Source organism: Hordeum vulgare, chromosome 2H (genome assembly GCF_904849725.1).
Source record: "Hordeum vulgare subsp. vulgare chromosome 2H, MorexV3_pseudomolecules_assembly, whole genome shotgun sequence".
Lineage (NCBI taxonomy): Eukaryota > Viridiplantae > Streptophyta > Magnoliopsida > Poales > Poaceae > Hordeum > Hordeum vulgare.
Genome location: NC_058519.1, coordinates 73,469,855 through 73,541,943, shown reverse-complemented (window position 1 = coordinate 73,541,943; position 72,089 = coordinate 73,469,855). Strand labels below are relative to the sequence as shown.

The following is a 72,089-nucleotide window of genomic DNA, read 5'->3' as shown; positions in this document are numbered from 1 at the left end:
GTAATTGTTTTCGCACTCTTACTTTCTCAAACTTTTTATAACTATCACGCAATACATGAGCGCAGGCCATGGATATAGCACTATAGGTGGAATAGTGTGTGGTGGTGGTTGTGAGACAAAAAAGGAGGAGGTGGTCACACTGACTCGGCGTATCAATAGGCTATGTAGATGCCCATTAATAGATATCAATGTGAATGAGTAGGGATTGCCATACAAGAGATGCACTAGAGCTATAAGTATGTGAAAGCTCAAAAGGAAAACTAGTGGGTGTGCATCCAACTTGCTTGCTCACGAAGACCTAGGGCAATTTTGAGGAAGCCCATCATTGGAATATACAAGCCAAGTTATAAAATGAAGATTTCCACTAGCATATGGTAGTGACAAAGCAAGAAGCTCTCAATCATGAAGAACATGGTGCTAACATGAAGCACAAGTGTGGAAAAAGATAGTAGCATTGTCCCTTCTCTCTTTTTGTCTCTTTTTTTCATTTGGGCTCTTAGGCCTCTCTTTTTTCTCTTTTTTTGGGCTCTTTGGCCTCTTTTTTTTATTTCCTCACATGGGACAATGCTCTAACAATGATGATCATCACACTTTTATTTACTCATAGCTCAAAGATCACAATGATGATGACTCCATAGGAAATGCCTCTGGCAGTGTACCGGGATGTGCAACGATCTAGCATGGCGTATGACGTTGAAACATCTCGCTAGCTATCTTACGATCATGCAATGGCAATATGAGAGTGACGACACAAGTCATGAGACGGAACGGTGCTAGTTGCATGGCAATATATCTCGGAATGGCTATGAAAATGCCATAGTAGGTAGATATCGTGGTTGTTCTGAGGAAGGAATTTGGTGGGTTTGTGCACCGGCGAGAAGTGCGCGGCACTAGAGAGGCTAGCAATGGTGGAAGGTGAAAGTGCATCTATACCATGGACTCACATTAGTCATGAAGAACTCACATACTTGTTGCGAAAGTTTTTATTAGTAATCAAAACAAAGTGCTAAACGCATATGATGACCCACAAGTATAGGGGATCAATCGTAGTCCTTTTGATAAGTAATAGTGTCGAACCCAACGAGGAGCAGAAGGCTCTGATAACCGGTTTTCAGCAAGGTGATAACCCCAAGCACTGAAAGTAGCGGTAACAAGTGATGGTGTAGTGAGGTGAAACGTAGCAAGCGAAAAGTGACAAGTAACAAGTAGTAGCAATGGTGCAGCAAGTGGCCCAATCCCTTTTGTAGCAAGGGACAAGCCTGAACAAAGTCTTATAGGAGGAAAAACGCTCCCGAGGACACACGGGAATTTCCGTCATGCTAGTTTCGTCATGTTCATGTGATTCGCGTTTGTTACTTTGATAGTTTGATATGTGGGTGGACCGGCGCTTGGGTACTGCCCTTACTTGGACAAGCATCCCACTTATGATTAACCCCTCTCGCAAGCATCCACAACTACGAAAGAAGAATTAAGACAACGTCTAACCATAGCATTAAACTAGTGGATCCAAATCAGCCCCTTACGAAGCAACACATAGACTGGGGTTTAAGCTTCTGTCACTCCAGCAACCCATCATCTACTTACTACTCCCCAATGCCTTTCTCTAGGCCCAAATATGGTGAAGTGTTATGTAGTCGACGTTCACATAACACCACTAGAGGAAAAGACAACATACAACATATCAAAATACCGAACGAATACCAAATTCACATGACTATTATTAACATAATTTATCTCATGTCCTCAGGAACAAAAGTAACTACTCACAAAGCATAATCATAATCATGATCATAGGTGTAATGAATAGCATCAAGGATCTGAACATAAACTCTCCCACCAAGTAATCCAACTAGCATCAACTACAAAGAGTAATCAACACTACTAGCAACCTTACAAGTACCAATCGGAGTCGCGAGACGGAGATTGGTTACGAGAGATGAACTAGGGATTGGAGAGGAGATGGTGCTGATGAAGATGTTGATGAAGATGCCTCCCCTCCGACGAGAGGAGTGTTGGTGATGACGATGGTGACGATTTCCCCCTCCGGGGGGGAAGTTTCCCTAGCAGGATCGTCCTGCCAGAGCTCTAGATTGGATCTGCTCAAGTTCCGCCTCGTGGCGGCGTCGAAACCACGAAAAAGCTCCCTCTTGATTTTTTCTGGAACGAAACCCTTCATATAGCAAAAGAGGGGGGCCAGTGGGCCATCAGGGAGCCCACAAGCCCTGTAGCCACCACCAGGGGGTGGAGGCTACCAGGCTTGTGGGGCCCTGGTAGCTCCCCTCTGGTACTTCTTTCGCCCAGTATTTTTTATATATTCCCAAAAAATTCCACGTAAATTTTCAGGGCATTTGGAGTTGTGCAGAATAGAGGACTCAAATTTGCTCCTTTTCTAGTCCAGAATTCCAGCTGCCTGAATTCTCCCTCTTCAAATAAACCTTGCAAAATAAGAGAGAAAATGCATAAATATGGTACCACAAAGTAATATAACAGCCCATAAAGCAATAAATATCAACATGGAAGCATGATGCAAAATGGACGTATCAACTCCCCCAAGCTTAGACCTCGCTTGTCCTCAAGTGAAAACCAAGTTCCATAAACATGTCCACATGTTTAGGGACGAAGGTGTCGATAAAACATAATACGGACATGAGGGCATCATGATCACACATAGAATAGCAATACATCATAAAGATGCTTATGGGAAAGTAACAATTCCTTCACAAAGCAAAGTATGAAGCAAAAACCTTACCGAGAAGTAACTAACAACAGTCCAAAGTCATTGGAGCAATTGCAATTTATCATAACATCAGAAAGAGTCAAATAAGAGCTTGTAAGGCAAACCCACATACTCAATCATCTCTTTTGTTTTCCACAATTGTTACAACCCACGTGGTACCCATGGTATCAAAGTTTCAGCTGGACACAGAGGAAGATAGGGGCTTATAGTTTTGCCTCCTAACTATTTACCTCAAGGGTAAAGTCAACAATAATAAAGCATAAGTACTCAACTCCAAGTTGATATATGAATATAGATCTTTCCCAAGCATGTGACGGTAGCCAAGACAAAGGCAAAAATAGGGAATTGGTGAAGATCACCATGACTCTTACAAGGGAAAAAAGTAAAGGTACAAGATAGGCCCTTCGCAGAGGGAAGCAGAGGTTGTCATGCGCTTTTGAGGTTTGAATGCGTGTCCTGTTAGTGCAGAGGAACATCACTTTATATTGCCTCCTGTGATAAAGAACTTTATTATGAAGTCTGTCGCTTTTATGTCTTCCTCATCACAGGTTCGTACAAAGCTTATTTTCCACACACTAACAGATCATACATACTAGAGAGCAATTTTTATTGCTTGCACCGATGACAACTTACTTGAAGGATCTTATTCAATCCAAAGGTAGGTATGGTGGACTCTCATGGCAAAACTGGGTTGAAGTTTTATGGATGCACAAGTAGTATCTCTACTTGGTGCGGGAGTTTTGGCTAATATGAGGTGGAAGCAATCGTCACATGCTAAGGGATCTCTAATCATATAACATTGTTTGGAACCAAGCAAACACAATTCATTATGTTGTCTTCCTTGTCCAACATCTACTCCTAAGCATGTAATAGTTTGGTGAGTGCTCACAATTGTAAAAAGTGTCTTAAGATGATATATTTATATGTGAACCTCTCTTTCCTTATTACTTCTTATTAATTGCAGCAATGACTGAGGTCTATGTTGATTTATTCTCAACAAGTTTCAATCATCATACCTGTTATATGTGAAGCTATCACTTTCCATAAGATCATCTCATGATCTTTCATGCTATCGTTCTTTTCATACTTTTGATCACGGCACAAAACAAAGCCCTTGACTACGATACTCTTTATTATATAGCTCGTAAGCTCGAATACATCGGGGGAGAGACAAGGCAAAAGACTCAAACTAAACACTAAAGACTTATTCCTCTAAGAGAAGAAATAAAACTGAAAAGGAAAGAACTAAAACAAAGGTAAAAGCAAAAGATATAAAGGTGATACGATACCAGGGCAACTCCCCCAAGCTTGGCAAAAGCCAAGGGGATTGCCCATACCAATGCTTAGTTTTCTTCCTTTGGTGGTGATGGTGGTGGTGTTGTTGCCTTTGATTCCAAGAGAGCTATCAATCTTTGATTTATACCTTTGAGATCTGCGACATGGTTTTCCAGCAAAACAACTTCACGAGAAAGGGAAATATTGCGAGCACGAGTTGTTTCGCAAAACCTCAAGAGTTCAATCAAGGATGGAGACAACACGTGGAGGAAGGGCTGGAGAAAATCTACTCCTTCAACGTCTTCAATGTTGAACATAGGTTGAACTTCCTCCCTAGCTTGGGTTTTCTCCTTAGCTTTGTCCCTGCCTTCCGTGACTTCTACTCTTTTCAGATCAGCATCTACTTCTTCATGAACTTGGGGAAGATCAATCTCCCCAACATATTCCTGAGACATCTTTGCTCTAAATCTGCGGCAGACAACAGGATCGAAACGAAAACAGAGGAAAATTGTGCGATACGGAGATCAAAACCTTCGGGCGTATATATAATGATTTTTTTTCTGGACCAGAAGGAGTGCTCCGCAAGAAAACGGAGTCCGGGAGGCACACGAGGTGCCCACAAGCCCTCTAGCCGCCGCCAGGGGGGTAGGTGGCGGCTACCAAGCTTGTGGCCGCCTCGTGCACTCTCCGGACTGCTTTTTATTTTTCTAATTTTCCAAAAATTCCAAAACGGAGGAAATTTCCTATTGGAAAAGTTTCGGAGTCCAATTACTTACCGAAACAGATACCTCTTCGTTTTCAGGGTCTGAAACAGGCTGATAAACATCCCTTATGTCCTCCTCTGGAGTTATGATATTGATGATGTTGGTCTGAACATTTATGGGAGTACCGGAGATGTAATGCTTGATCCTTTGCCCATTTACCACTCTAGGAAAATTTCCTTCTGTGTTATTGATTTTGATGGCACCGGAACGATATACTTCCTCGATAACGTAAGGACCTTCCCATTTAGAGAGAAGCTTGTCTGCGGAGAATCTTAAGCGAGAATTGTATAGCAGGACATAATCACCTACATTGAACTCTCGTTTCTGTATTCGTTTATCGTACCATCTCTTAACCTTCTCCTTGAACAACTTGACATTCTCGTATGCATGGGCCCTCCATTCATCTAATGAGCTGATATCAAACAACCGCTTCTCACCGGCAAGTTTGAAATCGAAGTTGAGCTCTTTGATTGCCCAATAAGCTTTGTGTTCCAGCTCAAAAGGTAAGTGACAGGCCTTACCGTAAACCATTTTATACGGCGACATGCCCATGGGATTCTTATAAGCAGTCCTATAAGCCCATAGTGCATCGTCAAGTTTGCTAGACCAATTCTTTCGAGATCTATTGACAGTCTTTTGTAGGATCAATTTGATCTCCCTATTACTCAACTCCACTTGACCACTAGACTGAGGATGATAAGGAGATGCAACTCTATGGTTGACATCATACTTAGCGAGCATCTTGCGGAAAACACCATGAATGAAGTGTGAACCGCCATCAGTCATCAAATATCTAGGGACTCCAAATCTTGGGAAAATGACTTCTTTAAGCATCTTAATAGAGGTGTGGTGATCAGCATTTTTAGTGGGGATAGCTTCCACCCGCTTAGTGACGTAATCCACAACAACTAAGATGTGAGTGTACCCATTGGAACTCGGGAAGGGTCCCATATAATCAAAGCCCCAAACATCAAATGGTTCAATGACAAGTGAATAGTTCATAGGCATTTCTTGACGCTTACTGATGTTCCCTATTCTTTTGCATTCGTCACAAGACAAGACAAACTTACGGGCATCTTTGAAGAGAGTGGGCCAATAGAAACCTGATTGCAATATCTTATGAGCAGTTCTATCTCCAGCATGGTGTCCTCCGTAGGCTTCGGAATGACACTTCTGCAGGATCTGTCCCTGTTCATGTTCAGGCACACAACGTCTAATAACACCATCTACTCCTTCCTTATAAAGGTGAGGATCATCCCAAAAGTAGTGTCTCAAATCAAAGAAGAATTTCTTCTTTTGCTGATAGGTGAAACTGGGTGGTATGTATTTGGCTACGATATAATTTGCGTAATCAGCATACCACGGTGCACTATGTGAAGTGCGGATGACATTTAATTGCTCATCAGGAAAGCTGTCATCAATAGGCCATGGGTCATCAAGGACATTCTCTAGCCTGGACAAGTTATCTGCTACAGGGTTATCAGCACCCTTTCGGTCAACAACATGCAAATCAAATTCCTGTAGTAGGAGAACCCATCTGATTAGTCTAGGATTAGCGTCCTTCTTCTCCATAAGGTACTTAATAGCAGCATGATCAGAGTGAATAGTGACTTTGGAGTCAACTATATAAGATCTGAACTTTTCGCATGCAAACATGACTGCTAAAAACTCCTTTTCCGTAGTGGCATAGTTTCTTTGGGCACTGTCTAGAGTTTTACTAGCGTAGTGAATAACATTGAACTTCTTGTCAACTCTTTGTCCTAGAACAGCACCAACAACATAATCACTAGCATCACACATGATTTCAAAGGGAAAGTTCCAATCAGGTGGTTGAACAATAGGTGCGGTTATCAAGGCCTTCTTAAGTATTTCGAAAGCTTCCTCACAATCCTCATCAAAAACAAAAGGAACATCCTTCCACAAGAGGTTGGTAAGAGGCCTAGAAATCTTAGAGAAGTCTTTAATGAACCTTCTATAGAAACCAGCATGACCTAGGAAACTTCGTATACCTCTGATATTTGTGGGGCAAGGCATTTTCTCAATTGCATCAACCTTAGCCTTATCAACTTCAATGCCTCTTTCAGAGATTTTGTGTCCTAAGACGATGCCTTCATTAACCATAAAGTGGCACTTCTCCCAATTCAAGACGAGGTTGGTATCTTTGCATCTGTGTAAGACTCGATCAAGGTTGCCGAGGCAATCATCAAAGGAAGACCCGTAAAAAGAGAAGTCATCCATGAAAACCTCGACAATCTTTTCACAAAAGTCAGAGAATATAGCCATCATACATCTTTGAAAGGTGGCAGGTGCATTGCATAAGCCAAAAGGCATACGTCTATAAGCAAAGGTACCGAAGGGGCAGGTGAAAGTGGTTTTCTCCTGATCTGATTGTGCAACAGGTATTTGCGAGAAACCGGAATAATCGTCTAGAAAGCAGAAGTGTGTGTGTTTGGATAGCCTTTCTAGCATTTGGTCGATAAACGGCAAAGGATAATGGTCTTTCCTGGTTGCCTTGTTCAGTTTCCGGAAGTCTATCACCATCCTATAGCCAGTAATAATCCTTTATGGGATTAATTCATTCTTATCATTAGGAACGGCGGTGATACCTCCCTTCTTAGGTACGCAATGTACTGGACTTACCCAATCACTATGAGCAACATGATAAATGATTCCTGCTTCCAAAAGCTTTAATATTTCTTTTCTAACGACCTCTTTCATCTTAGGATTTAATCTCCTTTGATGATCAGCAACTGGTTTAGAATCAGGATCGGTTTTAATCTTGTGCTGACATAGAGTGGGACTAATACCCTTAAGATCATCAAGAGTATATCCAATAGCAGCACGGTGCTTCCTCAGAGTTTTTAGTAACTTCTTCTCTTCGTGCTCTGAGAGGAGAGCACTAATAATAACAGGATATATCTCCTTCTCATCAAGATAGGCATACTTAAGAGTATTAGGCAACTGTTTAAGCTCGAACACAGGATCACCCTTTGGTGGGGGAGGATCCCCAAGCAGTTCAACATGAAGATTATTCTTGAGAATAGGATATTGTTCTAAGACAATTTTATCTATCTCATCTCTTTCCTCCATATGCATATCATTTTCATGCTCAAGCAGATATTGCTCTAAAGGATCCGTAGGAGGTACGACAATAGAGGCAAGTGATTTCATCCCTACCAGACGACTCTTTTTCATGGGATTGTCTTCCAAACTTGGAGAAGTTAAATTCATGAGACACACCCTCGAAACTAACTGTAATAGTCTGCTTAATGCAATCAATGTGAGCATTGACAGTGTTGAGAAAGGGTCTACCGAATATGATGGGACAAAATCTATCTTGTGCATTACCAAGGACGAGGAAATCAGTAGGATACTTCGTCTTACCACACAAGACTTCTACGTCTCTCACAATTCCCAGAGGGCAGATAGTGTCCCTATTAGCTAGCGTAATAGTGACATCAATGGGTTCTAGCTCAGCAAGTGCAATCTCATCTTTGATTTCATCATATAGGGAACGGGGTATTGCACTAACACTAGCTCCCATATCACATAAACCATGGTAACAGTGATCTCCTATCTTGACAGAAACAACGGGCAAGCCAACTACAGGTCCGTATTTGTCTTTCGCGTGAGGTTTAGCAATTCTAGCGGAGTCCTCATAGAATTTGATAACATGCCCATCTATGTCTTCGGCTAAGAGATCTTTGATAATAGCAACACTAGGTTCAACTCTAATCTCCTCAGGGGGTGCAAGTGGTCTAATGTAACCCCTACGTATCATAGTTGGAGCTTTAGAATAATCCTTTTTCCTAGCAGGGTAAGGTGGTTTCTCAGCGTAGGCACAAGGAACAACAGGATCACTAAAAGCAATGACTTTCTCCTCAACTAGATTGGTTTTGACTATGTTGCTTTCTACAGGAGGATGATACTTAAACCACTTCTCTTTGGGAAGATCAACATGAGAAGCAAAAGATTCACATAGAGAAGCTACTATCTCAGAGTCAAGTCCATACTTAGCGCTAAAATCCCTAGAAGTGTTTGTCTCAACAAAAGATTTAACGCAATCAAACTGGAAATTCATACCTGACTCCTTACCTTCCTCCAGCTCCCAATCTTCAGAGTTACGTTTGATTCTTTCCAATAAATTCCACTTGTGGTCAATATCCTTCTTCATAAAAGAACCGGTACAAGAAGTGTCAAGCATGGTACGATCTTCATGAGAAATCCGAGCATAAAAGTTTTGAGTAATAATTTCTCTCGAGAGCTCATGATTGGGGCATGAATATAGCATTGATTTAAGCCTCCCCCAAGCTTGAGCTATGCTTTCCCTGTCACGAGGCCAAAAGTTATAAATATAATTCCGATCACGATGTACTAAATGCATAGGATAAAACTTTTAATGAAATTCCAATTTCAATCGATTGTAGTCCCATGATCCAGTATCATCACATAGCCTATACCATGTCAACGCCTTATCCTTCAAAGATAAAGGAACGACTTTCTTCTTTACCTCATCCTCGGGCAAACCCGCAAGCTTAAATAAACCACAAGCTTCATCTACATAGATCAGATGCAAGTCTGGATGTGAAGATCCATCTCCTGTAAAAGGAATAGCCAGTAGTTTCTCAAGCATACCCGAAGGAATTTCATAAAAGATATTTTCAGTAGGTACCTCAGGTTGAGGAACAACTCCTCGTGCTTCCGTTCGTGGTGAAGATACCCCGAACAAACTCCTCAAAGGAACAGTTTCCATAGTGACAAGTGACAATAAATTTCAGCACAGTGTATAAATGTTTCCTTACCAATTTCCACTTACCAAAGGCGCTTCACTCCCCGGCAACGGCGCCAGAAAAGAGTCTTGATGACCCACAAGTATAGGGGATCAATCGTAGTCCTTTAGATAAGTAAGAGTGTCGAACCCAACGAGGAGCAGAAGGCTCTGATAAACGGTTTTCAGCAAGGTAATAACTGCAAGCACTGAAAGTAGCGGTAACAAGTGATGGTGTAGTGAGGTGAAATGTAGCAAGAGAAAAGTGACAAGTAACAAGTAGTAGCAATGGTGCATTAAGTGGCCCAATCCCTTTTGTAGCAAGGGACAAGCCTGAACAAAGTCTTATAGGAGGAAAAACGCTCCCGAGGACACACGGGAATTTCCGTCATGCTAGTTTCGTCATGTTCATGTGATTCGCGTTCGTTACTTTGTTAGTTTGATATGTGGATGGACCAGCGCTTGGGTACTGCCCTTACTTGGAAAAGCATCCCACTTATGATTAACCCCTCTCGCAAGAATCCGCAACCACGAAAGAAGAATTAAGACAACGTCTAACCATAGCATTAAACTAGTGGATCCAAATCAGCCCCTTACGAAGCAACGCATAGACTGGGGTTTAAGCTTCTGTCACTCCAGCAACCCATCATCTACTTACTACTCCCCAATGCCTTTCTCTAGGCCCAAATATGGTGAACTGTTATGTAGTCGACGTTCACATAACACCACTAGAGGAAAAGACAACATACAACATATCAAAATACCGAACGAATACCAAATTAACATGACTATTATTAACATGACTTATCCCATGTCCTTAGGAACAAAAGTAACTACTCACAAAGCATAATCATAATCATGATCAGAGGTGTAATGAATAGCATCAAGGATCTGAACATAAACTCTCCCACCAAGTAATCGAACTAGCATCAACTACAAAGAGTAATCAACACTACTAGCAACCTTACAAGTACCAATCGGAGTCGCGAGACGGAGATTTGTTACAAGAGATGAACTAGGGATTGGAGAGGAGATGGTGCTGATGAAGATGTTGATGAAGATGCCTCCCCTCCGACGAGAGGAGTGTTGGTGATGACGATGGCGACAATTTCCCCCTCCGGGAGGGAAGTTTCCCCAGCAGGATCGTCCTGCCGGAGCTCTAGATTGGATCTGCTCAAGTTCCGCCTTGTGGAGGCGGCGAAACCACGAAAAATCTCCCTCTTGATTTTTTCTGGAATGAAACCCTTCATATAGCAAAAGAGGGGGTCCAGTGGGCCGTCAGGGAGCCCACAAGCCTTGTAGCCGCCACCAGGGGGTGGCGGCTACCAAGCTTGTGGGGCTCTGGTAGCTCCCCTCTGGTACTTCTTTCGCCCAGTATTTTTTATATATTCCCAAAAAATTCCACGTAAATTTTCATGGCATTTGGAGTTGTGCAGAATAGAGGACTCAGATTTTCTCCTTTTCCAGTCCAGAATTCCAGCTGCCTGAATTCTCCCTCTTCAAATAAACCTTGCAAAATAAGAGAGAAAAGGCATAAATATGGTACCACAAAGTAATATAACAGCCCATAAAGCAATAAATATCAACATGAAAGCATGATGCAAAATGGACATGTCAGCATACTCCAAGGGGAAGGGTTGGTAGGTGTAAACCATCGCGCGATCCCGACCTCAACACAAAGGATGACAATCAATAGATCAATTATGCTCTGACTTCCTAACATAGCGGTTCACCATACGTGCATGCTACGGGAATGACTAACTCCAACACAAGTATCTCTACATTCACAACACCCTACTAACATAACTCTTAATATTACCGAATCCATGTCTCAAAACTAACTCAGAGGAATCGAAACTTCTCTTTCTACTCAATGCACATGAAGATGGAGGTTTTTTTTGCATCCTCTTTTGGTATCTATCACTTTTGGGACTACTTTAATAGCATAAGCCAACTACCAAATCACGCACCACCGTGCTCTAAAGATATAAGTGAAGCACAAGAGCAAAAGTATCTAGCTCAAAAGATATAAGTGAAGCACTATGAGCATTCTAGCAAAATCACAATTAGTGCATGTCTCTCTCTCTCTCTCAAAAAGGTGTGCAGCAAGGATGATTGTGACACAACAAAAATAAAAGACTCCTATGATACAAGGCGCTCCAATCAAAACACATATCATGTGGTGAATAAAAATATAGCTCCAAGTAATGTTACCGATGGATTGAAGACGAAAGAGGGGATGCCTTCCCGGGGCATCCCCAAGCTTAGGCTTTTTGGTGTCCTTGAATTTGGCTTGGGATTCCTTGGGCATCCCCAAGCTTGAGCTCTTTCCACTCCTTATCTCTTTGTCCATGAGAACATCACCCAAAACTTGAAAACTTCACAACACAAAACTTAAACAGAAACTTGTGATAACATTAGTACAAGAAAACAAACTACCACTTATTTTGTTACTGCAACAAACTTGAATTCCATCTATATTGATGATGGTCTACAGTATTCTCACTTTTCCATGGCTAGTACCCCCCGATACTAACCATAGTTTCATCAAAACAAGCAACCGACTCAAAAGAAACAGAATCTGTCAAAAACAGACCAGTGTGTAGCAATCTGTATACTTCGTATACTTATGGTACCTCAAAATATCTGAACAATTACGACGACCTGGGAAAAAAGTATATCAATCAGCAGCAAAAAGAATCAACTCAAAAGCTCTTTCTTAATAAAAATGAAAAATCATCTCGTGAGCGAAAAGTTTCTGTCTTTTTCCAGCAGGATCAAACAACCATTACCAAGACTAGTCATAAAGGCTTTGCTTGGCTCAGACACAAAAAGAAACACAAAAAACACAATCACAACAGAATTATGAAAGTGTGGACGCAACAAAACAGAAAGAAAAAGATAAATTCATTGGGTTGCCTCCCAACAAGCGCTATTGTTTTAACGCCCTTAGCTAGGCATAGAAGCGATAGAATCACGTATCGTCGTCTTTGGTGCTCAAACCATAAGTGGCCCTCATCATGGATTCATAAGGCAATCTTATTTTCTTTCTAGGAAAGTGTTCCGTGCCCTCCCTTAAAGGAAATTGAAATCTAATATTCCCTTCCTTCATATCGATGATAGCACCAATAGTCCTTAGGAAAGGTCTACCAAGAATAATAGGGCATGTAGGATTGCAAACAATGTCAAGCACAATGAAATCCACGGGTACATAGTTCCTATTTGCAATAATAAGAACATCATTGATCCTTCCCATGGGTTTCTTGATAGTAGAATTAGCAAGATGCAAATTAAGAGAAAACTCTTCAATCTCATTAAAACCCAGAACATCACATAAAGACTTTGGAATCGCAGAAACACTAGCACCCAAATCACACAAGGCATTGCACTCATAGTTTTTGATTTTGATTTTGATGGTAGGTTCCCACTCATCATGAAGCTTTCTAGGGATAGAGACTTCCAATTCAAGTTTCTCTTCAAGAGATTTTATCATAGCTTCGACGATATGATCGGTAAAGGCTTTGTTTTGGCTATAAGCGTGTGGAGAGTTCAACATGGATTGCATCAAAGAAATGCATTCAATCAAGGAGCAACTATCATAATTGAATTCCTTGAAATCCATGGTAGTAATTTCATTACTACTCAAAGTTTTAACGTCTTTTACTCCACTTTTAATGCTTTTAGCATCAAGATAGATGGACTCCGAATCATTGGGACACTTTTCAACCAAAGTGGATTCATATCCAGCCCCATAATCATTAGGTTTGACACAAGAAAACAAAGATTCAATGGGAGTCACACCAAGCAGTTTAAGATCTTCGTGATTCTCATCACGAGAACACGCCTTTTTAAGCCATTCATGTCTAGCACGAATTTGGGCGGTTCTTTCTTGGCTCTCAATCATGGAAACACGCATAGCTTTCAAAGTTTCATCCATGTTGATTTTGGGAGGAGCACATCTAACTTTCAAAGTATCAACATCACAAGAAACTCTATCCACGCTCTTAGCCAAATCGTCAATTTTGAGTAGTTTTTCCTCTATGGACGCATTGAAAATCTTTTGAGAGTTGATGAACTCTTTGATATTACTCTGTAGATCAGAGGGTAATATATTGTAATTTCCATGAGTATTGTTGTAGGAGTTGCCAAAGTTATTAGAGGAGTTACTAGGAAAAGGCCTAGGAACATAGTTTCCTCTAAGGGCATTGTTGTTGCCAAAGTTATTCCTACCAACAAAATTAACGTCCAAGCTAGTGTTGCTACTCTCAATCAAAGAAGACAAAGGCATATCATTAGGATCCAAAGGAGAACTTCTACTAGCAACCAAATTCATTAACTCGTCCATCTTAGCACTTAACAAGTTAATTTCTTCTATAGCGTGTACCTTCTTACTAGTAGGTGACCTTTCAATGTGCCATTGAGAGTAGTTTGTCATGATGTTGTCTAAGAGGTTTGTGGCTTCCCCAAACGTGATTTCCATGAACATTCCACCTGAGGCAGAGTCCAAGATATTTCTAGAAGCGAAATTTAAGCCAGCGTAAAAGATTTGAATAATCATCCAAAGGCTCAAGCCATGAGTCGGACAATTTCTAATCATTAACTTCATTCTCTCCCAAGCTTGTGCAACATGTTCATGATCAAGTTGCTTGAAATTCATGATATCATTATTGAGAGAGATGATCTTAGCCGACGGAAAATACTTGGATATATAAGCATCTTTGCACTTATCCCAAGAATCGATACTATTTTTGGGCAAAGAAGAAAACCAAGTTTTTGCGTGATCTTGCAACGAGAAAGGAAAAAGCTTCAATTTAATCACGTCATTATCCATATCTTTTTTATTTTGCATATCTCAAAGCTCAATGAAGGTATTGAGATGGGATGCGGCATCTTCACTAGGAAGGCCAGAGAATTGCTCTTTCATAACAAGATTCAGCAAAGCGGCATTGATTTCGTATGACTCCGCACTAGTGACGGGAGCAATCGAAGTACTAATAAAATCATTATTATTAGTATTCAAGAAGTCACAAAGTTTGGTGTTTTCGTTCATGGTGACTTCAGCAAGCAAGCAAGCACACAAGCAAACAAAGAGCAGGCGAGAAAAAGGGCAAACAAAAAGGCAAACGAAAATGGCAAACGAAAATGGCAATTTGGTGAAGTGGGGGAGAGGAAAACGAGAGGCAACTGGCAAACAAAGTAAATGCAAGAGATGAGTTTGCGACACCTACTTGGATGAGTTTTACTTGATCTTCCTCCCCGGCAATAGCACCAGAAATCCTTCTGCTGCGGCAACAAAAGTCCTTCCCTGGTGCTTAGGAGTTCTTCTTGTTACTTCTCTAGTTTGCGTCGGTTTTTCCCTTGAAGAGGAAAGGGTGATGCAGCACATGAGCAGTAAGTATTTCCCTCAGTTTGAGAACCAAGGTATCGATCCAGAAGGAGAGTCTCGTCAAGTCCAAAGTACCTGCGCAAACACAAACAAGCTTGCACCCAACGCTTCAAAGGGGTTGTCAATCCCTCCAAGATTGTTTGCAAAGTGAGATCTCAAGGCGGAAAGTGCAACGAAGTAAAAAAAGTGTAAGGCTGAAAATATAGTGTGGAGTAGACCCTGGGGGCCATAGTGTTCACTAGAGGCTTCTCTCAAAATAGCAAGTATTACGGTGGGTGAACAAATTACTGTCGAGCAATTGATAGAACCGTGCAAAGTCATGACGATATCTAAGGCAATGATCATACATATAGGCATCACGTCCGAGACAAGTAGACCGATACTTTCTGCATCTACTACTATTACTCCACACATCGTCCCCTATCCATCATGCATCTAGTGTATTGAGTTCATGACGAACAGAGTAACGCTTTAAGCAAGATGACATGATGTAGAGGGATAATCTCAAACCAATGATGAAAACCCCATCTTTTTACCCTTGATGGCAACAACACGATGCGTGCCTCGCTACCCCTTCTGTCACTGGGTGAGGTCACCGCATGGTATGAACCCAAAACCAAGCACTTCTCCCATTGCAAGAATCATAGATCTAGTTGGCCAGACAAAACCCACAACTCGAAGAGAATTACAAGGATATGAAATCATGCATAAGAGAGATCAGAAGAAACTCAAATAAGATTCATAGATAATCTGATCATAAATCCACAATTCATCGGATCTCGACAAACACACTGCAAAAGAAGATTACATCGGATAGATCTCCATGAAGATCATGGAGAACTTTGTATTGAAGATCCAAGAGAGAGAAGAAGCCATCTAGTTACTAGCTATGGACCCGTAGGTCTATGGTGAACTACTCACGCATCATCGGAGAGGTCATGGTGTTGATGAAGAAGCCCTCCGTGTCCGAATCCCCCCTCCGGCAGGGCACCAGAACGTGCCCAGATGGGATCTTGTGGAGACAAAAGCTTGCGGCGGCGGAAAAGTACTTTCAATGATCTCCTGATTTTTTTGGGATTTTTAGGGAATATACAGGCGCAACCCCTAGGTCAGGGGACGCTGAGGGGGCCCACAAGCCTGGATGGCATGACCTCCCCCCTGGCCGTGGGGTGGAGGCTTGTGGGCCCCTGGGGCTCCCCTCCCTTGGCTCCCAAGCTCCCTGATCTTCTTTCGTTCCAGAAAAAAATCTTTTCGGGGATTTTCTTCCGTTTGGACTCCGTTTCAAAATCTCCTCTGAAAGGGGTCAAAAACATGGAAAAAAAGAGGAACTGACACTTGGCACTAAGTCAATAAGTTAGTTCCAAAAAATATATAAAAGGCATGCAAAACATCCAAAGTTTGACAAGATAATAGCATGAAACCATAAAAAATTATAGATAAGTTGGAGACGTATGAGATACCTTGTGTGTCAAACGTCGCAACGTAACTAGGTGACTATAAAGGTGCTCTACAGGTATCTTCGAAGGTGTCCGTTGAGTTAGCATGGATCAAGACTGGGATTTGTCACTCCGTGTGACGGAGAGGTATCTCGGGGCCCACTCGGTAATACAACATCACAAACAAGCATTGCAAGCAATGTGACTAAAGAGTTAGCCACGAGATCTTGTATTGCGGAACGAGTAAAGAGACTTGTCGGTAACGAGATTGAAATATATATTGGGATACCGACGATCGAATCTTAGGCAAGTAACATACCGAAGGACAAAGGAAATGATATACGTGATTAACTGAATTCTTGACATAGAGGTTCAACCGATAATATTATTGTAGAATATGTAGGATCCAGTATGGGCATCCAGGTCCCGCTATTGCATATTGACCGAAGAGTGTCTCAGGTCATGTCTACATAGTTCTCGAACCCGCATGGTCTGCACACTTAAGGTTCAGTGACATTTCAGTATAGTTGAGTTATAGGTGTTGGTGACCGAAGGTTGTTCGGAGTCCTATATGAGATCTAGTACGTCACGAGGAGCTCCAGAATGGTCCGGAGGTAAATATTTATATATAGGAAGTCCTGTTTTGGTCACCGAAAAAGTTTCGGGCTCATCGCTAGTGTACCGAGAGTGCTGGGAGGGTGCGAGGGGACCATCGGGAGGCTGTGACGACCCAAGAGTCTTGTGGGCTGTGAGAAGAGGTGGACCAGCCCCTGGTGGGCTGTCCAAAGCCTCTCTCAAAGGCCCGTGCGGCTAGGAGAAGAGATAAAAGACAAAGAACTTTTAAAAGGAAGGGAAAGGAGGAGTCCTCCCGAAGTTGTCCACCTTCCCACAAGGAAGGTGGACTCCTCCTTGGTTCGGCCGACCCCTCTCCTTGGATGAGATGCCAAGGCAACCTCCTCTCCTCTCCTCCTATATATACTAGAGGTTTTTAGGGGTTTTGAGACACAACAAATCAGCCACGTGTCGCCCTCTCTCTAGATCGTAGTTCCTCCTCTCTAGTTTCAGCGGTGCTTAGGCAAAGCCCTGCTGGAATAGTTCTACCACCACCACCACCACGTCATCGTATTGGAGAACTCATCTACCTCTCAGCCTCTCTTGCTAGATCAAGAAGTTGGAGATCATTATAGTTGTACGTGTGTGGAACGCGGAGGTGCCGTCCGTTCGGCACTAGATCGGGATGGATCGTGATGGGATCGCGGGACGGATCGTGATGAGATCGCGGGACAAGCTGCGATTTGGATCATGAAGATGTTCCACTACATCAACTACGTTATATACGCTTCCGCTTAGCGATCTAGAAGGGTATGTAGATGCACTTTCCCCTCTTGTAGATGATCATCACCATGGATAGGTATTGCTTGTGCATAGGAAATTTTTGTTTCCCCTGCAACGTTCCCTATCAGTGGCATCATGAGCTAGGTTCATGCGTAGATGATATCTCGAGAAGAACACAAAAGAGTTTGTGGGCGTTGATGTTCAATTTGCTGCCCTCCTTAGTCTTTTCTTAATTCAGCGGTATTGTTGGATTGAAGCGGCCTCGACCAACTTTACTCGTACACTTACGAGGGACCAGTTTCATCGACTGACATGCAACTTGTTGCATAAAGATGGCTGGCGGGTGTCTGTTTCTTCAACTTTAGTTGAATTGGATTTGACCGAGGCGGTCCTTGGAGAAGGTTAAATAACAATTTGCATATCACCGTTGTGGCTTTGCGTAAGTAAGATGCGATCATACTAGATACCCATAGTAGCCACGTAAAATTTGCAACAACAAATTAGAGGACGTTTAACTTGTTTTTGCAGGATATTCATGTGATGTGATATGGCCAAAGACATGATATGATATATTGGATGCATGAGATGATCATGTTGTTGTTGGAATTATGCCCTAGAGGCAATAATAAATATAGTTATTATTATAATTCCTGTATCAAGATAATCGTTTATTATCCATGCTATAATTGTATTGAATGAAGACTCATTTACATGTGTGGATACATAGACAAAACACTGTCCCTAGCAAGCCTCTAGTTGGCTAGCCAGTTGATCAAAGATAGTCAGTGTCTTCTGATTATGAACAAGGTGTTGTTGCTTGATAACTGGATCACGTCATTAGGAGAATCACGTGATGGACTAGACCCAAACTAATAGACGTAGCATGTTGATCGTGTCATTTTGTTGCTACTGTTTTTCTGCGTGTCAAGTATTTGTTCCTATGACCATGAGATCATATAACTCACTAACAACGGAGGAATACTTTGTGTGTATCAAACATCGCAACGTAACTGGGTGACTATAAAGATGCTCTACAGGTATCTCCGAAGGTGTTCGTTGAGTTAGTATGGATCAAGACTGGGATTTGTCACTCCGTGTGACGGAGAGGTATCTCGGGGCCCACTCGGTAATACAACATCACACACAAGCCTTGCAAGCAATGTGACTTAGTGTAAGTTGCAGGATCTTGTATTACGGAACGACTAAAGAGACTTTCCGGTAAACGAGATTGAAATAGGTATGCGGATAGTGACGATCGAATCTCGGGCAAGTAAATACCGAAGGACAAAGGGAATGACATACGGGATTATATGAATCCTTGGCACTGAGCTTCAAACGATAAGATCTTCGTAGAAAATGTAGGATCCAATATGGGCATCCAGGTCCCGCTATTGGATATTGACCGAGGAGTCTCTCGGGTCATGTCTACATAGTTCTCGAACCCGCAGGGTCTGCACACTTAAGGTTCGACGTTGTTTTATGCGTATTTGAGTTATATGGTTGGTTACCGAATGTTGTTCGGAGTCCCGGATGAGATCACGGACGTCACGAGGGTTTCCAGAATGGTCCGGAAACGAAGATTGATATATAGGATGACCTCATTTGATTACCGGAAGGTTTTCGGAGTTACCGGGAATGTACCGGGAATGACGAATGGGTTCCGGGAGTTCACCGGGGGGGGCAACCCACCCCGGGGAAGCCCATAGGCCTTGGGGGTGGCACACCAGCCCTTAGTGGGCTGGTGGGACAGCCCAAGAAGGCCCTATGCGCCATAGGAAGAAAATCAAAGAGAAAAAAAGGAGGAGGTGGGAAAGGGAAGAAGGACTCCACCCACCAAACCAAGTTGGACTCGGTTTGGGGGGGGGAGACCTTCCCCCCTTGGCTCGGCCGACCCCCTTGGGGCTCCTTGAGCCCCAAGGCAAGGCTCCCCCTCTTCCCCTTATATATACGGAGGTTTTAGGGCTGATTTGAGACGACTTTCCCACGGCAGCCCGACCACATACGTCCACGGTTTTTCCTCTAGATCGCGTTTCTGCGGAGCTCAGGCGGAGCCCTGCTAAGACAAGATCATCACCAACCTCCGGAGCGCCGTCACGCTGCCGGAGAACTCTTCTACCTCTCCGTCTCTCTTGCTGGATCAAGAAGGCCGAGATCATCGTCGAGCTGTACGTGTGCTGAACGCGGAGGTGCCGTCCGTTCGGCACTAGATCGTGGGACTGATCGCGGGACGGTTCGCGGGGCGGATCGAGGGACGTGAGGACGTTCCACTACATCAACCGCATTCACTAACGCTTCTGCTGTACGGTCTACAAGGGTACGTAGATCACACATCCCCGCTCATAGATGGACATCACCATGATAGGTCTTCGTGCGCGTAGGAAATTTTTTGTTTCCCATGCGACGTTCCCCAACAGTGGCATCATGAGCTTGGTTCATGCGTAGATGTCTTCTCGAGTAGAACACAAAATATTTTTTGTGGGCGGTGATGTGCGTTTTGCTGCCCTCCTTAGTCTTTTCTTGATTCTGCGGTATTGTTGGATTGAAGCGGCTTGGACCGACATTACTCGTACGCTTACGATACACTGGTTTCATCGCTACGAGTAACCCCGTTACTCAAAGATGACTGGCAAGTGTCAGTTTCTCCAACTTTAGTTGATTCAGATTTGACCGAGGAGGTCCTTGGATGAGGTTAAATAGCAACTCATATATCTCCGTTGTGGTGTTTGCGTAAGTAAGATGCGATCCTACTAGATACCCATGGTCACCACGTAAAACTTGCAACAACAAAATTAGAGGACGTCTAACTTGTTTTTGCAGGGTATGCTTGTGATGTGATATGGCCAACAATGTGATGTGATATATTGGATGTATGAGATGATCATGTTGTAATAGATAATATCGACTTGCACGTCGATGGTACGGCAACCGGCAGGAGCCATAGGGTTGTCTTTATACTAACGTTTATGCTTGCATGTGATATTAATCCTTTTATGCACCTTATTTTTCTTAGAACGACGGTAGCATTATGAGGTGATCTCTCACTAAAATTTCAAGACGAAATTGTGTTCTCCCCGACTGTGCACCGTTGCTACAGTTCGTCGTTTCGAGACACCACATGATGATCGGGTGTGATAGACTCAACGTTCACATACAACGGGTGCAAAACAGTTGCGCACGCAGAACACTCGAGTTAAGCTTGACGAGCCTAGCATGTGCAGACATGGCCTCGAAACACATGAGACCGAAAGGTCGATCATGAATCATATAGATGATATGATTAGCATAGGGATGCTTACCACTGAAACTATGCTCAACTCACGTGATGATCGGACTTGAGCTAGTGTAAGTGGATCATGAACCACTCAAATGACTAGAGAGATGTACTTTTTGAGTGGGAGTTCAGCGAATAATTTGATTAAGTTAAACTCTAATTATCTTGAACATAGTCTAAGTCCACTTTGAATATATTTGTGTTGTAGATCATGGCTCACGCGACAGTCACCCTCAATTTTAATACGTTCCTAGAGAAAGCTAAGTTGAAAGATGATGGAAGCAAATTTTGTAGACTGGGCTCGTAATCTTAAGCTAATCTTACAAGCTGGGAAGAAGGATTATGTCCTTAATGCTGCGCTAGGAGATGAACCACCCGCTACGGCTGATCAGGATGTTAAGAACGCTTGGTTAGCACGTAAGGAGGACTATTCAGTAGTTCAATGTGCAGTCTTGTATGGCTTAGAACCGGGACTTCAACGTCGCTTTGAGCGTCATGGAGCATTTAAGATGTTCCAGGAGTTGAAGTTTATCTTTCAGAAGAACGCCCGGATCGAGAGGTATGAAACCTCCGATAAATTCTATGCTTGCAAGATGGAGGACAACTCGTCTGTCAGTGAACATGTGCTCAATGTCTGGGTACTCAAACCGTCTAGCTGAGCTGGGGATTGAACTACCGCAAGAGGCTATCACTGATAGAATCCTTCAATCACTGCCGCCAAGCTATAAAGGCTTTGTGTTGAACTACAACATGCGAGGGATGAACAAGTCTCCCGGCGAGTTGTTTGTGATGCTGAAAGTCGCAGAGTCTCCGTAAAGAGCATCAAGTGTTGATGGTGAATAAGACCACTAGTTTCAAGAGAAACGACAAAGTCAAGAAGGGTAATTCAAAGAAGAGCGGCAAGTCTGTTGCCAATCCGACGAAGAAACCCAACGCTGGACCTAAGCCTAAAACAGAGTGTTACTATTGCAAGGGTATGGGTCACTGGAAGCGCAATTGCCCCAAGTATCTGGCAGATAAGAAGGCGGCCAAAGAAAAATCAGGTATATTTGATATACATGTTATTGATGTGTACTTAACCGGCTCTCGTAGTAGTGCCTGGGTATTCGATACCGGTTCTGTTGCTCATATTTGCAACTCGAAACAGGAACTGCGGAATAGACGAAGGCTGGCAAAAGATGAAGTGACGATGCGCGTAGGAAATGGTTCCAAGGTTGATGCAATCGCCGTCGGCACAATTTCACTTCAGTTACCATCAGGATTAGTTATGAACTTGAATCATTGTTATTTAGTGCCTGCGTTGAGCATGAGCATTATATCTGGATCTTGTTTATTGCGAGACGGTTACTCTTTTAAGTCAGAGAATAATGGTTGTTCTATTTCTATGAGTAACATCTTTTATGGTCATGCACCCAATGTGAGAGGATTGTTCATATTGAATCTTGATAGCGATACACACATACATAACATTGAGACCAAAAGAGTTAGAGTTAACAATGATAGCGCCATATTTTTGTGGCACTGCCGCTTAGGTCATATTGGTGTAAAGCGCATGAAGAAACTCCATGCCGATGGACTTTTGGAGTCACTTGACTTTGATTCACTTGACACGTGCGAGCCATGCCTCATGGGCAAGATGACCATGAGATCGTATAACTCACTAACACCGGAGGAATACTTTGTGTGTATCAAACGTTGCAACGTAACTGGGTGACTATAAAGATGCTCTACAGGTATCTCCGAAGGTGTTCGTTGAGTTAGTATGGATCAAGACTGGGATTTGTCACTCCGTGTGACGGAGAGGTATCTCGGGGCCCACTCGGTAATACAACATCACACACAAGCCTTGCAAGCAATGTGACTTAGTGTAAGTTGCGGGATCTTGTATTACGGAACGAGTAAAGAGACTTGCCGGTAAACGAGATTGAAATAGGTATGCGGATACTGACGATCGAATCTCGGGCAAGTAACATACCGAAGGACAAAGGGCATGACATACGGGATTATATGAATCCTTGGCACTAAGGTTCAAACGATAAGATCTTCGTAGAATATGTAGGATCCAATATGGGCATCCAGGTCCCGCTATTGGATATTCACCGAGGAGTCTCTCGGGTCATGTCTACATAGTTCTCGAACCCGCAGGGTCTGGACACTTAAGGTTCGACGTTGTTTTATGCGTATTTGAGTTATATGGTTGGTTACCGAATGTTGTTCGGAGTCCCGGATGAGATCACGGACGTCACGAGGTTTTCCGGAATGGTCCGGAAACGAGGATTGATATATAGGATGACCTCATTTGATTACCGGAAGGTTTTCGGAGTTACCGGGAATGTACCGGGCATGACGAATGGGTTCCGGGAGTTCACCGGGGGGGTCAACCCACCCCGGGGAAGCCCATAGGCCTTGGGGGTGGCACACCAGCCCTTAGTGGGCTGGTGGGACAGCCCAAGAAGGCCCTATGCGCCATAGGAAGAAAATCAAAGAGAAAAAAAAGGAGGAGGTGGGAAAGGGAAGAAGGACTCCACCCACCAAACCAAGTTGGACTCGGTTTGGGGGGGGGGGAGACCTTCCCCCCTTGGCTCGGCCGACCCCCTTGGGGCTCCTTGAGCCCCAAGGCAAGGCTCCCCCTCTTCCCCCTATATATACGGAGGTTTTAGGGCTGATTTGAGACGACTTTTCCACGGCAGCCCGACCACATACCTCCACGGTTTTTCCTCTAGATCGCGTTTCTGCGAAGCTCGGGCGGAGCCCTGCTGAGACAAGATCATCACCAAGATAGGTCTTCGTGCGCGTAGGAAATTTTTTGTTTCCCATGCGACGTTCCCCAACAGTTGTAATAGTTAAATATCGACTTGCACATTGGTGCTACGGCAACCCGCGGGAGCCATAAGGTTGTCTTTAAATTTATTTTGTGCTTGCAGATGCTCTTGGTATATCGCTAGGCAGTAGCTTTAGTAGTGACAACATAGATAGCGCGACAACCTCGATGGCAGCACGATGATATAGATCATGGTGTGGCACCAGTGACGAAGGAGATCATGCCGGTGCTTTGGTTTTGGAGATCGAGAAGCACAAGTTCATGACCATATCATGTCACCACTACAAGAAAAACACTCATTTATGACAAAAAGAAGTGACGGCTCTAAAATTGGTCATAAATCCGTGACCAAAATTCACAAATTGGTCGTCAATGGTCTAGGAGGGCTTTAATCTTTCACTTTCACGACAATCTATGTGAAGAAGGTCATTATCGAATTACACATAATGGTCATAAAAACATGTAGCATTGTTTATACCCTTATTTGAGGTCCACCGTGATCAATTAATATGGCCATTTACATGAATGGAGTTGACTGGACGAACACCTAAGCAAATTTGACTACTTGTGAGGTCCACATGTCAATTTCACCAAATAAGGTGAAAAAGGGACCTATACGTTGACTCGACGATCCAACTGAATGGTGGGACCCACTAACAAATTTGACTTGTGGTGTTGTCTAACCCGTGGTACCCTCTAATCCACCTATCACATGGGACCCCTAACAGATGACATGTGAGGCCAATGATTCAATGGAAGTAATAGGAAAATAAAATATGAACATGGGTCTGAATCTAGTGCTATTAGTAAGGTTACCCACCATAAGCGGGATACTTTTTCTCATGTCATGTTTCGTAGAGAAAAATATTATTCGTACTAAGTCATTGTGGCTAGATGATATGCTAGATTTGATCTAGTCATACAACATTGATCAAATCAAATATTTACATCTAATTCTATAAGTTTGACAAAAATATATATCAAATTATGGGTGTGAAACATTTGTAACAAGATATAACATACTTAAACTAAATATGTTTGATTTAACAATGTTTGTGTGAGGGACTTAATTTTTTTTGTTCAGGTCAAAATTTTCTTTCGCATTCACGTGAAAATTTTCTTAGCGCTCAACACCCTTCCACCATCCCGCCTATGGACACCATTTCTTGGTGCCCGAGTTTTAAACTCCAATGTCTAATTTACCCTCGAGGCAGGAAAATAAACTACACCACACAAAGGGTGTATTGGTAAAAGACTCCCCGATAAATCTCGTGAACTTATCCTTTTGCGTGTCGCCGCCTGTTCTTCTCCCCTATCCAACCCCTAGTTTTCTCTCCACCACCCGTCTTCCTCCCATCCCCGCACCACCCGTCCGCTAGGAGTCACCGAGGGTGGATTCAGATGGAGGAGGCCATCTCTTTTCTTGCTTTCGGCGCGCCCCCACGCAGGCGGTTTCAGATCGAGGCGGTCAGCGGCGGACGGTCGGCGGTTTGGGTAACATCCCCGCGGTTCTCGCCATCCTCCAGTAGCGGGGATTCAACTTCGTCGTCATCATCATCAATAGCGGTTCTTCGAGGTATCCCTTTCTCCCCTCTGTCGCATCTTATCTTACCAATGCCTAGCCGGCCACCTTCTCCATGCTTAGATCTGTGTTTCAGGATGCCACCGCACTCCACTTCCTGACCAAATTTGGGAAAGGATCTGGCTCGACTTGGTGCCACGGGGTCTTCCCGCTCTAGGCATCACGCAGATGGTCGCCAATGGTGCCATCCTGGGCATCCTCACCGGCCTCAGCTTCGGCCAGGCGTGACCTCCATGCAGAAGGTGTGGCCAACATTCATCTTCCGATTCTGCTATATTTTCTCGAATCCCCTGTTTTGATGTGGCACTGACAATGTGAAAGGAGTAAAGGACGCGGTGAAGGCGATGCCGCCGTCGGAGGCGAAGATGATGAAGAAGGCGATGGGGATAATCATACTAGTGACCTGTTCATCCGGAGCACCACACGGGCAGCGACCATGGCATCCGTCGGCAAACAGGAAGGCTCCAATGTCAGGTTGGTCGTCTACTTCACCAAATTACATCTTGCCATCTCTGCGTGATGTTATATCACTCACCTACTTACTGAAGTTATGTTTTCTTTTTTTCTTTGTCAACTGCAGGTAAGGGATTAGAGCATCTTAGGGGAGAATCAAGACTACTTCCATTTTAGTTGTTTATTAATATAATTAAACCTTCATCAGTTGCTTGATGTGCACCTTTATAACTGTGGAATTTTACTTCGATGATGTCCATCTAGCTACAACTGACCATCTGATGAAATTTAATACTAAAGATCCAGATGGATTTGGTGAGTTTAGCCTGTTAAACTTGAATAAGGCATCCGATCATGTTGTTCACTCTCATATATGTTCCATTCATCTGACGCTTGCTAGCCAAAATCAATTACAATTAGCAATAGAAGTAGGCGCATATATGATGGTATAAATCTTACAAAGTACCCATATAGCCACAATTTTCTTCTTGGATATTTTTTGTTACACTAATAAGTAGTCATAAGTTGTGCTCAGTTTGTGGTACTACCTCTGGCACATGATAGTTCAAGGATTCTGTTGAATGTGTAGCCGCCTAAGAGGTTGAATCGTTGTGAAACTTTTCAGTATCTGCATATGTGATGGCGATGCTTTAGGTTTGTATCTTCTCCCGCACCTCAAACCCCTTCTGTGTTTTCTCATTCAACTATACTTCTATCTCTATATTGGTGTTGGTTCTACCGTTTTATGCCAAGGAAAGGGAAATAGAAGCATTTACTGGAATTAGTCGTCAAAATCAGCCTAAAGAATCATTTTGTTCTATTTAGCATTCATGGTACCATTGGATATGGGTTAAGGTCAGCAAATATAGCATATTCACCTGTTTGTAAATCACTTTTGTTTTATTTTAATGCCATCAAGGATCAACCTAGACTCATGGTTGTGCGTAAGATAGATAAGTGCGCACATGAACACTTAGGAGGCGTGACAATGGCACGCCCCAGCCACTAGTCTAGAGAATAATCAGATTGTGGCTTTGAAAAAGGGGTACCATTAGGATCGAATATCTGAATCGGTTGAGGGACACCCACTTCATATTTATGTGGTGTTACTTTTGGTCTACAAATATTCTCGTACTATACATCTTTAACATCTTATTTCTAAATATATCCTAGCACCTTCTGCACCATGTAATGGTACGACTTTAAAAATGATTTTGGCCAACCAGCATGTTTCTTTCCATTACTCTCAAATATTTCATGTCTTGTGTTTTTTTTCCATTGATGTGACCATTTAAGTCTAATTGCTGAGTGCAAAACCTCATTTTTTCTTCCGGGATGGTCTCAAGCACTCACAAGGAGCGGAGGGCGGAAGAAGCATCGTTTCTCATTGATGTTATGTGTGATCAACTATTTTTTTACTTCTCATCTAATCTTTGTAGAACTATGTTGATGTGCGCTTTTGCACTTGTTTGGTTTTTTTTTGCTCTGCACTTGGCACGTGTAGAACTATTTTGGTGTGCATGTGTAGAATTTTTTTGATGTGCACTTGTTGGGCCTTGAACCATTGATGTGGAGAGGATTCGATGGATGATGTATGTATTTCATGTGATGTGGTACGAAAATGGAATATACAATTTATTCGTAGCATTGTACTCTGTTGTACTTGTTTTTAATGGGTCTATCCTGAGATTTGCATGCTTTTGAACAAATAATGCATCTGTCTAAATAAATTAGTACATTTAAATAAAAAAATAGACATTGGGCCTGGCCCATAAAAAGTAGGCATTGGGCCTAGCCCATGTATGCTAGATTGTTGGACTAAGCCAACAATGCCATGTCAGCCCAGCCACGTCAGATCCTACGTGGCTCCCATGTGACTTGGGTAGATGGGTAGTGACCAAACCAAATTTTTGGTCAATAAAGATCTATGACCAAAATTTCATAAAGGTCAAGATTGTTCGTTCTTGACGACCAACTGTTGACCCTTCAAATTTGGTCATAAAAGGTCATAAAATGTAAATAATGACCATTCAGTGACAAAAATGGAGGGTCAAGAATGAACACATTTCTTATAGTGCACTTATGATTTGCATGTGATGTTAATCCTTTATGCACCTTATTTTGCTTAGAACGACGATAGCATTATAAGGTGATCCCTCACTAAAATTTCAAGATGAAATTGTGTTCTCCCTGACTGTGTACCATTGCGATAGTTCTTCGTTTCGAGACACCACATGATGACGGGTGTGATAAACTCAACGTTCACATACAATGGGTGCAAAACAGTCACACACACGGAACACTCGGGTTAAACTTGACGAGCCTAGCATGTACATACATGGCCTCGGAACACAAGAGACCGAAAGGTCAAGCATGAATCATATAGTAGATATGATCAACATGGAGATGTTCACCATTGAAACTAATCTCGACTCACGTGATGATCGGATTTGAGTTAGTGGATTTGGATCATGCGCCACTCGAATGAGTAGAGGGATGTCTATTTGAGTGGGAGTTCTTAAGTAATTTGATTAATTGAACTATTGATCATGAACATAGTCAAAATGTCTTTGCAAATTATGTTGTAGCTTGCGTTGTAGCTCTACTGTTTTGATATGTTCCTAGAGAAAATTTAGTTGAAACATGATAGTAGCAATTATGCAGACTCGGTCCGTAAACTTAGGATTGTCCTCATTGCTGCACAGAAGGCTTATGTCCTTAATGCAGCGCTCAATGTGCTAAACCCCGAGCGTCGTCTGTAGATGTTGCGAACATCTGACATACACATTTTTGATGACTACATGATAGTTCAGTGTGTAATGCTTAAACGGCTTAGAAGTAAGGTGCCAAAGACGTCATGAACATCACGGGACATACGAGATGTTCTAAGAGATGAAATTGAGATTTCAGGCTCGTGCCCGTGTTGAGAGGTATGAGACCTTCGACATGATTCTTTGCCTACAAAGTAAGGGAGAAAAGCTCAATCTTGAGCATGTGCTCAGATTGTCTGGGTGCTACAAATCGCTTGAATCAAGTGGGAGTTGAGCTTCCAGATAAGATAGTGATTGACATAGTTCTCCAAAGTCACTGCCACCAAGCTACAGAGCTTCGTGATGAACTATAACATATCAGGGATAGAGTTGATGATCCATGAGCTATTTGCGATGTTTGACACCACGAAGGTAGAAATCAAGTGGGAGCATCAAGTGTTGATGGTTAGTAGAACCACTAGTTTCAAGAAGGGAAAGGGTTAAAAGGGATGCTTTATGAAATGGCAAACCAGTTAACACTCTAGTAAAGAAACCCAAGGTTGAACCCAAACCCGAGACTAAGTGCTTCTATTATGAGGGGAACGGTCACTGAAGCAGAACTACCCTAGTTACTTGGTAGATGAGAAGACTGGCAAAGTCGACAAAAGTATATTGGATATACATGATTTTGATGTGTACTTTACTAGTAATCCTAGTAGCACCAGGGTATTAGATACCGGTTCAGGTTGCTAAGTGTTAGTAAGTCGAAATAAAAGATGCGGAATAAACGGATACTAGCTAAAGGCGAGGTGATGATGTGTTGGAAGTGTTTCCAAGGTTGATGTGATCAACATCGCACGCTCCCTCTACCATCAAGATTAGTGTTGAACCTAAATAAATGTTATTTGGTATTTGCGTTGAGCATGAACATGATTGGATCGTGTTTATTGCAATACGGTTATTCATTTAAGTCAGAGAATAAAAGGTTATTTTGTTTACATGACTAATACCTTCAATGGTCATGCACCAATGTGAATGGTTCATTGAATCTTGATCGTAGCAATACACATGTTCATAATATCTATGCCAAAAGATGCAAAGTAGTAATGATAGTACCACTTACTTGTGGCACTGACACTTGAGTCATATTGGTGTAAAACGCATGAAGAAGCTCCATACTGATGGATCTTTGGACTCACTCGTTTTTGAATCGTTTGAGACATGTGAACCATGCCTATTGGTGTAAACGCATGAAGAAACTCCATGCAGATGGATCGTTTGGACTCACTTGATTTTGAATCACTTGAGACATGAAAATCATGCCACATGGGCAAGATGACTGAAGGCCTCGTTTTTCCATTGAGATGGAACAAGAAAGTAACTTATTGGAAGCAATGCATTTTGATGTATGCAGTCCAATGAGTGCTTAGGCACGTAGTGGATATCGTTATGTTCTTACTTCACAAATGATTTGAGTAGATACTGGTATATTTACTTGATGAAACACAAGTCTGAATTATTGAAAGGTTCAAGTAATTTCAGAGTGAAGTTGAAGATCGTCGTGACAAGAGGATGAAATGTCTACGATATGATCGTAGAGATGAATATCTAAGTTGCGAGTTTGGTACACATTTAAAACAATATGGAAATTTTTTCACAAATAATGCCACCTGGAACACCATAGTGTGGTGGTGTGTCCGAACATTGTAGTTGCACCCTATTAAGATATGGTGCATACTATGATGTCTCTTATTGAATTACCACTTTCATTTGGGGTTATGCATTAGAGACAACAACACTTACTTTAATACTGCACCACGTAAGTTTCGTTGAGATGTAACCGTATGAAGTGTGGTTTGGAGAAACCTAAGCTGTCGTTTCTTAAAAGTTTGGGGCTATGATGCTTATGTACAAAGGCTTCGATCTGATAAGATCAAACCCAAAGCGGATAGATGCATCTTCATAAGATACCCAAAACGATTGGGTATACCTCCTATCTCAGATCCAGAAGCAAAGCGTATGTTTCAGGAAACGGGTCCTTTGTCGAGAAATAGTTTCTCTCGAAAGAATTGAGTGGGTGGATGGTGGAACTTGATGAGGCTATTGAACCAACACTTCAACCAGAGAGTGGAAGGGCGCAGGAAGTTGTTCGTGTGGCGCCTACACCAGTTGAAGTGGAAGCCAATGATTGTGATCATGAAGCTTCATATCAAGTTACTTCCAAACCTCGTAGGTCGACAAGGACACGCGCTACACCGGAGTGGTACAATGATCCTATCTTTGAGGTCATGTTGCTGGACAACAATGAACCTACGAGCTATGGAGAAGCGATGGTGGGCCCGGATTCTGACTAATGGCTGGAAGCCATAAAATCCGAGATAGGATTCATGTAGGAAAACAAAGTATGGACTTTGGAAGAACTACTTGATGGTAGTAAGATTATTAAGTACAGATGGATCTTTAAAAGGAAGACAACGACGATGGTGAATGTCACCATTTAGAAAGCTCGACTTGTTGCAAAGAGGTTTCCGACAAGTTCAAGTAGTTGACTACAATGAGACTTTCTCACTCGTAGCGATGCTAAAAGTCTGTTGGAATTATGTTAGCAGTTGCTGCATTTTTCAATTATGAAATCTTGCAGATGGATGTCAAAACATTGTTTCCTCGACGATTTCCTTGAGGAAAGGTTGTATGTGATACAACCAGAAGGTTTTGTCGATCCTAAGGATGCAAATAAGTATGCAAGCTCCAGCGATCCTTCCAAGGACTGAAGTGAGCATCTCGGAGTTGGAATATGCGCTTTGATGAGAATATCAAAGCTTTTGGGTTTATACGAAGTTTATGAGAAACTTGTATTTTCAAGGAAGTGAGTGGGAGCACTATAGAATTTCTGATTAGTATATGTGGTTGACATATTGTTGATCGGAAATGATGTAGAATTTCTGGAAAGCATATAGGGTTGTTTGAAAGGTGTTTTTCAAAGGAAAACCTGGATTAAGCTACTTGAACATTGAGCATCAAGATCTATAGAGATAGATCAAGACGCTTGATAAAACTTTCAATGAAGTGCATGCCTTGGCAAGTTTTTGAAGGAGTTCAAAATAGATCGGCAAAGAAGGAGTTCTTAGCTGTGTTGTAAGATGTGAATTTGAGTAAGACTCAAAGCCCGACCACGACAGAAAAAGAGAAAGGACGAAGGTCGTCCCCTATGCTTTAGCCGTAGGATCTATAGTATGCTATGTCGTGTATCGCACGTGATGTGTGCCCTGCCATGAATCTGTCATGGGGTACGATAGTGATCCATGAGTGGTTTTCTCGACAACGCTCAAAAGTTATCCTTAGTAACTAGTAGACTGAGGATTTTTTTCTTGATTATGAAGGTGATAAAAGAGTTCGTCGTAAAGGGTTACGTCGATGCAAGATTTGCACTAATCCAGATGACTTTGCGTAGTAAACCGGATTTGTATAGTAGAGCGATCATTTGGAATAGTTCTGAATGGCACGTAGTAGCAACATCTACAGGATGACATAGAGATTTGTAAAGCACACACGGATCTGAAAGGTTTATACTCGTTGACTAAAAACCTCTCTCACAAGCAAGACGTGATCAAACCCCAGAACTGTATGGGTGTTGGATTCGTTAAAATCACATAGTGACGTGAACTAGATTATTGACTCTAGTGCAAGTGGGAGACTCTTGGAAATATCCCCTAGAGGCAATAATAAATTGGTTATTATTATATTTCCTTGTTCATGATAATTTTTATCCATGCTATAATTGTATTGATTGGAAACTGAGATACATGTGTGGATACATAGACAACACACTGTCCCTAGTGAGCCTCTAGTTGACTAGCTCATTGATCAAAGATGGTTCAGGTTTCCTAGCCATAGACAAGTGTTGTCACTTGATAACGGGATCACATCATTAGGAGAATGATGTGATGGACAAGACCAAACTATAAACGTAGCTTGTGATCGTGTAATTTTGTTGCTATTGTTTTCTGCATGTCTAGTATACATTCCTATGACCATGAGATCATGTAACTCACTGACACCGGACGAATACCCTATGTGTATCAAACGTGGCAACGTAAGTGGGTGACTCTAAAGGTGTTGTACAGGTATCTCCGAAAGTGTCCGTTGAGTTAGCATGGATCAAGATTGGGATTTGTCACTCCATGTGACGGAGAGGTATCTCGGGGCCCACTCGGTAATACAACATCACAAACAAGCATTGCAAGCAATGCGACTAAAGAGTTATCCATGAGATCTTGTATTGCGGAACGAGTAAAGAGACTTGCCGGTAACGAGATTGAAATATGTATTGGGATACCAACGATCGAATCTCGGGCAAGTAACATACCGAAGGACAAACGGAATGATATACTGGATTAACTGAATTCTGGACACAGAGGTTCAATCGATAATATTATCGTAGAATATGTAGGATCCAATATGGGAATCCAGGTCCCGCTATTGCATATTGACGGGAGAGTGTCTCAGGTCATGTCTACATAGTTCTCGAACCCGCATGGTTTGCACACTTAAGGTTCGGTGACATTTCAGTATAGTTGAGTTATAGGTGTTGGTGACCGAAGGTTGTTCGGAGTCCTAGATGAGTTCTAGTACGTCACGAGGATCTCCATAATGGTCCGGAGGTAAAGATTGATATATAGGAAGTCCTGTTTTGGTCATCGGAAAAGTTTCGGGCTCATCGGTAGTGTATCGGGAGTGCCGGGAGGGTGCTAGGGGACCACCGGGAGGGGTGTGACGACCCAAGAGTCTTGTGGGCTGTGAGAAGAGGTGTACCAGCCCCTGGTGGGCTGGCCAAAGACTCTCTCAAAGGTCCGTGCAGCTAGGAGAAGAGATAAAAGACAAAGAACTTTTAAAAGGAAGGGAAAGGAGGAGTCCTCCCGAAGTTGTCCACCTTCCCACAAGGAAGGTGGACTCCTCCTTGGTTCGGCCAACCCCTCTTCTTGGATGGGAGTCCAAGGCAGCCTTCTCTCCTCTCCTCCTATATATACTAGAGGTTTTGAGGGTTTTTGAGACACAACAAATCAGCCATGTGCCGCCCTCTCTTTAGATCGTAGTTCCTCCTCTCTAGTTTCAACGGTGCTTAGGCGAAGGCCTGCTCGAATAGTTCCACCACCACCACCACCACGCCGTCGTGTTGGAGAACTCATCTACCTCTCTGCCTCTCTTGCTGGATCAAGAAGGAGGAGATCATCATCGAGTTGTACGTGTGTGGAACGCAGAGGTGCCGTCCGTTCGACACCAGATCAGGATGGATCGTGATGGGATCGTGGGACGGATCATGATGAGATCGCGGGACGAGCTGCGATTTGGATCGTGAAGATGTTCCACTACATCAACCTCGTTATACACGCTTCCGCTTAGCGATCTATAAGGGTATGTAGATGCACTCTCCCCTCTCATAGATGATCATCACCATGGATAGGTATTGCGTGTGCGTAGGAATTTTTTTGTTTCCCATGCGACGTTCCCCATCAATCAGGCCTACCACTATCGTGGCACCGAATAACAAGGCCAAGCATAAGCCACATGCTGGTTCCAGCGAGAAGAGGTAGCATTCGGCCTCATAGGCAAAAAAGACGAAGGGTGTGGGCGTGGCGACAATGGTCATTGCGGCAATACCCCCATCCATCGCCTCAAGCTTATTTCATGTCGTCGTCCCTGAAGGAGCATCTGTCCCGTTAAGATCACCAGCCGCCACAACATGTTTGATTAGTTGTCTCAGAGTATACAAAAAATATTCTTCTTATTTATCTTAAATTCTGTTCATTCAATTCAATTGTGAAGTTATGTGTTCCAATGTAGTGTCGATAATGAAACCTTCTTGCACTACACAAATGTCGAATCACATATTTTATCTCTCAAGAAACTTTGTCTCAAGATGACGAAGATCAATGTGTGGAAGAGGAACTTGTTGACGTTCATGACGAAGTTTTTGTGTATGCTCTGAGGGGAAGAATGGGGAACTACACAGTCGAGGAGGACAAATATCTATGGAAACTACACGATCATGGGTGGTGGCATGGGTGGTTTCATGGAAGGAGGTGGTGACATGGGAGGAGATGGTTGCATGGGAGGAGGTGGTGCTATAGGAGAAGGTGGTGGCAAGAAAGACAATGATGATTAAAATGAGGTCAATGCAAGCTGTGGAGACAATGTAAGCCCAAGTGACAACGGGGGTGATGAGAGTTCAAAGTTGAGAGATTTATGTTCACTGCATTTCCAAGTTGTATGCACTTTTATATGTGTTGGCGGTGCACTATGTTGGATTGCTTGCATTCAATTTTGATATGTGAATTTGAAGTTAAATTTGTTATGAGCATCTCATGGTCAATTTAATATGTGCATTTTTATTTGTTGCAAAGTTTAAATTTACATGCAAAGTTCATGTTCGTGTTTCAATACTTATGCAATTGTGGTGCACATGGTGTGGTTGGTGCCCTATCTTGCTCATCTGCTGGAGCAAAATGGTGATCTATTTTGCATCTTCTGTTGGAGAAAATGTTTTAGGTGATGCAAGATGAACTTTTTGATGATGTAAAACTACCTTTTGCATGCCCTATATTTTCACCCGTTGGAGATGCTCTAAGAGCATCTCCACTCGCCCCCAACAACCCCCAGGGCGCCTTTTTTAGCGTCGACAATGAAAAATTGGCCCAGTCGTGCCACCAACTCCTCGTTTACCACCGATTTAGGCCAAAATAACAGCCGACGAACCCGAGCCGAACCCAGCCCCCCCCCCCCCGAGGGGGGGCTGGGAGCGCCGGTCGAACCAAAAATCCAAGTGGGCCCGCTCAGTCGGCGACAGCCGGTCCTATATCCGCTATTTTCTCCCCCTTCCCCTCCCTTTCTCTCCATTTCCCCACCTCCTCCTCCCATTCTTCCCCCGCTCCAATTATCTGGCTGCCACACCAACGGAGAAGAAATACACCTTCCCTCGCCCCGCCACCGTTGTCGATTCCGGCCAGTCGAAGCAAAGGAAGCCGAGAAGCCGATGCCGACGGGCATTTCAGAAGTCGAGTTGAGGGCGAATGTCCAGCGTCGGGAGGTGGCCACAACAGACCAGCGGAGGAGGCTCGATGCCAAGAAGATCAAGGAAGCGGCGGCGGCGGTGGCGATGGTCGATCAGGATTCAGGAAGAGGCGTCCCGCGCGGGGATGATGAATCCGCCCGACCGCAACCCGCAGGCCACGTGGAGGGGTCGCCAGGGCGTTGCATCACCGGCCAACCTCTCACCGACGATGCTGCCCTGGGGTACGTGCCCTTGCCTCGCTACTCCGACGACGATGTGCATAGCGGCTTCAACCCCAACACCACCTTCTTGCAGGGCGCGCTAGAGCTTTCCTTCCCCATCGGCTTCGTCCATGACCCGCTTACTCCCTCACCCGTGTTCAACGCCGTCCTCAACACCCAGTACAACTACTCGCCACCAACGTACTTGTCAGCAGCCTCGCCTACGCCATCTCTGCGTCGTGGTGTCCTTCCATTCACGCTCACTTCGTCGCTGCAGTTTAACTATGCCGACGCCGACATGGACGAGATCATCACGAGCGGCTCCGTCGTCGCCGTGTCGCACCCGGATTTTGGTGTGCATGATGAAACAACGGACACCACCGGCAACATTGACGATGAGCTCGACGACGCTGAGGAGGAGGAGGGAGAGGAAGAGGCACTGGAGGTGGAACCGAAACCAGTGCCGAAGAATAAGGAAGGGAAGAGAAAGCGGGCGGCGAACACCAAGCCAGTCGAACAATGCGTCAAGTGGACGTCAAAGGAAGATGAGTGCCTTGTCGAAGCGTGGAAGACTGTCAGCATCGACCCGATCACCGGCGTGAACCAGAACACCGACACGTACTGGGGGAGAATTAAAATGACATTCAACGAACGCAAGCTGGTCGACCCCGACTTCGCCAACATCCACATGGACTGCACGAGAAGGCCGTGTAGAACCGCTGGTCGACGATCCAGACGGCCTGCAATAAGTGGCATGGGATCGTCGAGGAGGTCACTGCTCGCCCGGAAAGCGGCGCCAATGTCGAGGGTCATGTATGGACAAAGTTCGCCGGCCCTAGTTCGTCGCATCGTTGTGTACTTTGCCGACATGTTTTGTCCGTGGTTTGTGTAGATGATTCGTATGTTCGCCATGTATCGCGCCGACAACGAGGACCAAGAGTTCAAGTTCCTTCATGTGTTCTCCAGGATCGAGTCGTGCGAGAAGTGGAGGGAAGTTCGGCTCGCTCTCGACAAGGCCAAGGAGACCTACAACCCGGACACGCCTACCCCGACTGCGGAAAAAGGGCGCCCAGATGGCACCAAAAAAGCTAGGGCGACGAGGGACGCGGCGCCCGCTGCCGAACGACTGCAAACTTCGATCGAGCAATGCATCGCCGACGTCAAGAGCAACGCTACTAGGAGAGAGGAGAAATCCGACACACGATGGTTGGCATTGATGATTAACGTCGCTGCGAAGAAGAGGAACGTCGACCTGTAGTTCTTGATGGGGGCAGGCACGTCAACAATGGATGAGAAGGTGAAGGCGTGGTACATAGTGTAGTGCGACCTCATCTTAAGCCAGATGCCCGACGGCGATCACAACGGCGACCGCGACGGCAACACCAACGACGACACCCAGCCCGAGCGTAGAAACCACGTCGACGACGAGCCCGACTACGCCGGTGATGAACCCAGTCAGTCCTGCAGCAGAGGATCCACACCACGCCCAACCGGCCGTTTGATCAGTTTCTTCCCTAATATCAATTCCTTTTGATCGCTGAACTATTGTGTGTGTTTGATCGCCGAACTATGACATGCTGATCGTCGACTTGTGGCATGATGATCGTCGAACTTGTGGCGTCTTTTTGGCAGTGGGAAAGAAGAATATGAAAAAATTGGCGTCTGGAGGCCGAAACCTGGAGGTGTGCCTGGAAACTCGCTTGTCCGCTGGGGCCAAACTGCTAGAGATGCTCTAAGGACAGGATGACACTGTGGCACCGCCGTCGGCTAGACCGGCGAACCAAATATAAGATTTGCTCCTATGCGAGGCTGGGGAGGCTCGGTCAAGGCCATGGAAAAGAGAAGCCCAGGGGTTACCATTGTCAAGCATGGATTTGCCCCCCGCCATGACCATCATCCCCTGAGGACAGACATAACAAGGGTGCACCAGAGATGAGGAAACATGTCGTCCGTTGCCGAATTACGTTTCATCTCCGATCACCAACACTTTTTTTTTGTCGCGATAAGGCCCACACGTGTGGTGGGAGCAACATCCGCGCACACAAACCGCACCACGTCACCGCATGCATGCATGTGGGGATCTTTTTTGATTTCCACTTTTTAAAATGTCTTATCTCTTAAATGAAAAATCCGATTGAAGATCCGTTTTCACCATTAAATCCATCACAACTAGACCTCATATCAATATGTCTCGATGACTTTTTTGGGTAAAAGTTGCCATGTCTATTGCACATGAATTGCCATGGTATTTACAACAGAGTTGGCATGATATGTTTCATGTAATTTTTTTTCTACCTTTAAAAGTAAATTTTGATGGATAAGCAAAGAATTGCCATGATCCATGTGTTAAATTGTCGTGGTTCATTACTAAAAATTGCCATGGTCAATTAATAAAAATTGCCATAAAAATAATTGAAAAATATACCGATAGTTTTAAATCTAAAAAAAATAGATAGAACATGTCATGACAATTTTAGTGTAAACACTATGGCAACTATAGTATAACATCATATCAACTGTTGTCTAATTTTTTTTTTCATCAAAACATATCAACATGGGATATAGTTTTAAAGATCTCGTTCAGACGGATTTAATGATGAAAATAAATTTTTAATTGAATAATTTAATTAGAAGATAAAACATTTTAAAGATAAAAAATTAAAAAAATTCCGCTAATGTCATTTGATTTGATGTGGCAAAATAAGTGATAACAAAGACGTGTGGGCAAATTACAAATGCCCACTCCCATGGACGTTAGCTTTTCCTTTTTTTTTCGAGAATTACCCGGACACAACCGGCCCCAAAGAAGACTCGATTCAAAGTGCACAAATCCATCTTCAACAATATACACACATCAGCTCGTGCTTCCACAAATCTTTGCCTCAAGCTGTGTGCTGGCCTGGCCTGCTGGGCAGTATAAAATGCAGTCGGTTCTTTGGAGGGAGGCAGCCAAAGCCGGAAAACTCACCGTGTAGACGTGGCAGGTGTACATACATACAGCGCAAAATATACACAGACAACGCACACATCACACATGTCGTCTCAACTTTATATACATATACTCATACCACGTGGACCAACATATTTCTTTTGCAGCCGTCGCCATTCTGACTTGACCTGCTCAGCGAGAGAGATGGCGCCGGCGCCGCCGCCGCCGATCTACAAACTCACAGTGACTACAAACACAAGCAGTGTCTGATCTGATCTGCTCCAATTTATGTACTGCGCAGCGGCCAGCCAGGCCGTGTCGTGTCAATGGTGCTTGCCGTGCCGCGGCCGCGAGCTCGTCGCGTGGTTGTTACGGGAGCGCTCGTGCCGCGCGTGGGACACCAGCATGTCCGACTGCGCCAGCCTCCTGCTGAACTCGCTGCCGGCCGAGCGCTGGCCATGACTATCTCCCTGCAAGACAAAAAAAACCTTTGGTGATGAAAAAACCAAGTGCAAAGTGCCTGAGAGTTACTAGCATCTTTGGAGGCGACGGCGCTCACCATTCTGGCTCGATTCGAGCCTTCTAGTTCTAGCAGCTCGATCGTCTCGTCCATCTCCATCATCTTCTGCTGGAGGTTGTCCTTCTCCATCTACAGGAACGAGAAGATTCAGTCTAACAGGACCGCGACCAGGCAGGGTTGGAATTCGACACAAGATAGTATGTTTTGGAAGTTCGTTAGGTCGAAATGGTTATCTGAACCTGTAGCATTTCGTTCTGGGCCTCGAGCATCTGCTCCCGCTGCTCGAGCTGTTCCACGAGCAGCTGGGTCTCCAGCAGGTCCGCCTTCCGTTGGTCCATGTCGTCAAGCAAGCTTAAGCACAGAAAAAATATGTATCCAATATCAGGTCATTTGTAGCATGATTTCAGTGCTTGCGTGATTAAACAGTTACTTCTACTCCCTCCGTTTCTAAATGTAGCTTCTTTTAGAGATTTCACTACGAATTACATACGAGTGTATATAGGCATACTTTAATGTGTAGGTTCATTTATTTTACTTTGTATGTACTCCCTCCGTTCCTAAATGTAAGTCTTTAAGAGTTTTCACTAGGAAACTACATACGGATGTATATAGACATATATTAGTGTGGATTCAGTCATTTTGCTCCGTATGTAGTCCCCTAGTGGAATCTATAAAAAGACTTATATTTAGGAACGGAGGGAGTAGTCTGTAGTGAAATCTATAAAAAGACTTATATTTAGGAACGGAGGAAGTACTAGTGAAGATAAATGAACAAACAGTTCAGGGAGTTAAGTCACCTGTCTCTTTCTTGAATGAGATGGCCGAATTGTTCTTTGAGGACGTCAAGTTCCTCGTCCTTTGTTGACAATGGAGATGAAGATAGATAGGAAATGTCAGCTTGCTATATGACGGGACAATGTAAACAGACATTTGCTAGTGGAGTTGTGGCCTACCTTCACCTTCGATTGTTCGATTTGTTCGTGGGATGCTAGTAACAACTTGTGCACCTCTTCTAGGTCAAGCAAATTCTAAACATGGCAACAACAAATCTGATGTAAGTGAACTGGTTAGTAGACAATGAGCCCTAATGCTGATTAGCTCCGTAGAGGTGCTGCTGCAACTTACAGCATAGTTTGTCATGTCTAATTTGACGCCAAGTAGTTCCCTTATAACATCATGTGTCATGCTATCCACGGCTGCCAGTCTTGATGTAAGCAAGCATATCTATGAACAGAGGAGAAAATATAAGCATCACCTTTGAGGGACTACATTCTACACTGGATATTGGATTCATGTTCTTTATAGTTAAAAAATCAGAAATGAACAAATAGAACACAGCTGTGCTTTCATTATCTCCCAGTGAATGTGGGACACATTCTAGAATTGATCTAAAAATGCTCTATACATATTTCATTCAAGTACATGCTTGTGTTTATGACAATAACCATGGTCTCAACAACTAGCCAGGAGATCTCTTAACCAGTGGTATATTGTATTTGACCATATTGTAATCTAAGGACACATGTGTTATTGGGAGACAATACTCTCTAACTAGCAGAAGCTGTCATTTTCTAAAAATAAATAACAGAAGCTGTAATTTTGTCAAGTCCAACAACCGCAACAACATACATGTTGACTGTCGCCAATTAAGTTTCCTGAACTACGATGAAAAGACGAGCAAAAGTATGACCTGTTTCTGTTTGTCACTAAGCAACGCTTCAAGTTCTTCAATTCGCTGGCGGCCCAAAAAGATTTCCTGATCCTTCTCAGAGTTCAGTTGTTGAACAATGCTAGATATGCACCTAAAAGGTGAACCAGACCCTCTGGTCCGCCCTGAAGGCTTTTCCACTTTTGTATGGACAGCCTCAGAATTAGATTCATGCGAACCAAAGTTCTGTTTAGAAACCATGTGCTCCATTTCCTGATACTGCACGACAAGAATTATTAGCATATGTGTAGTGTTGGATACTTGTATAACCATGTTGGCAAATATATAACAGCTGAAGGCCTTCTACCTTCTCCTGAAACAGCAATGATTGTGCTTCCGAATGCAGGACCAGCTCAGCTATATGCTCTTTGCACTGCCTTATCTATGTACATGAAAAGGACATAGTATAAGATTATTCTAGTAGATGAAACTAAGTTATTATAAGATTATTTGGAAACACAGAATTCCGTGAATCGTGTATGATCGCTCCTGCATATACCTCCTCATCTTTACGTTTTGCTTCCGTTATGAGTCCTTCAATCTTCCTTCTAGTACCTTGATGTGCAATAAGCTCAGCTCGCAATCTCCTATCATAAAAATGCATTTGACTATGATTATACAATTACATCTTGTTAGGTCTTCTAAGAAAAAATAGAGGAATAAAATCTTCACCTTTTTAGTTCGCATCTCCCTGGACACAATTCCACATTGTCATCACATTTTGAGGCATTCTCTACAGTAAGCATCTCTTCAACTGCTTGAAATTCAGCTTCAGATTGTTTGTGCGCTTGATAGTTCCTTACTTCCTCTTTAAGGTTGCGTACCTTCAGTAAAATCCGATACATGATGAAACTTACCATTCACATCAAAGCCTAATTATTCACCAACTCGCTTAATTTTTGCACCAACCCTTGCAAGATTACACCCTAATGGCTCAATGTTATATCATTGCAAATGAAAATTGGGCTATCTAATATACTTAGCCATCTATCTTCTGGAAATTGCTGTCATTCCATAACCTTCGGAGCAACCATGTGTAAAAATATTACATTTCTTATGCAAAATCTCAAAGAATCATCTATCAAAACGTTGAGCACCAAAAATCAGAGGAATGAGCAGCTTACCTCTTCCTCGAGAACAGTTATTGTAGATTCAAGTTCTCCAACAGAATGTTCAAGAATTGTAACCTCCTCATCTTTCTCTTCTGCATAGATTTTACTTATCTCTGCAGCCTACAAAAGCAGGACAGGTGAAACTACATACAAATTGGATGGAAAGCAAAGGGTGCTGGTAACACAACACTTACTTGCCGAGCTTCAATAGCAGCAGCTTCATTCTCCTCAGCTAAAGCCATTGACATCTCAAGCTTGTCATTTAACTTAAGTATCTCTGCTTTGAGTTTTGCATTTTCATTACATAATATTTTGATATTATTACTTAGTTCTTCAATATCTGACCTAAGACGTCCCTCTTCAGAAGAATTAAGCAAAAGAATTTCACTCTCCAATCCCTCTATGACCTTAGCTTTGTCTTCCAACAGAGCTTTTATTTCACTGGTCTTCACAGTTTCCTCTTCCAACATCACTCTCAGATCATTGTTCTCCTTCAATAATACAGATGATGAACCTTGAGATTGCTCTAATTCTGATCTTAAAATAATGAGTGCAGCCCCATTTTCAGCCAGTTCTTCCGCTAGTGTCTTCTGTTTTGCCAACATGTCTTCTGTCTCAGAATTTTTGATTTCAAGTTCTCGTTGAACCTTTCTAAGGGCACTCGATACTTCATCAGCTTTATCTTTCATGTCCTTCGCATATGAGGTATACTCTTGCAGTAATTTCAGGTCAAAAGACAATCCTTCAGCAACATCACTTTTCCTGTCAAAGTCTCTTCTTAGTGATGCGTACTCTCTACTGTAACCAGCCTGAGAATCGCCATTCCGTAAGCATATATTCTGACGTGTGAAGGCTTTCTTCTCAATATTACTAATGCCATTAAGGAGCCTGCTAAGCAAAGGTGCATTCTGAGAATCTTCTTGATCAGATAGTAACAGATAACCAAAAAAATCTATAGCAAAAATCAAATTATCTTGCACCTTATTCAGAACAGTAACAAACTGCTTCTCATTTTCTGTTGCATCCCCCATAATGTCTTCTTTATTAATAAATTTAGACAGAGGGATCATTAATTGTGCCAAATGATGCTTGAGACACTGAACATCATTCAAAAGAGCAGTATTGTCTTCCTCTCCAGAATGATCTTCTATATTTTCCTTGCATTGCTGTGGAACAGCTGAGTATAGTTGTTTGCTATCTAATTTTGCAAGTGCATCAAGAGGGTTTGCATAGTTTTGTTCATCGCAAGCAACACCTGGATATGTCTCAGCATTTTTAATGCAGGACACCTTGTTGACGAAGGCATCCCACTGTTGAGCAATACTGAAAACTATGCCCTTAATAACAGCCATATCGTATGCACTGTTTGCATTAAAAACTTCAAGTTCAGCAGCACTGCCTACTACATGCATGGATGATGTGTCCTTTCCTTCATCACCCATACCGGTTATAGATATAATATGCTTCCTAGAGTTGTCAGGAATTGCTTGAGTTTCATGAAGAAACATAGTATTGCTGCTACCCAGGTCACATGAACCAACTTGTTGACACGTGCATGTACAAGGGTTTACGTTAAGGTGATGGAGCTGCTGAACTGAAGAACTATCTTTTTCTTCTAGAAGTGATACAAAGTTTACCAGATAAGATCTTGAATCACTTATCCACCTCTTTAAGTCCTGCCCAATATTTATAATTTCCGAGCAAAGCCCAAAGAGTTCCATTGTAGCAACCCTTTGCAAATGGTGAAAAGATCCCTTCATTAGAGTAGCAATGGTTGTCATCTCGTTGGTACATTCATCCATCTGCTGATTTAATTTGCTGCAACTCTGTGCTGTACAAAAACCTGACGCTTCAAGCTCCTGCAACTCATTGACCAGAGAGGTTTTCTCCGCCAATAAAGATTCCACTGCTTGGCTGCAATTATCTCTGTCAAGCTTTAACTCCTCATTGGCCTTCAACAAAGCCGAGAGCATAAGTTCAGCCTCTTTCATGGTTTCCTGAGCATCCTCAAAATTTGAAAATAAGGCCAAAACCTTATTTGACTTATCCTCAACAAGAAATAACACATCGCCGAGCTTTGACTACAAGGTATTGGAAAAAATAAATCATATTATCACTACAAGGTATTGGAAAAAATAAATTCATATTATCAGTCATATTGTTTATAACCCAGAAGAAAATCATTAACAAGAAAATCCATGGTATGCATATAAAATTCCTTGTATCTAGACTGATTTCAGAGGCTATGTACCATGTAATATTCATGTTGTATCTTGATACTCCCTCCGTCCCAAAATTCTTGTCTTAGATTTGTCTACATATGAAATATTTACATACATTCATTTCTAGACAAACCTAAGACAAGAATTTTGGGACGGAGGGAGTAGATGATAACTTCATAAGGATGATAAAGCAACTTCTACTGATTTAAAAATGTCTGAGCACATTGCACAGATTTCTATGTGTGCCATTTGATCTCATGGGATGATCGCAAAACCAAATGTAAGATATGATGAGTCCATCTGGTTAGAATAATTAAAATTTGATACAGCACATGTCCATGAAGCACAATCACTACCCTGTAGATGATCCTAAGATAATTTCCTGAATTTTTTTATTCAAATATATTTCAGTGTAGATCTATAATTCTATGCATTTAAGAAACAAAGTTTACGCCTTAATAGGTAAATAAAGGAAAACATCAGTAGCGGTGCAGGTAAGTTCGACAATGGGCTCAGTAGGTTTTATAATGAGCAATTAACATTGAAATTTAAAGTACAATCTTGCTTCTTTGGAATCAAAAGAGATACTGGTCCTGCATATTCTTGAAGGAAGAAGGTACAGCCTTGCATCCTTGATTCATTTATGAGGAAAATAGTAGTGAGTTATCTCCTGTTTTAACTACAATATGAAGCTGTCTATAGAAATAGTATCATGGACTATCTTCACTTTATATCAGGTGCATTCATCTGTACAGTGTATGTAACTACAGTGAAGACTGCATACCTCGTAGTCTGGATTAGCTTTATTGACTGCTGATCCATCTTCACTACCAGTCTGTTGTGCACTCATGTCATTCAAGCTGTCGAGGAATAGAGGTTCATCACGAGATTGTTCTACTGCTTCTGACAAGAGGCCATTTTTCCGTTCCACATTGCAATCCTTTTGCTGCAAGTTTACTTGTCTTTGTGCTTCCTGTGAACTTTCATCATTATATAATTGCTGAGCTTCAGTGATAGCAAGTGTTGCACCTCTTAAGATGTGCAACTTTTCTTTCACTTCCCTGACCATTCGCTGTGCATCCTGTAGCTCAATTTGAAGCCTGAAGATTATTTTTTCCTTTTCAATGCTAACTTTCATAGCCTTCTCCACATGTTCGCTGACAGAATTATTGCTGTAAGGAAATGAATTAATCATATTATCAAAATTCTGATATGCATCGTCTAGTGATCTACAGCCATCTGTCAAGAAGCTTGTTAGATCAACTATTGCAACCTCCCATTCCTCAGATAAAGAGGCAATTTCTACATCTTTGGCCACAATGATCTCTGCAAGCCTGGCACTTTCTTCAGCCATAATAACTAGCTTCTCCTGGAGCTCTTGATTTATGCTTTTAAAGTGCGCCAACTCGGCCTGTAATGTATGTTTGCTTGAGCCCACTATTTCAGTCTCTTGATGACACAATGAAGTCTCAACATGCAAACATTTATCCATGCTTGGTACGTTTTCATGTATTTGATCTATCTCATCCTGTTGTTGCAATGTTTCTTCATCTTCTACATGTCCACTAAGAATAGTGTCTTTGTCAAGTACATTATGTGAAGATCCAAGAGCCAAGTTGTAGCACTGAGACACTTCATCACTAAACTCTGGCACTTTTGTAGAATCATTCAAATCACATATTTCTGAATCAAAGTGATACAAATGAGAACAGGATCCCTGGTGTTCACAAGCAATTTCTGAAGGAAGATTGAGTTGAACTGATTCCGTAACATTAGTTGCCATTCCAGCATCATTGGGCGTTAAACATGAAAAGTTCCATCCCACTGGATCCTGATATAAAGTTCAAACAAGAAAATAAGAGAAAAAAGTTAAAAGTGAATATCTAGTTACTGGGTATAAATCGAAAATGGGTAAAAAATCTCACAGGTTGCATCTGACTGATCTCTGGAATCCCACAGTTCTTCTCTGTCGTCGGAGCAACCTGAATGGTGATGTGCATCCAAACACCATATGTAATTCTAGACACAACAAATAGCATAAATAATTGCTGGTGGCTACAAAAATTGCATACGTACTTGGTGCTTGCTAGACATCTGGTATTGTTTCAGTTCACAACGCAGCTTATTTACTTCACTGCAAACAGCATGAATAATCATAACCATCAATTACCAAAATACCCAAAGAAAGCAGGCATAAGGTGAGTAACAATAATTTATCAAAAGCCAATCCTGTTAATTAAGAACTATACATAGATGAATAAAAAAACAGACCCAGACCCAGGGTAATTATTGACACTGCCAATTGAGTACATTGGGATTTCGTTACAGACTGAGGCGAGGATAAGTTTGACACAGTTATTTTAATGAAATTTACTTTCTAGATTTAACAGAAATGTGAGAATGTGAACATATGCAGCTCCATTCACTTTCTCACCATGGAAGTGTTAAATCATTATCTTCTAGAACTCAAATGTCTTTACTCAATCAAGAGTATCATATAATGCATGTTTTGCGAAGAAAGTGTTGCCTAGCACATGTGCATTGAAATGATAAGATTTAGTTGAAAACTTACCGTGCAAGTAGAACATTATTTTCTAAGCATGCATCCAGCTCCTTCCTGCAATTATCTAGATCCTTGACAATCTCATCGCCCTAAATGCATTGCATCACACATCAACCATTTACAAAAATCCAGGTAATTGTTCAGTATTACATTTGGGACATGTGGTTAAGATGTTACAATATTGTTTACTGTTAATTTAGGCTAAGGTTTTGACCGTCTTCTGAAACAGGAGAAAAATAACCATAGCCATGTGGTAAGTACTTTCTGAAGTAAAATTATATCCTAGTGAGAACACACCTGTACTTCTAAATTCATAGGAGGTGCTGTATACTTCTGCTCAAGAATATGAAGGAACTGCACATATATAACAAAGATAAGAGTGCGGCACTCGAGAAAATGAGATCGAGCAAAAAGGAGTTCAGGGAGAACGAGCATACATGATTACGCAAAAGAGATATCTCTGTTAATAACATCTCTCTTTCCCCTTGCTTGTGGAAATTCTGAAGCCTGTATATGAGTACATTAGAATAAGCTATCACCAATTTATTCATGTAAGCAAAATATACAAAGTGTGCAAATTTGTCAGGGCTCAAAGTAATATTGAAATATTACGTTCTAACTTGCTCAATTAATCTCTTGTTTTCAAAAGCAAACTGAGTCAGTTGAGGATTTTCGTCGATTTGTTTTTGCAGTAGCTGAATCTCTTGGCACATTGCAGCATTTTCATCAACCATATAGCCATCCGATGGCACTAGATCATCAGCTAACGTATGCAATCTTTTTAATTTTTCATCACGAAGTTTCAGCATCATTCTCATGCGTTGGGAATCAGATTCCTTCAGGTCAACCTGCCGAAAGAGAAAGCTGATGCCACTCAGTATTTAAAAAGCATCTTTGCTACGACACAAATAGTTGTTCATATAAAAAATGATTAGGTTATGTGTTTTGCAGGATATAAAACAACCTAGAGCTATGTGCAATAGAATTACCAGACGATTCAAATGCTTTATTTCAGCTTCCAGCTTCCTGATATCCACCTCAGCTAGTTTCTCTCTCCTAAGGCTCCCAGCCAGAACATCTTCCAGATGGCTAACCTGATATTATATATATATGTATAAGTAATTGGTTGCAACTTGCAAATAATTTATAGTGCACCATTATTTATTTTCCAATGAAGTAAATCATGCTATATGACCTTTTGCTTTAGAAGAATCAGATCACAGCTTGATTGATGATCTTCAGCTAAAGTATTGCATTCTCTATCAGAGTCTGAATTTAGCAGGAGAAAGCTAGGCGATTCAGGGGCATTTTGCTGCTTCCTCAAGCATGTCAATTGATCCTGGTAAACATATTTAAATAACTTAACTGGAATGCACTTCTATAATCAACAATAGTGTTGCCATGATAAAGCTTACCTTTAGTTCTTCTATCTGCCTTTGTAAAGCCATAACATCTCCTGAAGCATCTTCATTTACTTTTGCCTAGCACAACAGAAGAATTCCCGAATGAGTCGACAAGATAAACTTTCCATATAAAAGTTCAACATGCTTAGAATTACATTGTTTTGAATCAACTTCGCGCGCTGAGCAAACTTCAAGGTACTCAGTGTCTCATTGGAGGAACTGCAATAGTGTAATTCATTTACAAGTTAAGCATACTGTTAAGTGTTAAGATCTAGAAAACAAACCAAATACAACAAGTAAAGGTGCATAATATGGATACCAAATAGACGGGCTGATGTTGGCAACAATTGTTGTTTTAGAGTTTCCTCCAAGGGAATCCTAGAGAAGATGATTCAATGAGCCAGAGAAGACAATGGACATAAACAGATAGAAGACTCAAACTCATTGTGAATTTGAACCTGGAGGAGAAATGTAAGCCTTGAATCTCTATAGGGCACATGGCGGTTTTTTCCATTTGCGACATCCACTAGAGTCATGATAACAAGCCTGCAACAGAATAGCTAATTATCACTATGAATAGTACTTTTAAAGAAATTATTATTTAGCACCCAAATACATTCTATGCTGATATAACAAAGAACCTTCTAATGAATACTAAAAGATGTTATGAACTTCCACAAATATCCCATTTAAGAAAAGGGATACCAGCACAATATTCAGTTGTAACGCAAATGTGGTAATTTTCATATGTTACAAGACAAAAAGTGAATATGAACTGCGTCAAAATTCATGAATCTTGTCTGAGAGCAATAGGTACCCAAGAGTTGACAAGGATCTGTTAATGTTCGCAGCTTCTTTCAAGCGGTCTCCTTCAGCGCCCGAGCTTTTCTGCCTAGTTTGAATTCAGTTAGTATTTATGAAGGCAAGAAAAGGTTGTCAACTTGTCACCTTTATTCTGGAACTCACCTCTCAGAACCAGCAAGATCGACCAAATTCAAACGCCCAAAGCGGAGGTGCGTCATTGAATCCCTTTCCCAGTGACTCTCAATGACACAAGTGAAGACGCTATGTGATCGGCTGCTCTCACTATTCATATTTGTAGCTGCCATTTTCCTATTTGCAACCCCCTAAAAGAATATATTTTTTAAATCATTAATGTAAGTTAGCACATGCCCATTTTAGGACCTCAGATCCAATGCAACATGGAATGAGGAGACGGTATTCTTTCACCTGTAATAATAACAACATAACATCTTTAACAGATGACACATAACACTCCATTAGGTTCTCAACATATACGCCTTTCTTTATATCTTCACGGATCTACAAAAGACAGAACAAATGTGAGATTTCACATTCACTTCATGCATCATCAATTCTCAAGTACTAAGCAGGCTACCTGAAGATTAGTTGATGATGGTTCAAGTAGATCAGTTATCTGCTCATTGTATATCTCCAGAAAAGAGCATTTGCAGATATACTTCAGTTTGTCCTCTCTTCGCCTTTCCTCTTCCTTCACATAATATATGATTTAGGTCTGTCACTCTGTCTATTGGCAAGCATTCACCAAAGTACTAGCCTGGCATAAAAACACCTCACCTCCTTTATCCGAGCAAATAGATACTCGAAAATACGAGGTGTCAAGCCAGAATCATTGCTAAGCTCATTGCCATCCTTGCTAAGCTCTCCCATCATTGTGTATGTTTTTCCACTCCCTGTCTGTAAAAACGATATGTAACACTATATGTCAGATGAATCCTTCTGCAGGAAAAAAAGTGTGAATATTAGTGTTACCTGGCCATAGGCAAACAAACAGCCGTTGTATCCAGACATGCAGTTCTCCACCATTGGTAGACCAACTACTCTAAACAGCTTTTCCTGAAATCGTTGTAGAGAATATTTCTTAGGCTAAAGGATTACTTACTTTACTTGGATAGGAATCTAAGTTAGTTGCAGTGCACAAGACATGCCTGTGATATTGTTTCACATGCGACATGATCAAACGTGAACATTGTTTCAGGGTGTCCTGTCCAGCTCAATGTCTTTGAGCTATCCTGTATCAAACATCTTTTCTGACCATATGCAGTGCTCTCGGCGGCACTGATTGGCCTTAATCGTACCAAAACCTGTAAATCGCACCAACATTTAGGGAACATTTAGATTTCTTTGAGAAATGTTGATTGGACACGGGATGGTCATGTACTACTTGTGTACCAGTGGCTCACTGCTTCATTTCACTTTGTGCAAAAAAAAAAAAAAAAAAACACCAACCTGCACATTGCGATCCATCCAGAAGGCGGGGTCCTCGTCGAGCTCAAAATGCGGCACCTCCACTGGCACTTCCGTGGCGGCCAGATCCCTCAGATCAAACACCCTCTTCGCGGCCCCGCCAATGGAGGAGCTCCGATCCCTGACCCCAGACGCCGCCGCGCAGGCCTTGGGGGTGCCTGCCAGCGACTTGGGCGTCCCCGGCGCGGACCGCGGGTTCCTGCCCGGGTCGGCGATGGCCGCGAGGGGCGACCGCGGGGGCAGCGAGAAGGGCGGGGCGGCCGCCGAGGGGGAGGGCGATGCTGCGAGGTCGTCGTTCTCGTTGGGCTCCGGCGCGGCGCGGCGGGGGGCGCGGGACGCGCAGGGGCGCCGGCTGCCGCCGCCGCCGCCTGGGGCGGACATGGCGGAGGGTGGGGTGGAGCGGGAGGTGGAGCGAGGTGGCGTGGAGCTCGGCTCGGGTGGAGGGGAGTGAGGGGGGAGCGGGGTGGTAGAGGAGACTAGTAATGGCCAACGGGGTCTTCCTGGCTGCTGTTGGGGGTTCTCTGCTCTCCGCTCGATTTCAAATTTTGAACTGGGGTTGCGTTGCGAGGGGGCCAGAGGGGTGGATGGATCTGGCTGACCAACTGATGACTCATCATTTAACTGCTGAGGCTTTCGGCCCCTCCTGTGGTTGATTAAGAACTGATCGATATTTAGGAAAGTAGTTCTTTTATGTAGGCACCTAACTCACGTATAATGATGTCATATGAATACAGACATTGATAGAGCTTACAACAAAAAAATATAAATCACATAATTTTACAACTACATAATTTTAAAATTGTACTCCCTCTGATCATATCCATTGTCACTCAAATGGATGTATAAGGATTAGCAAACAATTTGTAAGAAAAAGAGCAAATACAACTATTGGTTTCCTATGTAAGTCCACGTATACTCAACCAAATCATCTTGAAGTTGACTGTGAGTTGTCTGGTCACGCATTTCATGATTAAAATGGATGAACTCTTGAAATGGTGTTGCTCCGGCCTCGGGCTCAACCAACTCACCGACGTAATCTCATCCTTGGTCATAAAGGTTGTCATCACACTTATCCTTTACGATCATGTTGTGCACGATCAAACAATATGTCACGCCACGCACATAGTGTTAATGCTCCATAACTCCATTAGAAGTGAAAGTTATCGACCAGCGGGAGGTGAATGAGATATTTTAACAAATTCTTCAAAAGCGCGAGTTCTTGAAGAATAATTGAGTGACAAAATACAGAGCCGAATGAAAACTACGCTAGCATGCAAATTAGAATGAGGACATAGTCATCATAACAGGGCTAAGCATGCAGACTAGGTAGTAGTACATGAAGAACAAGTGAGTATACATACATACATATAACATAAAGAACAACAAAACTAGAAGACTGAGAAAATTATCATGATGGAAATCTTCAAGTCAAAGTCTTCAAGGGAGAAAGACAAATTCTTTAACACAAAAGTACTGAAAGTAAAAGGTTGAGGAATTTGAAACAAGATAGCTCGGTGAAGTCAATGAATTTATTTGATCAGTTCTTTTTGTTGTGACGGCCATACGTCTTGTTAGGGAGGCTTGAGATTTCACTTAGAAGACACATAGTCTTCACCTTATTCCCCCTGAGCTAAGGTCACTTAAAACTCGCCCAATCACTCATTGTAAGCCTTCAAGATAGACTTCCAAAACCTTCACAGACTCGTTCTATGGCACTCCACAATTTCTTCTTGGATGCTTAGAACATGATGCATAACCGTCTCAAAGATCACAATCACTTTTGTGATGCTCAATCACTTTGGATCTGGTGGTTTGAGTTTTTCATCACCTAGAATTCTCCGAAGTTCTTAAAAAGATGAGTTGATCAAGTTGACACTTATCAATCAATCACTCAGAGAAGCCCACCAACAAATGTTGCGGGGGCGGCCACTTATAGCCTAGGGTCAACACGACATGATAAGGCCATCATGCCCTTCAGACAAGACCATTGTCAGGATAAGGGAGAAAGTTTGAACTCTCAAATTCCTCACGGTCGGAGAAACACACTCGGAAAATCTTAACTCTTCAGTTAGACTAATTCATAGCAACTAAAAGAACTATGCGTGTGTTACTAAAAAACACGACTACACTGCAAGAGATTTCCAAAGTATTCACTCAAATAAATAGGTAGGTTTAAGCATCACTTTGGAAATACACCTACTTATCACCTAAACCCCCTTTAAAAGTTTGGTGTTTCTCGTATCACTCAAAATAAATAAGAAAGAAACTAGAGAGAACAAACATCTTCATGTTTCAATTCTTTACTTAAATTTCTTAAAAGGGCGCACTAATTTCTTCAATGTATACATTTTTAGGGGTCAACTTCCACAATTAAACCAAATCTCCAAGGACTTTTCTCCTATGTATACTGACATGTCTCCAACGTATCGATAATTTATGAAGTATTCATGCTATATTTAGTTAAGTTTACAATAATTTATATGGTTTTGATGCACTTTATATGATTTAATTGGAACTAACCCAGACTGACGCTGTTTTCAACAGAGTTACCGTGGTATTGTTTTTGTGTAGAAAATAAAAGTTCTCGAAATCGCTTGAAACTTTCTGACGATTTTTTCTAGAAAAAATAAGAAGTACTGGAGCAAAGAATCACTTGAGAGGGGCACCTATGGCTGCCAAGCCAATAGGGCGCACCCTGATGGCTTGGGACCACCCCTGGCTTCTTTCAGCGTGATCCCAACGCTGAAAAATCCTATAAATCCCAAAAAACCCAGAAGTTAACCTAGAACTTCTGCTCCTTCATCGCAAACCTATATACCAAAGAAATCTCATCCGGAGCCCTGTTTCGACACCCTGTCGGAGGGGGTAATCATCACTAGTGGCCATCTTCATCATCCTGGCGGTCTCCATGTTGAAGAGGTAGTAGTTCACCCTCGAGGCTGAGGGTACGTACAAGTAGCTATGTGTTTAATCTCTCTCTCTCTCTCTCTCTCGTGTTCTTGAGATAGCACGATCTTAATGTATCATGGGCTTTGTTAATATAGTTGGGTCTATGGTGTTCTTCCCTTGCTATCTTGATGTGATGAATTGAGTCTTTCCCTTTAAGGTTTCATTATGTTGGACTGAATACTTTGGATCTGAATACTTGATGTATGCCTTGCATGTTGATACCCGTGGTGACAATGGGGTGTTCTATTAATTCACTTGATATATGTTTTGGTACTCAACTTGAGGATTCCTCCGGTGACAATGGGGTAATCTATGCATATGGGTTGATAAACGTTCTTTTCCTTCTTTCTCCCATATAAATCTTGGGGTACTCTTTGAAGTTCTTTATGTTGGATTAAATATTATGAATCTAAAATTGTTTGATGCATGTCGAATATTAAACAATGGATACTTGAGGTGACATTGGAGTATCTAGGTGACATTAGGGTTGATAGATGTGTATCATAGGTGTTATTCTCATATGAAATATAGGGTTGTTTGTCACACTTAGAGCATCTCCAACAGACACGCTATAAAAGCCGAGGGCGTGGGAAATATCAATGTTTTGGAGTGTGAGAGGCCGCGCGACGCGCTCCACCACGCGCGCGAAATGCGATCACGTGCATAAAGTTATCCCACGCGGGGAAAAGCGGCAACACGTGCGCTAATTTTGGCATGCAACGCCCAGCACATGCTATACAACCCACGCGCCTCTGCGCTTGCCAACCACAAAGATTCTTTCCCGCGCCTTGTACCCCGCCTCTTCAGTGCCCCATTGCCGCCGCACCTCCTCCCCTGCCTCTTCCAGCGCCGCGTCCGCCTCCGTCCCTCCGGCGTGTATTACGCAGAGAGCTGCTCCGGTGATACATGACTGGGGCTCGGAACATTCAAAACCGCCCATGAGGCCCCCCACGCGTACGACGCGGCATCATGATGCCTCGGACACATATAAACTTCACCGACGTATGGGCGCACGAGCAGGCACAGGATCTCGCGCCTCCCCACGTCTGGTCACCAAGGAGGACCGCCGCGTCAAACGGAAGTGGGAGCGCCGCCTCCTCATCGCCGAGGCAGACGAGGCCGCCATGACAGTGTGGCACGAGCACTTCCAACGGGAAGTCGTCGCCGAGAACAAGTTCTAGGCGTAGATGAGGGCGGAGCGAGTTGCGCATCATGTGGACAATCGTGTGCAGAAGGAATTGGCAGAAGCCCAGATAGATAAATTGGAGGCGTCGACGTGGGACTCGGATGATCCTTGGTGGGTTGATGTGTTTACGTCGTCGGACTACACCATCAAGGAGGACAAGGAGTATTCTAGGATTACATATTTTTATTTTAGCATCGTATGAACTTGCTTGTGATTTTGTTATGAATTTGAATTTGAATGTTAATGTTTCCCGTTGAACAACTTATTGTTGATTACTTTGTGTATGTTTGATCTTCTTGGTTCTATGTTTGAGTGAAAATGTGTTTGCGCTTGGCGCGTGCGCTGTATATTTACCGTGTATGGTGAAGTGCTACAGTGACATGCTAAAAAAATTCAGCATCTGCTAAGGCTACCACACGCTAGTGCGCGCTAAAACGCAATTTCAGCGCTGCAAAGAAATTAGCATGCCACGCTACCGCACGTCTGTTGGAGATGCTCTTATTGGAATAAACTAGTAGATTGGTTGGAAATAATAACTTTTAGGTGGTTCTACTACTGATGACTCATAAGTATAGATGATCAATCATAGTCCTTTCGATAAGTAAGAGTGTCGAACCCAACGAGGAGCAGAAGGAAATGATAAGCAGTTTTAAGCAAGGTATTCTATGCAAGTGTTGTGAGTAACAATGATAGATAGTTTTGTAGCAAGATAATTCATAACAAGTGACAAGTAAAAAAAGTAGCAAGTGTGCATCAAGATAGCTCAATCCTGTTCGTAGCAAAGGACAGGCTAGAAAGTACTCTTATATGAAGCAAGCGCTCCTGAGGACACATGGGAATTTCTATCTAGTCAAGTTCATCATGTTTAGTTGATTCATGTTTGTTACTTTCATAATTTGATATGTGGGTGGGCCGGTGCTAAGGTGTTGTTCTTAATTGAATAAACAACCTATTTATGATTACCCCCTCTCACAAACATCCACAACTATGAAAGAAGAATTAAGATAAATCTAACCATAGCATGAAACATGTGGATCCAAATCAGCCCCTTACAAAGAAATGCATAAACTAGGGTTTCAGCTTCTGTCACTCTCGCAACCCATCATTTCCTTATTACTCCACAATGCTTTCCCTTAGGCCCATTAGATGGTTAAGTGTCATGTAGTCGGCATTCACATGATGCCACTAAAGGAAGCAACAACATACATATCATCAAAATATTGAACGAATACCAACTTCACATGATTACTTATAACGAGACTTCTCCCATGTCCTCAGGAACAAAAGTAACTACTCACACATCATCAACATGTTCAAGATCAGACGTGTAATAATGATGATTAAATATTTGAACATAATATATTCCACCAAGTAAACCAACAAGCATCAACTACAAGATGTAATCAACACTACTAGCAACCCAAATGTACCAATCTGAGGTTTTGAGACAAAGATTGGATACAAGAGATGAACTAGGGTTTGAGATGAGATGGTGATGGTGAAGATGTTGATGAAGATTGGTCTTCCCACAAATGAGGAACCTTTGGTGATGACTATGGCTTTGATTTCCCCCTCCCGGGGGGAAGTCTCTCCGGCAGAATCACTCTGTCGGAGAGCAAAAGGGCCTCTGTCCAGGTTTCCACCTTGAGACGGTGGTGCTTCATCCCAAAAAGTCTTCTCCTATTTTTTCTCATTATATATGAATTTATAGGACTAGAATTAGGGTTGGGGGAGTAATGTGGGCCCTACAAGCTAATAGGGCGTGTCTAGGGGGGTGGGCGCACCCTGTTGGCTCGTGGCCCACAGGAAACCCCCTTTGGTAGTTTTTCGCTCCATAATTCTTCATATATTCTAGAAATAATTCACAAAAAGTTTGAGGTCATTTGGAGTCGAGTAAATTTCTAGTCTTTTTCTTGGTTTTCAAGTCCAGAATTCGAGTTTCCGGCAATCCTATTTGGAATACCTTGTAAATTCAGAGATAAAAGGCATAATAATTGTACCATAATGTTAAATAATAAGCAATAATAACATAAATATCAATGTGAATTCCTAATGCAAAATGGACGTATCAACTCCCCCAAGCTTAGACATTGCTTGTCCTCAAGCGAAAGCTGAACTTGATAATAATGAACACATAATTTAAGAGAGAGAGGTGTCGATAAAAACATAATATAGATGTGAGAGCATGAGGAATATTAACACAACGAGAAGTTTTTCATCATATAGCTTCTCATAAACAAGTAACAATCTATACACAATTGTAGAAGTATGAAGCATAAACTTTATTGACAATCAACAAACTATGTTCTTAGTCATTGAGACAACCACAATTCATCATATTTCAGAGAAGAGTCCATGTAAGAGCTTTCATTTTAACAAGTTCACATACTCAACTATCATATAGTCTTCTATGATTGCTGACACTCATTATATATTTTTGGAGCTAACGTTTCCATCGTACACATATGAAGATAGGGGCTTTGTTGTTTTTGCCACCCAACTTATTTACCTCAAGGATAATGTCAACAATAATGAATCATGATCACCTACATCCAACTGAATATATTTATTTGGATCTTTCCCCAACACACGATGCTTGCCAACTAGAGAGTTAATAGGTTGAAATAAGGATACACATTATTGACTCTTGTATAAAAGTAAATACATGAAAGTAAAAGATAGGCCCTTCGCTGAGGGAAGCAAAGGTTGTCATGCGATTTTAAGTTTTTGGGTGTTCAAACTCTTAATGGAAAGGAACGTCACTTTATATTGCCCCTTATGATAGCAAACTTTATTATGCAATCTGTCACTTCTATTTCTTTGCCATCAAAATATCGTACAAAACTTATTTTACCTTACAATAAAAGATCATAAATGTTTATGAGCAACTTTATTTATTTTGGGCACTGATGACAAATTACTTGAAGGATGTTATTCAACCCATAGGTAGGTATGGTGAACCCTCATGGCAATAAACTGGGTTTCAGGGTTATGGATGCACATACTTAGTGTGAGTTTTTGGACTAGCAAAGGATCTAAAGCAAGAACCACATGTTAGTGGATCCATGCCAATATAACTTCTATGTGAATGTAAATAAACATAACCATTACGCCTTCTTCCTTGTCCAACATCAATACTTCGATCATTATATAATACTTGGTGGGGGATCACAATCATAAAAGATGTCCAGGATAGTATATTTGTATGTCAATCTCCTCTCATCTATCATAATTTTGCATGGATTGTATAAATGACTAATGTTATTTTTGATTACTCCTGCTACGTCAAAAAAAGTACTTCCCTGGCAGTGGTGCTAGAGATCCTTCTGTCGTCTCTTGGGCTTGCGTTGGTTCTTCCCTTGAAGAGGAAAGGGTGATGCAGCACAGGAGCAGTCAGTATTTCCCTCAGTTTGAGAACCAAGGTATCAATCCAGTAGGAGAATCTCGTCAAGTCCAGAGTACCTGCGCAAACGCAAAAGATCTTGCACCCAACGCTGTAAAGGGGTTGTCAATCCCTTCAAGATTGTTTGCAAAGTGGGATCTGAAGGTGGAAAGAGCAACGAAGTAAAAAGTGTAAGGCTGAAAATATGGTGTGGAGTAGACCCTGGGGGCCATAGTGTTCACTAGAGGCTTCTCTCAAATAGCAAGTATTACGGTGGTGAACAAATTACTGTCGAGCAATTGACAGAACCGCGCAAAGTCATGACGATATCTAAGGCAATGATCATACATATAGGCATCACGTCCGAGACAAGTAGACCGATACTTTCTGCATCTACTACTATTACTCCACACATCGACCGCTATCCAGCATGCATCTAGTGTATTGAGTTCATGACGAACAGAGTAACGCCTTAAGTAAGATGACATGATGTAGAGGGATAATCTCAAACCAATGATGAAAACCCCATCTTTTTACCCTTGATGGCAACAACACGATGCGTGCCTCGCTACCCCTTCTGTCACTGGGTGAGGTCACCGCACGTTATGAACCCAAAACCAAGCACTTCTCCCATTGCAAGAATCATAGATCTAGTTGGCCAGACAAAAAGCACAACTCGAAGAGAATTACAAGGATATGAAATCATGCATAAGAGAGATCAGAAGAAACTCAAATAAGATTCACAAATAATCTCATTATAAATCCACAATTCATCGGATCTCGACAAACACACCGCAAAAGAAGATTACATCGGATAGATCTCCATGAAGATCATGGAGAACTTTGTATTGAAGATCCAAGAGAGAGAAGAAGCCATCTAGTTACTAGCTATGGACCCGTAGGTCTATGGTGAACTACCCACACATCATCGGAGAGGTCATGGTGTTGATGAAGAAGCCCTCCGTATCCGAATCCCCCTCCGGCAGGGCACCAGAACGTGCCCCAGATGGGATCTTGCGGAGACAGAAGCTTGCGGTGGCGGAAAAGTACTTTTGATGATCTTTTGATTTTTTTTTGGGATTTTTAGGGAATATATAGGCGCAAAACCTAGGGCAAAGGGGCCTCAGGGAGCCCACAAGCCAGGGGGCCGCGGCCTCCCCCTGGCCACACCATCAGGGCTTGTGGGGTCCCTGGTGGGCCCGTGCCCTGATTCTCCGGCTGTCCGATCTTTTTCTGTTCCGGAAAAAATCTTTTTGGCAGTTTCCTTCCGTTTGGACTCCGTTCAAAATCTTCCTGTGAAAGGGGTAAAAAACATGAAAAAAACAGGAACTGACACTTGGCACTGAGTTAATAAGTTAGTCCCAAAAAATATATAAAAGGCATACAAAACATCCAAAGTTTGACAAGATAATAGCATGAAACCATAAAAAATTATAGATACGTTGGAGACATATCAACTCCCAACAACTTTTATCTATCATACTTTTTCTATGTGAAGTCATTACTCCCCATGGGATTAGCATATGATTTTTTCTATTTCTTTATTTTAGTGCTATGATTGATGCATGAGAGTAAAGCAAGCAAACTTGAGCTAATCTTTATTGTATAACTCTCACGCATGATTACATAGATAAGTATATCACAAAGCAAACACTCTAAGCAAAGAAAAACTAGGTTTTATTCCTCCAAATCACGAAATACTAAGGATCGAACTAAGATAGATGATAATGGTAAAATTGATGGTGATACGATATAGGGATACCTCCCCCGAGCTTGGAACAAGATAACGGTGGTGCCCATACCCATGTACTCAAGTGTCCCTCTTGGGTGATGACGGTGATGATGTAGTGGGCTTATCCTCCGTCTTCCAAGGCATAGTCTCACCATCATAGAAAGATGATATCATCTCCGGAATCCTGAAATCGATAGTGATGCTCATCCTTTTAAACATGGATTCTCACTCACAATTTTGGTTTTGCAAGTCAAAGATTTGACCTTGGAGATGTTTGATTCGCTCTTGAAGCTTGAAGAGAGCCTCTCCCACGTTCCTAGTGTCCAGCTTGTTCTCCCGGATGAAGTCCATGATCATAGAGTGATTAGCACTCAAACCACGTTCAACCATCCCTTGGCACTTGAAGGTTTCCTCCTCCATTGTTGCAAGTGTGGCCTTCTCCCCCCTCCTTTTTGGGACCTTGGACATCCCGGATGTGCAGCACCCCCTCACGCATCTCAATGTCTTCAGGGCGATTCATCACATCCGGTAGGTAGGGGTTGATGACCTTCTCGTAGAACTTGTCCTTGGAGGAGCTTGACGACGTCATGTTGATCTAGATGTGTCAGATAAACAACCCGAAACAAGTACAAAGGACAAACTTGCGATGCAGTGGTCAAAACACCTATGAGTATATATAATGATTTTTCCAGGTTGGAATACATGTCCAGGAAGAAATCAGAGTCCGAGAGGCACAAGAGTGGCCCACGACCTAACAGGGTGCGCCCTGTTGGCTCGTGGCTCCCCTTGAATTGTTTTTATTTTTGTGCATTTTCTAAAATACCAAAACCAACATAACATATTTTTTTTGGAATTTGTGGAGTCAGTTTACTTACGGTATCAAATACCTACCCCTTTTCAGGTTTTTGGAGTGTTCTGAAAGGTCTCTCTTATGTGTTCTTCGAGTGTTATCACTTGAATGATATTAGTTTCAACATTAATGGGCGTACCTGAGACGTAATGTTTAATTTTTTGCCCATTAAACACTCTCGGGTGTGCCTTCAGCATTATTGATTTTGATAGCCCAGAGCGATCAACCTGTTCGATGATATATGGTCCTTCCCATTTAGAGAGAAGTTTTCCTGCAAAAAATCTGAAATGAGAATTGTACAAAAGAACTAGGCCTCCTACATTGAATTCCCATTTTTGGATTCTCTTGTCATGCCATCTTTTAACCTTTTCTTTAAATAACTTGGCATTTTCATAGGCTTGTGTCCTCCATTCATCTAAAGAGCTAATATCAAATAACCTTTTTTCACCACCAAGCTTAAAATCATAGTTAAGTTCTTTAATTGCCCAATAAGCTCTATGTTCCAACTCAAGAGGTAAATGAAATGCTTTTTCTTAAACCGTTTTATATGAGGGCATCCACATATGATTTTTATAAGCAGTTCTATATTCCCATAAAGCATCATCACGTTTCTTAGACCAATTCTTTCTAGATCTATTAAAACCTTTTGCAAGATTAATTTTATTCCTCGGTTACTCAATTCAACTTGACCACTAGAGTGATGATGATAAGGTGATGCAATTCTATGGTTAACATCATATTTAGCTAGAAGTTTATGTTGGGGAACGTCGCATGGGAAACAAAAATTTTCCTACGCGCACGAAGACCTACCATGGTGATGTCCATCTATGAGAGGGGATGAGTGATCTACGTACCCTTGTAGATCGTACAGCAGAAGCGTTAGTGAACGCGGTTGATGTAGTGGAACGTCCTCACGTCCCTCGATCCGCCCCGCGAACAATCCCGTGATCAGTCCCACGATCTAGTACCGAACGGACGGCACCTCCGCGTTTAGCACACGTACAGCTCGACGATGATCTCGAACTTCTTGATCCAGCAAGAGAGAGGAGAGGTAGAAGAGTTCTCCGGCAGCGTGACGGCGCTCCGGAGGTTGGTGATGACCTTGTCTCAGCAGGGCTCTGCCCGAGCTCCGCAGAAACGCGATCTAGAGGAAAAACCGTGGAGGTATGTGGTCGGGCTGCCGTGGAAAAATCGTCTCAAATCAGTCCTAAAACCTCCGTATATATAGGTGAGAGGGAGGGGACCTTGCCTTGGGGCTCAAGGAGCCCCAAGGGGGTCGGCCGAGTCCAAGGGGCAAGGCTCCCCCCAAACCGAGTTGGACTTGGTTTGGTGGGTGGGAGTCCTTCCTTGCCTTCCCACCTCCTCTTTTTTTTTCTTTTCTCTTTGATTTTCTTTCCTAGGCGCATAGGGCCCTTTTGGGCTGCCCCACTAGCCCACAAGGGCTGGTGCGCCACCCTTATGGCCTATGGGCTTCCCCGGGGTGGGTTGCCCCCCCGGTGAACTCCCGGAACCCATTCGCCATTCCCGGTACATTCCCGGTAACTCCGAAAACCTTCCGGTAATCAAATGAGGTCATCCTATATATCAATCTTCGTTTCCGGACCATTTCGGAAACCCTCGTGACGTCTGTGATCTCATCCGGGACTCCGAACAACATTCGGTAACCAACCATATAACTCAAATACGCATAAAACAACGTCAAACCTTAAGTGTGCAGATCCTGCGGGTTCGAGAACTATGTAGACATGACCCGAGAGACTCCTCGGTCAATATCCAATAGCGGGACCTGGATGCCCATATTGGATCCTACATATTCTACGAAGATCTTATCGTTTGAACCTCAGTGCCAAGGATTCATATAATCCCGTATGTCATTCCCTTTGTCCTTCGGTATGTTACTTGCCCGAGATTTGATCGTTAGTATCCGCATACCTATTTCAATCTCGTTTACCGGCAAGTCTCTTTACTCGTTTCGTAATACAAGATCCCGCAACTTACATTAAGTTACATTGCTTGCAAGGCTTGTGTGTGATGTTGTATTACCGAGTGGGCCCCGAGATACCTCTCCGTCACACGGAGTGACAAATCCCAGTCTTGATCCATACTAACTCAACGAACACCTTTGGAGATACCTGTAGAGCATCTTTATAGTCACCCAGTTATGTTGCGACGTTTGATACACACAAAGCATTCCTCCGGTGTCCGTGAGTTATATGATCTCATGGTCATAGGAACAAATACTTGACACGCAGAAAACAGTAGCAACAAAATGACACAATCAACATGCTACGTCTATTAGTTTGGGTCTAGTCCATCACATGATTCTCCTAATGATGTGATCCCGTTATCAAGTGACAACACTTGCCTATGGCCAGGAAACCTTGACCATCTTTGATCAACGAGCCAGTCAACTAGAGGCTTACTAGGGACAGTGTTTTGTCTATGTATCCACACAAGTATTGTGTTTCCAATCAATACAATTATAGCATGGATAATAAACGATTATCATGAACTAAGAAATATAATAATAACTAATCTATTATTGCCTCTAGGGCATATTTCCAACAGTCTCCCACTTGCACTAGAGTCAATAATCTAGTTCACATCACCATGTGATTCAACGAATCCAACACCCATATAGTTATGGGGTCTGATCACGTCTTGCTCGTGAGAGAGGTTTTAGTCAACGGTTCTGAAACTTTCAGATCCGTGTGTTCTTTACAAATCTTTATGTCATCTTATAGATGCTGCTACTATGTGCTATTCGGAAATACTCCAAATATCTACTCTACTATACGAATCCGTTTCACTACTCATAGTTATTCGGATTAGTGTCAAAGCTTGCATCGACGTAACCCTTTACGACGAACTCTTTAAGCACCTCCATAATCGAGAAAAATTCCTTAGTCTATTTAGTTACTAAGGATAACTTTGACCGCTGATCAGTGATTCAATCCTAGATCACTCTGTGTACCTCTTAACAGACTTGCTGCAAGGCACACATCAGGTGCGGTACTCAGCATGGCATACTTTAGAGTCTACGGCTAATGCATAGAAGACGACCTTCGTCTATTCTCTTTATTCTGACGTGGTCGGGTTTTGAGTCTTACTCAAATTCACACCTTACAACACAACTAAGAACTCGTCCTTTGCTGATCTATTTTGAACTCCTTCAAAAAACTTTGTCAAGGCATGTATCTTGTTGAAACTTCCATTAAGCGCTTTCGATCCATCTCCATAGATCTTTGATGCTCAACGTTCAAGTAGCTCAATCCAGGTATTCCTTTGAAAACTCCTTTCAAACAACCTTGTATGCTTTACAGAAATTCTACATTACTTCTGATCCACAATATGTCAACCACATATACTTATCAGAAATTCTATAGTGCTCCCACTCACTTCTTTGGAAATACAAGTTCCTCATAAACCTTGTACAAACCCAAAATCTTTGATCATCTCATCAAAGTGTATATTCCAACTCCGAGATGCTTGCACCCGTCCATTGAAGGATTACTGGAGCTTGCATACTTGCTAGTATCTTTAGGATCGACAAAACCTTCTGGTTGTATCACATACAATGTTTGCTCAAGGAAACCGTCGAGAAAACAATGTTTTGACATCCTACGTGCAATATTTCATAAATAATGCATCAACAACTAACATAATTCTAACATACCTTTAGCATCGCTACGAGTGAGAAAGTCTCATCATAGTCAACTGTTTGATCTTGTCGAAAACATCTTTGCGACAAGTCGAGCTTTTCTTAATAGTGACTTATCACCATCATCGTCTGTCTTCTTTTAAAGATCCATTTTTACTCAATAGTACTATGACCATCAAGTAGTTCTACCAAAGTCTACACTTTGTTTTCACACATGGATCCTCTCTCGGATTTCATGGCTTCCAGCCATTTGTCGGAATCTGGGCCCACCATCGCTTTCTCCATAACTCGTAGGTTCACTGTTGCTCAACAACATGACCTCCAAGACAGGGTTATCGTACTACTCTGCAGCAGTACGCGACCTTGTCGACCTACGAGGTTTGTAGTAACTTGATCCGAAGCTCAATGATCATCATCATCAGCTTCCATTTCAATTGGTGTAGGCGCCACATGAACAACTTCCTGTGCCCTGCTACACACTGGTTGAAGTGATGGTTCAATAACCTCATCAAGTTCTACTACCCTCCCATCAATTTTTTCGAGAGAAACCTTTCCTCGAGAAAGGATCTGTTTCTAGAAACAAACACTTTGCTTTCGGATCTGAGATAGGAGATGTACCCAACTGTTTTGGATATCCTATGAAGATGCATTTATCCGCTTTGGGTTCGAGCTTATCAGACTGAAACTTTTTCACATAAGTGTCGAAACCCCAAACTTTCAAGAAACGACAGTTTAGATTTCTCTAAACCTCAGTCTATACTGTGTCATCTCAACGGAAATACGCGGTGCCCTATTTAAAGTGAGTGCGGTTGTCTCTAATGCATAACCCATAAACGATAGTGGTAATTCGATAAGAGACATCATAGTATGCACCATACCAAATAGTGTGTGGCTATGACGTTCAGACACATCATCACACTATGATGTTCCAGGTGGCATGAACTGCGAAACAATTTCCACATTGTCTTAACTGTGTACCAAAACTCGTAACTCAGATATTCATTTCCATGATCATATCGTAGACAGTTTATCCTCTTGTTACGACGAACTTCACTCTGAAACGGAATTGAACTTTTCAACATTTCAGACTTGTGATTCATTAAGTAAATACTCATGTATCTACTCAAATCGTCAGTGAAGTAAGAACATAATGATATCCACTGCGTGCCTCAGCACCCATTGGACTGCATACATCAAAATGTATCACTTCCAACAAGTTACTATCTTATTTCATCTCAATGAAAACAAGGCCTTGCTCGTGTGGTATGATTTGCATTTCACTAGTGGTTCGAAATTAGGTGAGTACAAAGATCCATCAGCATGGAGCCTCTTCATGCAATTTATACTAACATGACTCAAGCGGCAGTGCCACAAGTAAGTGGTACTATCATCATCAACTCGTATCTTTTGGCACCAATATCATGAACATGTGTAACACTACGATCGAGATTCAATAAACCATTGAAGGTGATTATTCAAGAAAATTGAGTAACCATTATTCTCTTTAAATGAATAATCGTATTGCAATAAACACGATCCAATCATGTTCATGCTTAACGCAAGCACCAAATAACAATTATTTAGGTTCAACACCAATCCCGATGGTAGAGGGAGCGTGCGACGTTTGATCATATCAACCTTGGAAACACTTCCAACATGTATCGTCACCTCGCCTTTAGCTAGTCTCCGTTTATGCCGTAGCTTACATTTCGTGTTACTAATCACTTAGCAACCGAACCGGTATCCAATACCCTCATGCTACTAGGAGTACTAGTAAAGTACACATCAACATCATGTACATCAAATACACTTCTTTCGACTTTTGCCAGCCTTCTTATCTACCAAGTATCTTGAGTTGCTCTGCCTCAGTGATTGTTCCCCTCATTACAGAAGCACTTAGTCTCGGGTTTGGGTTTAATCTTGGGTCTCTTCATTAGTGCAGCAACTATTTTGCCATTTCACGAAGTATCCCTTCTAGCCCTTGCCCTTCTTGAAAATTAGTGGTTTTACAAACCATCAACTATTGATGCTCCTTCTTGATTTCTACTTTCGCAGTGTCAAACATCGCAAATCGCTCAAGGATCATTGTATGTATCCTTGATATGTTATAGTTCATCACGAAGCTCTCACAGCTTGGTGGCAGTGACTTTGGAGAACTATCACTATCTCATCTGGAAGATTAACTCCCACTTGATTCAAGCGATTGTCGTACTCAGATAATCTGAGCACACGCTCAACGATTGAGCTTTTCTCCTTTACTTTGTGGACAAAGAATCTTGTCGGAGGTCTCGTACCTCTCAACAAGGGCACGAGCAAGAAATCACAATTTCATCTCTTTAGAACATCGCTTATGTTCTGTGACGTTTCAAAACGTCTTCGGTGCCTTGCTTCTAAGCCATTAAGTATTTTGCACTGAACTATCGTGTAGTCATCAGAAACGTGTATGTCAGATGTTCACAGCATCCACAGACGACGCTCGAGGTGCAGCACACCGAATGGTGCATTAAGGACATAAGCCTTTTGCGTAGCAACGAGGACAATCCTTTTCAAAGTTTGCTACTATCAACTTTCAACTAAATTTTCTCTAGGAACATATAAAAACAGTAGAGCTATAGCGCAAGCTACATCGTAATTCGCAAAGACCATTAGACTATGTTCATGACAATTAGTTCAATTAATCATATTACTTAAGAACTCCCACTCAAAAAGTACATCTCTCTAGTCATTTGAGTGGTACATGATCCAAATCCACTATCTCAAGTCCGATCATCACGTGAGTCGAGAATAGTTTCAGTGGTAAGCATCTCTATGCTAATCATATCAACTATACAATTCATGCTCGACCTTTCGGTCTCATGTGTTCCGAGGCCATGTCTGCACATGCTAGGCTCGTCAAGCTTAACCCGAGTGTTCCGCGTGCGCAACTGTTTTGCACCCGTTGTATGTGAACATTGAGTGTATCACACCTGATCATCACGTGGTGTCTCGAAACGACGAACTGTAGCAACGGTGCACAGTCGGGGAGAACAAAATTTTGTCTTGAAATTTTAGTGAGAGATAACCTCATAATGCTACCGTCGTTCTAAGAAAAATAAGGTGCATAAAAGGATTAACATCACATGCAATTCATAAGTGACATGATATGGCCATCATCACGTGCTTCTTGATCTCCATCACCAAAGCACCGGCACGATCTTCTTGTCACCGGCGTCACACCATGATCTCCATCAACGTGTCGCCATCGGGGTTGTCGTGCTACTCATGCTATTACTACTAAAGCTACGTCCTAGCAAAATAGTGAACGCATCTGCAAGCACAAACGTTAGTTATAAAGACAACCCTATGGCTCCTGCCGGTTGCCGTACCATCGACGTGCAAGTCGATATTATCTATTACAACATGATCATCTCATACATCCAATATATCACATCACATCGTTGGCCATATCACATCACAAGCATACCCTGCAAAAACAAGTTAGACGTCCTCTAATTTTGTTGTTGCATGTTTTACGTGGTGACCATGGGTATCTAGTAGGATCGCATCTTACTTACGCAAACACCACAACGGAGATATATGAGTTGCTATTTAACCTCATCCAAGGACCTCCTCGGTCAAATCCGATTCAACTAAAGTTGGAGAAACCGGCACTTGCCAGTCATCTTTGAGCAACGGGGTTACTCGTAGCAATGAAACCAGTCTCTCGTAAGCGTACGAGTAATGTCGGTCCAAGCCGCTTCAATCCAACAACACCGCGGAATCAAGAAAAGACTAAGGAGGGAAGCAAAACGCACATCACCGCCCACAAAAACTTTTGTGTTCTACTCGAGAAGACATCTACGCCTGAACCTAGCTCATGATGCCACTGTTTGGGAACGTCGCATGGAAAACAAAAATTTTCCTACGCGCACGAAGACCTACCATGGTGATATCCATCTACGAGAGGGGATGAGTGATCTACGTACCCTTGTAGATCGTACAGCAGAAGCGTTAGTGAACGCGGTTGATGTAGTGGAACATCCTCACCTCCCTCGATCCGCCCCGCGAACAATCCCGCGATCAGTCCCACGATCTAGTACCGAACGGACGACACCTCCGCGTTCAGCACACGTACAGCTCGACGATGATCTCGGCCTTCTTGATCCAGCAAGAGAGGCGGAGAGGTAGAAGAGTTCTCCGGCAGCGTGACGGCGCTCCGGAGGTTGGTGATGACCTTGTCTCAGCAGGGCTCCGCCCGAGCTCCGCAGAAACGCGATCTAGAGGAAAAACCGTGGAGGTATGTGGTCGGGCTGCCGTGGAAAAATCGTCTCAAATCAGCCCTAAAACCTCCGTATATATAGGTGGGAGGGAGGGGACCTTGCCTTGGGGCTCAAGGAGCCCCAAGGGGGTCGGCCGAGTCCAAGGGGGAAGGCTCCCCCCCCAAACCGAGTTGGACTTGGTTTGGTGGGTGGGAGTCCTTCCTTCCCTTCCCACCTCCTCTTTTTTTTCTTTTCTCTTTGATTTTCTTTCCTAGGCACATAGGGCCCTTTTGGGCTGCCCCACCAGCCCACTAAGGGCTGGTGCGCCACCCTCATGGCCTATGGGCTTCCCCGGGGTGGGTTGCCCCCCCGGTGAACTCCCGGAACCCATTCGTCATTCCCGGTAACTCCGAAAACCTTCCGGTAATCAAATGAGGTCATCCTATATATCAATCTTCGTTTCTGGACCATTCCAGAAACCCTCGTGACGTCCGTGATCTCATCCGGGACTCCGAACAACATTCTGTAACCAACCATATAACTCAAATACGCATAAAACAACGTCGAACCTTAAGTGTGCAGACCCTGCGGGTTCGAGAACTATGTAGACATGACCCGAGAGACTCCTCGGTCAATATCCAATAGCGGGACCTGGATGCCCATATTGGATCCTACATATTCTACGAAGATCTTATCGTTTGAACCTCAGTGCCAAGGATTCATATAATCCCGTATGTCATTCCCTTTGTCCTTCGGTATGTTACTTGCCCGAGATTTGATCGTTAGTATCCGCATACCTATTTCAATCTCGTTTACCGGCAAGTCTCTTTACTCGTTCCGTAATACAAGATCCCGCAACTTACATTAAGTTACATTGCTTGCAAGGCTTGTGTGTGATGTTGTATTACCGAGTGGGCCCCGAGATACCTCTCCGTCACACGGAGTGACAAATCCCAGTCTTGATCCATACTAACTCAACGAACACCTTCGGAGATACCTGTAGAGCATCTTTATAGTCACCCAGTTACGTTTCGACGTTTGATACACACAAAGCATTCCTCCGGTGTCCGTGAGTTATATGATCTCATGGTCATAGGAACAAATACTTGACACGCAGAAAACAGTAGCAAAAAAATGACACGATCAACATGCTACGTCTATTAGTTTGGGTCTAGTCCATCACATGATTCTCCTAATGATGTGATCCCGTTATCAAGTGACAACACTTGCCTATGGCCAGGAAACCTTGACCATCTTTGATCAACGAGCCAGTCAACTAGAGGCTTACTAGGGACAATGTTTTGTCTATGTATCCACACAAGTATTGTGTTTCCAATCAATACAATTATAGCATGGATAATAAACGATTATCATGAACTAAGAAATATAATAATAACTAATTTATTATTGCCTCTAGGGCATATTGCCAACAGTTTACGGAAAGCACCATGAATAAAATGAGAACTACCATTAGTCATTAGGTATCCATGGACTCCAAACCTCGGAAAATAATATATTTAAGCATTTTAATAAAAGTGTTATGATCAGCACTACTAGTTGGAACAACTTTCGCCCACTTAGCAACGTAATCAACAACAACTAAAATATGAGTGTACCCATTAGAGGCAGGAAAATGTCCTATATAATGAAAACCCAAAGCATCAAAGGGTTCAGTAGGAACTGAAAAATTTATAGGAATTTCCTAACGTCTACCAATGTTACAAATTCTTTGACACACATCCCAAGAAAGGACATACTTATGAACATCTTTAAAAAGAGTTGGATAAAAACTAGATTGTAATACCTTGTGTGCAATCCTGTCACCAGCGTGGTGTCCTCCGTAGGCCCCAGAATGACACTTTCGTAGGATCTGTTCCTGTTCATGCTCAGGTACACAACATCTAATGATACCATCTACTCATTTTTTATAAAGATGTGGGTCATCCCAAAAGTAATGTATTAAATCATAAAAGAACTTTTTCTTTTGTTGGTAGGTGAAATTACGTGGTATATATTTAGCAACAATGTAATTGGCATAATCTGCATACCAAGGAGTACTACAGGCAGTGGGCCATTGATACGTCTCCATCGTATCTACTTTTCCAAACTCTTTTGCCCTTGTTTTGGACTCTAATTTGCATGATTTGAATGGAACTAACCCGGACTAACGCTGTTTTCAGCAGAATTACGATGTTGTTGTTTTTGCGCATAAATAAAAGTTCTCGGAATGACCTGGAAATTTACGAGAATTTTTTGTGGAATATATAAAAAATACCGGCGCAAGAATCAACCGGAGGCGTGGAGCGAGGAGCCCACAAGCCCAGGAGGCGCGGCCCCCCTGGCAGCGCCTAGAAGGCTTGTGGGGCCCTCAGGGCTCCACCACCTCCAACTCCAGCTCTATTTAGTCCCTTTCGTCCGGGAAAAAATCAAGGAGGAGAGTTCGTCGCATTTTACGATACGGAGGCGCCGCCACCACCTGTTCTTCCTCTGGAGGGCAGATCTGGAGTCCGTTCTGGGCTCCGGAGAGGGGAGATCGTCGCCATCGTCAAACTTCCTTCATCGCCAATTCCATGATGCTCTTCATCGTTCGTGAGTAATCTCGTCGTAGGATTGCTGGACAGTGATGGGTTGGATGAGATCTATCATGTAATCGAGTTAGTTTTGATGGGGATTGATCCCTAGTATCCACTATGTGTCTGAGATTGATGTTGCTACTACTTTGCCATGCTTAATGCTTGTCACTAGGGCCCGAGTGCCATGATTTCAGATCTGAACCTATTATGTTGTCATCAATATATGTGTGTCCTTGATCCTATCTTGCAAGTTTTAGTCACCTACTATGTGTTACGACCCGTCAACCCCGGAGTGACAATAGCCGGAACCACTCCCGGAGATGACCATAGTATGAGGAGTTCATGTATTCACTAGGTGCTAATGCTTTGTTCCGGTTCTCTGTTAAAAGGAGAACCTTAATATCCCGTAGTTTCCATTAGGACCCTGCTGCCACGGGAGGGATGGACAATAGATGTCATGCAAGTTCTTTTCCCTAAGCACGTATGACTATATACGGAATGCATGCCTACATTACATTGACGAACTGGAGCTAGTTACATATTTCCCCATGTTATAACTGTTGCATGATGAATGTCATCCGACATAATTATCCATCACCGATCCAATGCCTACGAGTTTTTCCTACTGGTCCTTGGTACATTACTTTGCCGCTACTGATGTCACTGCTGCTACTGTTACCGCTACTGCTGTCACTATTGCTACTGTTACCGCTGACGCACATGCTATCACACTACTTTGCTACTGTTACTTTGCTACAGATACTAAGTCTTTCAAGTGTGGTTGAATTGACAACTCAACTGCTAATACTTGAGAATATTCTTTTGCTTCCCCTTGTGTCGAATCAACAAATTTGGGTTGAATACTCTACCCTCGAAAACTGTTGCGATCCCCTATACTTGTGGGTTATCAAGACTATTTTCTGGC

General features: G+C 42.6%; 1 protein-coding gene across 2 annotated transcripts; it reads right to left on the bottom strand.

The window, feature by feature from the left end:
• Positions 1–38,662: 38,662 nt before the first annotated feature.
• On the bottom strand, positions 38,663–50,974 carry LOC123425102 (kinesin-like protein KIN-12E). Of its 2 annotated transcripts, none has more exons than XM_045108770.1 (33): positions 50,576–50,974; positions 50,275–50,430; positions 50,099–50,182; positions 49,904–50,023; positions 49,704–49,817; positions 49,535–49,627; positions 49,271–49,431; positions 49,122–49,196; positions 48,763–48,850; positions 48,624–48,682; positions 48,460–48,523; positions 48,317–48,382; positions 48,097–48,240; positions 47,891–47,995; positions 47,514–47,749; positions 47,339–47,408; positions 47,199–47,255; positions 46,911–46,990; positions 46,415–46,472; positions 46,264–46,320; positions 45,123–46,169; positions 42,311–44,197; positions 42,129–42,236; positions 41,677–41,828; positions 41,504–41,591; positions 41,312–41,386; positions 40,987–41,223; positions 40,422–40,520; positions 40,250–40,324; positions 40,094–40,152; positions 39,536–39,647; positions 39,336–39,425; positions 38,663–39,246 (listed from the first exon to the last, which is right to left on the bottom strand). In XM_045108770.1, exons 1-33 carry the CDS (start codon positions 50,972–50,974, stop codon positions 39,100–39,102), a joined length of 6,462 nt encoding a protein of 2,153 aa, XP_044964705.1. In that variant the 3' UTR covers positions 38,663–39,099. The 2 variants fall into 2 exon arrangements, with proteins under 2 accessions (XP_044964705.1, XP_044964706.1); XM_045108771.1 differs by having other exon boundaries at positions 41,504–41,588.
• Between the last annotated feature and the right edge of the window lie 21,115 nt (positions 50,975–72,089).

Bases quoted from the DNA above. Each gene is read 5' to 3' on its own strand.
- LOC123425102 (XM_045108770.1), bottom strand. From the start codon at position 50,974: ATGTCCGCCCCAGGCGGCGGCGGCGGCAGCCGGCGCCCCTGCGCGTCC. The intron at 46,170-46,263 runs GTGAGATTTTTT...ACTTTATATCAG, and splicing joins AGATCAGTCAGATGCAACCT to GATCCAGTGGGATGGAACTT. The intron at 41,224-41,311 runs GTAGAAGGCCTT...CTTGTCGTGCAG, and splicing joins CATTGCTGTTTCAGGAGAAG to TATCAGGAAATGGAGCACAT.